The 65,779-nt window shown below is 38.5% G+C and overlaps 1 protein-coding gene across 1 annotated transcript; it reads left to right on the top strand.

Annotated features, from left to right (window-relative positions):
* The first annotated feature begins 5,371 nt into the window (after positions 1–5,371).
* Positions 5,372–34,162, top strand: HACD1 (3-hydroxyacyl-CoA dehydratase 1). Its single transcript, XM_064284897.1, has 7 exons — positions 5,372–5,628; positions 19,440–19,557; positions 19,741–19,759; positions 19,835–19,923; positions 22,849–22,970; positions 27,355–27,533; positions 30,928–34,162. Exons 1-7 carry the CDS (start codon positions 5,372–5,374, stop codon positions 31,008–31,010), a joined length of 867 nt encoding a protein of 288 aa, XP_064140967.1. The 3' UTR covers positions 31,011–34,162.
* Positions 34,163–65,779: the final 31,617 nt, after the last annotated feature.

Here is a 65,779-nt window from a genome sequence, read left to right as displayed (position 1 = left end):
GAGCCTGTCCTGAAGGGCCTGAGAGGACTACCTTCAGGGGCCCGAGAAGGCACCAGTCCTCAGGGTGCTGAAAGGAAGACTGCACAGCCAAGAGGGGGCATGCATGGCAGGGAGAAGGGCCTACTTGCTTTCAAGGTTGAGAGAAGCTAAGAAAGCTGTCCTGCACTGAAGAAGGGAGGAATATGCCTTCCACTTTGGGGGTGACTTCCAGACTTTGTCTGCGCTCATTCTGTCATGTTGATCCTGATCCTGAGTTGTACCCTGTTGCTTCCTTACTAAACCACTTAACAGTAAGTGTGGTCTGTGAGTTCTGAATGGTCATTACAACAGATTATCAAACCCAGGAGAGGAGTAGAGAGTGCCGTGGGAAGGACAGCTGGTGTTAGAACTGGTAAAAAGGTTGGAGAGTGGAGGTATGTCTGACCTCCACCTCACAGGGACCAGCCTTGGGCTGATCTTGATTCTCATTACCCCCACTGAAGTTAGACAGGTTCTGACCCTACTCCCACCATTTTACAATACCTAGGAGTGGAATTGCTGGTCATATGCTAGTTCTATTTTCAGTGTTTTGAGAAACCACCACATTGTTTTCTACAATGGCTGTGTGCCATTTTCATTCCTACCAGCAATGGATAAGGGCTCTAATTTCCTCACATCTTTACCAATGTTTGTTATCTATTTATTTCTTTTTTAATCTTAGCTATTAGGAGTGATGTGGTATCTTATTGTGGTTTTAATTTGCATCTCTCTGATAACTAATTATGTGGAACATCGTTTCATGTGTTTAGTGACCATTTGAATGTCCTCTTTGGTGAAATATCTATTCAAGACCTTTGTCCATTTTATGATTGGATTATTTGTCTTTTTGCGGTTAAGCTATCAAAGTTTTATGTATTTTTCGGTTATTAGATTCTTACTAGATATATGGTTCCTGAAGATATTCTCTGAGTCAGTAGCTAGTCTTTTCACTTTTTTAGTAAAGACTTTTGATGAACACAAGTTTTTAATTTTTATGCGGTCCCATTTATTTTGTCTTTTGGTGTTTATGTTTTTGTGATTATATTTGCGGGGGTAATGCTTTGCCTCTATGCTTCCCATTCAGGCTGCCTAAGTAAAGGCCTTGGTCCCAGAACATTCTCTGATAATGAGGCTGGGAATTGGGTAGCCTTCTTTTTCCCTGTTCCTTCTCCTTATTAGAGAAGCCTTCCCTCTGTTCTGGGCACACAGTAACTTTCTCCATCTCTTGCACATGCATGGGCACCATATGACACCTGGCTAACCCCTCTTGTATATCTGTTCCAGTGGGTGTAGGAATGGGGTCTCTCATGCTGCAGCACAAGAGGGGGAACGTGCCGGATTGTAAGAGCTGGCCTCAAGGGGTGGACTGAGGGGAAACAGGCTTTGCGAGGCCAAACATGAGTGCCTTCATGTGGTCTGCTAGTTCACTACCAGTTGCTGATTCACTCTTATGTAAGTGCCTGGCAAGCAGCCACTATTGTCCACTGCCACTATAAAACCTCTGCCCTCCCACTTTGAGGCATGGAGATCTGCTTTCGTCCTGCAGTCGTCCAGGACTGCCTCGTAGGTAAGTCTCCGTAATAAACTCCTTTGCCACCACACTGAAGTTATCCCCCTCTTTCTTCAATCTCTCAGTGCCCTCCATTTTTGGAGGCAAATTTTGTGTTACTGATCAGTGCCTGGACAATATTAAACTCATTGCTGTTGAGCCAATTCCAACTCATAGTGACTGTATAGGACAGAGTAGAACTGCCCCATAGGGTTTCCAAGAAATGCCTGGTGGATTCCAACTGGCGACCTTTTGGTTAGCAGCCATAGCTCTTAACCACTACGTCACCAGGGTTTCCTGGACAATATTAGATATGGTAATCCATTATTAAAAGCTAGACTTGACAAAGTTTTACATTTTGATGAAGTCCAATTTGTGTTTTATTTTTCTTTTATGGTTAAAGCTTTTTAGTTGCTGTTTTAACTAAGAAATCTTTGCCTCCCCCAAAGCTGTAAAAATTCTGTTTTCTTCTAGAAGTTGTATAATCTTAGCTTTTATGTGTCGGGCTATGATACATTTCAAGTTAATATTTGTGTATAGTGTAAGTGACATGGTTTGAATTGTGTCCCCCAAAATGTGTGTCAACTTGATTACGCTTTGATTCCCAGGAGTATGTGGTTGTCCTCCATTTTGTGATTGTAATTTTATGTTGAAGAGGATTAGAGTGGGATTGTATCACACTTACTAAGGTCACATCCCTGATCCAATGTAAAGGGAGTTTTCCTGGAGTGTGGTCTGTACCACTTTTTATCTTACAAGAGATAAAAGGAGAAGGAGGCAAGTATAGCGTGGGGACCTCATACTGGCAAGAATGAAGCACCGGGAACATAGCGTGTCCTTTGGACCTGGGGTCCTTGTGCAGAGAAGCTCCTAGTCCAGGAGAAGATTGATGACAAAGACCTTCCTCCAGACCCAATAGAGAGAGAAAGCCTTCCTCTGGAGTCAACGCCCTGAATTTGGACTTGTAGCTTACTAGACTGTGAGGAAATAAATTTCTCTTTGTTAAAGCCATCCACTTGTGGTATTTCTGTTATAGCAGCACTAGATAACTAACACAGTAAGGCTGGCAGTTCATTTTTTTCATATGGATATTTCATATGGAGTTGTTACAGCACCATTTATTGAAAAGACTACACTTTCCCCCATTGAATTACCTTGTCATCTTTTTGAAAATCACTTCACCATATATATACATATGGATCTATAACTGGTCTGTATTTTGATTTGTTGATCTACATGTCTATCCTTATGCCTACCACACTGTCTTGAAATTGTAGCTTTATAGTGTGTCTTGAAATCAGGTTTGTGTGTGCTCCAACTTTGTTCTTCCTATGCACTCATGTAAATTTTAAAGTTAGCTTGTCAAATGAAAAAAAGAAAAGAAAAAAAAAACTCTACCTGGATTTTGATTGGGAATTCACTAAATCTATAAATCGATTTGAGGAGAATTAAATTTTAACAGTATTGAGTCTTCCGATACATGAACATGGAATAACGATTTATTTAGGTCTTCTTTAATTTCTCTCAGCATAAATTTATAGTCTTCACTATACAAATTTTACATGTTTTGTTAAATTATCCATATGTATCTTATGTTTTTGGATGCTGATGGTATTGACTTTCTTTTAAAATTGATTTTCAGTTGTTCTTTGCTAGTATGTAGAAAAACTATTGATTTTTGTTACATTGGTGTTGTATCCTGAGACCTTATTAATCACACTATTAGTTCTAGTAGCTCTTTGATGAATTCTTTAGGATTTTCTGTTATATGATGTTTTCTTTTGCAAATATGTACAACTTTCTCTCTTCTTTTCCTATATAAATGCGTTTTTATAGGGGCTTATGTGGAGGAACCCTAGTGGTGCAGTGGTTAAGCTCTTGGCTGCCAACCGAAGGGTCAACAGTCAGAACCCACCAGCCGCTCCTCAAGTGAAAGATGTGGTAGCCTGCTTCTGTAAAAGATTATCACCTTGGAAATGCTACAGGGCAGTTCTACTCTGTCCTAAAGGATCTCTATGAGTTGGAATCGACTCGATGGAAGGTTTTTTTTTTTTTTTTTAATAGCTTTCTTTCTTTTCTTTGGAGTCCCTGGGTGGTGCAAACAATTAATGCGCTCCGCTAGTAACTGAGTGGTGGCAGTTTGACTCCATCCAGAAGTACCTCGGTAGAAAGGCCTGGTGATCTACTTCTAAAAGTCAGTCCTTGAAAACCCGATGGAGTATTTTTCTACTGACACACATGAAGTCGTCATGAGTTGGAGTCGGCTCCACAGCAGCTGGTTATCGTTTTCATCAGGTGGGCAGTGATGGTTTAGTGATTGAATTTCCCCCTTCCACGTGGGAGAACTTGTTGGATTCCAGGTCAATACATCTCATGCGCAGCCACCACTGGTCTGTCAGTGGAGTCTTGTGAGCTACTATGATGCCAAACAGATTTCAGTGGAACTTTCAGACTAAGACGGACTAGGAAGAAAAAGGCATGGCAACCCACTTCCAAAATCCGGCCAGTAGTTCACAATAGTTAGATTCATAACCAATCACAGGGATGGAGCAAGGCCAGGCAGTGTTTTGTTCTGTTGTGCACGGGGTGACTTAAACTGTTTCAGGTCTGTAAGAATTCTATGGATGGTTTCACACAGTAACCCTATGAGTTAGGTTTTTATTATTATTCCCATTTATAGTGCGGAAACAGGCACAGAGAAGCTAAGTTGCCCAACTTCGCATAGCTACTAAGAAGGGTAGAGCCAGGAATTTGGGGTTTGAATTTCAGTAATCTGACTCCAGAGCTTGCCTTCCCAACTGCGATGCGTTAAGGCGAAAGATGAAAAAGGTATTAGGAGAAAGCACGGACATTGGAAGGAAAAGAGGAAAAAGGAAAGAGATACATAGATGGAGAATAGCGGGATACTAGTTTTCCATTTAGAAAGCGTTCTTCTTAGGTATTTGTAGAGTTGCCTATATCTGTTCAAGCTCTTCTTTGGTGTCTTCTCACGCTCTCCTTCCTCCAGCTTCTCTATGGCACACAACACTGAGCTGTATTGAATTCAATGCCTTTAGAACACTGACATGAACCCTTGTGGTGCAATGGTTAATTGCTAGGCTGCTAACCGCAAGGTCATCTAGTCGGAACCCACCAGCTGCTCGGCAGGAAAAAAGACCTGGAGATCTGCCCCCTAAAGACTGCAGCTTCAGAAACAGTTGCGCGGTTGACTCTGTCCTGTAGGGTGGCTATGAGTCGGAATCGACTTGCACACAAAGCAACAGAGCACTCGCTCCGTCCAGTAGAATCCGCAAAAGTGGAACAATTTTATTGTATTCACTTTCTACATGCGCGATCGGCCAGGAAAAATGAAACAGTGACGCGCGCACTTCCTCCCCTGAAGTTCTTCAGAGTGAGTCTTTGGCGGGAAGATCCCGCTAGCTGTCCAGAAACTACCTTAAAAAACGCTGGGCGGAACAGGGCAACGCCAAGTCCAGATGTGTTCAGACTTTCCCCACTAAACGCGCTAGCAAGGCTCACATCGTCAAGGCACAAGGCGTCTGAGGCATATCTGCAGGAAGTGGTTCCCACGGCTACCACGGCGGAGAGATTTCCCACGGGGGTGGGATCCACACTGCCGCGTTAAAATCACCGCAGTGGCTCGCAGGACCCGAGCCCTCCGGACGAAGCCGACCGACCCGGCCCGGGCCCCGGCCCCGCGCGCGCTCCCGAGGGGCAGGGGCGGGGCGGGCCGCGGCCGGGGGCGCCCGCTCCTCCCCCGCGGAGCGGTCGGGCGGGCGGCGCCGAGCCCCCTGCGCGCGGCACATGGGGCGCCTGACGGAGGCGGCGGTAGCCGGCGGCGGCGCTTCAGCTGCGCGCTCGGCCGGGCCCCCTCCCACACCCCTTCCCCTCTCTTCCACCTCCCCCGGCTGCGCGGCCACCATGGCGTCCAGCGAGGAGGACGGCACCAACGGCGGCGCCTCGGAGGCCAGTGAAGAGAGGGAGGCCACGGGCAAGAGGAGGCGCCTCGGCTTCTTGGCCACCGCCTGGCTCATCTTTTACAACATCGCCATGACCGCGGGGTACGTGCACCCCGAAAGTCCGCGACCAGACTCGGGCCCTCCTAGCTCTGCGGACGCAGACACTCGGGACCCGGGGAGTGAGTTCGGCGGCCGGAGCGCCCGGCGAAGGGCGCGAGGCGCGCGGGGCGCGCGGGGCGCGCGCGGGGCCCGGCGGCGGGCGGGTGGGGGCCGGGGGCGCGGGCGGCGGCCGTGGGGGAGGGGCGCGGGCGCCGCCGCGGGGGTGAATGGAGCGGGGCGGGGGGGCCGGCGCAGCTCGCTGAGCATTGCCTAATACGGTGCACGGCGTGGCGCGGCTGCGGCGGGGCGCGGGCCGGAGGTTAAGTATAGACCCGGGCAGGAATGCGGGGCCGACCTGCGGGGGAGGCGGCTACGGCCCGGGCGCCGCTGCCTCCCGCTGCTGTTGAAGAAACGCCGGGGTCCGGCCACGCCGCAGCCCCGAGCCCGGAGCTGTCGAGCCAGTGGCTCAAAGTGCTTCCCGGCCGCCGGCCCCGGGCATTCGTTTCCTGCTGCTGCAGATCTGTGGGCAGAGTTTTCGCAGCTGTCAATTTCGCCACGTTTTTTTTTTTTTTTTAAACGCAAGGGTAGATCCGAAAGCTTCTTACTTGGGACGGTGTTTTAAAAACCCTGTCTTATCAGACCTTGGCACTCGTGTGCAGCATCCTTATTGCCTCATGCCCCATTACTGATACCCTGTACTTTTTATTTCTGGCTTCGAGTGTGACTTACAAGTTAAGGTTACACAATGACTGTCGCTCTTCAAAGAGCTGTCAAAGTGACTTCTATGTCAACCGCTTTTTGAAATGTGTTGGGAAGAAGCTATGCTGTTTCTAAATTGCATTGCCTTTTTTAAAAGTTATTTTCTCATTAGTGCGTGAAATGTTATAAATCTGTACAAGTGTGGGGGAAAGTTTAATATTTTAAACTTTCTCCAGGATTTCTAGGAAAACATGACTTACAAAAATTTAATAAATGATTTGACACAGTATTTGAGTATCTGTGAGTGCTTAGAGTGTAATACCAAGTACAGTTCATGAAAAAAATTGTAATATTGTGGATTTACTGTGTGCCATGCTGGTTAATTTAGATGTGTTATCTCACTTTTAATCCTCTGCAATCCTATGTGAGATACATGATGTTACATTTTACAGATTGGGAAACTGAGGCATAACAAAGTTAAGCAACTTGTTCAAGATCGCACAGCCAGCAAGTGTTAGGACGTGGGTTTCAATCTAGTCTCACTCCGAAGCCAGTACTGTTTTGTGCCTTTCTGTTTTCCTAGATTTTATTACATTGAAAGGAAAGAAAACTAATATATCCAAAGCAACCTGCGAGCGTTTGAGTACTACACATGCCATGTTGCCTTTAGACGCTGTAGGGGCTGGAAGAATTCTCTGTCCTCTGTGATAGACTCATCTAATTTATAGACATTTTTTGAATACCTACTGTGTGTTAACTGTGTGCCATCCCGTGCCTTTCCAGTCTGTTCTCCATTTTGAAGCCCACGTTATCTTTTAAAAAATTAAAATCCACTGTGTAACTCCAGTTTAAAGCCTTGAGTGACTGTGCATCACCTACACTGTAAGAGAATTAGACTGTCATTCAAGGCACTTTGCTTTGATTCTTCTATCTACCTTTTCTTTATTGCCTTTGAAATCTTCTGACTGTTCCCTTAAAGCAGAGCTTGCCCCACTTTTTCAGCTGTTCACTCTTTGTATAATGTCCTTCTTATTCCTTCCGTGACTTCTAACCAAGTGTCTTAGTTATCTAGTGCTGCTGTAACAGAAATACCACAAATGGGTGGCTTTAACAAAGAGAAATTTATTTCTTCACAGTTTAGGAGGCTAGAAGTCTGAATTCAGGGTGCTGGCTAGCTTTCTCTGTTGGCTCTGGAGGAAGGTACTTGTCTCTTTGAGCTTCTGCACCTAGGTGATCTTCACGTGGCTTGACATCTATCTTCTCCCATCTCTGTTTAATCTCTTTGTATCTCAAATAAGGAAGACCAAAGAAGAATTGATGCATTTAAGTTATTATGTTGGTGAAGAATATTGAATATACCATGGACTGTCAAAGAACGAACAAGTCTGTCTTGGAAGACATACAGCCAGAGTGCTCCTTAGAGGTATGGATGGCAAGACTTTGTCTCACATACTTTGGACATGTTATCAGAAGGGACCAATCCCTGGAAAAGTACATCATGATTAGTAAAGTAGAGGGTCAGTGAAAAAGAGGAAGACCCTCAACGAAACAGATTGACACAGTGGCTGCAACAGTGGGCTCAAAGATAGCAGTGCTTGTGAGGATGGCACAGGACTGGACAGTGTTTCGTCCTTATACGTAGGGTTTCCCTGAGCCGCTGTGAGTCAGAACAGACCCCAGGGCACCTGACAACAACAAGATATCTCAAAAGAGATTGACTGAAGAAACACCCTACAATAATCCTGCCTCATTAGCATTACAAAGACAGCCTGTTCCCAAATTTGATTAGAACCACAGGCATAGAGGTCAGGATTTACAACACATATTTTGGGGGGACAGAATTCAATCCATAACACCAAATCAACCGCTTTGAAGTCTTCTAGGTCTCTTACCCTATTCAGAGCAGGGTTAAGTGCACTCTCCTTTGTGTTTTCACACTTTATTCTTTTCGTTTATACCCTCCCCCAGCAAATTATTGCTTATCCTGAACTTGTCCTAAACTTATTTTTTGCTAAATACAGTGCCTGTATTGAGAAGGGACCTTATCTTTTTCATTTCTGTTCTAAGGCAAAACCAAAAAAAAACCAAACCTGTTGCCATCAAGTTGAGTTCAACTCATGGGAACCCTATAGGACAAAGTAGAACTGTCCATAGAGTTTCTAAGGAGCACCTGGTGGATTCGAACTGTCAGCCTTTTGGTTAGCAGCTGTAGTTCTAAGGCAAGAGTAATGAAGATAGAGTAATCCATGTGCCATGAATTGAATTGTGTCCCCCCAAAATATGTGTATCAATTTGGCTAGGCCATGATTCCCAGTGTTGTGTGGTTGTCCTCCATTTTGTGGTTACAATTTTCCTGTGTGTTGTAAATCCTAAACTCTGTGGTTAATGAGGCAAGATTGAATTATGTTCAGAAGGATTAGGGTGGGATTGTAACACCCTTACTAGGGTCACATCCCTGATCCACTGTAAAGGGAGTTTCCCTGGGATGTGGCCTGCACCGCCTTTTATCTTACAAAAGATTAAAGGAAAGAGAAATGAGCAGAGAGTGGGAGACCTCATACCACCAAGAAAGTAGTGCCAGGAGCAGAGCGTGTCCTTTGGACTAGAGGTTCCTGTGCAGAGAAGCTCCTAGACCAAGGGAAGATTGATGACAAGGACCTTCCCCCAGAGCCGGCAGAGAGAGAAAGCCTTCCCCTGGAGCTGGCACCCTCAAGTTGGACTTCTAGCCTCCTAGACTGTGAGAGAATAAATTTCTTTTTGATAAAGCCGTCCACGTGTGGTACTTCTGTTAAAGCAGCACTGGATAACTGAGACACCATGTAACTAACTCTTTGGAGGCTTTCTAGAGAGGTTAAGATTTGAAGAAGAAGTTGGATTTGCACATAGGGTAGAATTTCAAGTGAGATAAATTCTGGAAAATAGCATGAGATGCAGATAAGCCTGGTGTATTCCTCATGACTTATATTGGAGGGTGCTATTGGGGAAGAGTGCTAAATGAGTTTGGAGAAGTGGTGTTGAAATTGGGACAAAAATGTATACATTTAACAGGGTGGGTAGCAGAGGATTAGCTGAGGTTCTTTTTGGTTATTGTTAAATTTAACTTGTTTCTCTTTTACTGGAACTTTGAAGTGTTTATTAGTTTTTTTTATAGTGGTTTTGAAAACAAAATAATATTTAAGAAACATCATAAATGCAAAAAAATTCACCTAGTTCTATAGGCTTCGCACAACTTTTCAAGGAGCCCTGGTGGCGCAGTGCTTAAGCACTTGGCTGCTAGCCGAAGGTATGATCAGCAGTTTGAACCCACCAGTCGCTCCACAGAAGAGAAGACCTGGTGATCTGCTCCTGTAAAGATTTCAGTCTAGGAAACCCTGGGGGGCAGTTCTACTCAGTGCTCTAAGGGTCACTGAGTTGGAATCGACTAGATGCCATACAACAACAGCAGCACAACTTTTCATTTTTCCTTATTATCTTTCACATGGTATCCGACCTCCAGGTTTTTACTCAAACCTCCATTCTCAGTGAGGTTTTCCCTGGTCATGGTCATTCAGATAGCAACCCCCTCAAATACTTCTTATTCCCCTTGCCTGCTTGATTTCTCTCCCTACCACTTATTACCATCTGCACGTACGATCGCTATGACTCGACGGCACCTAACAACAACAGGTGTGCAATATTTTACTAATTTGTCTGGTTTATTGTCTGTTGTTGCCAGTAGAGCATAAAGTCTATGAAACAGTGTTTATTGAATGAATGAAAAAATGCATATTTTGTAGCATTTGAACTCTATGAAACAATGTTTTATTGAATGAATGAAAACAATTTTGGAGCATATATTTATAGTATTCTGCTTTAGTGTGTATTCCATATTCACTTAATGTTCTATTAAGTGTTTCTATATATAGTTCATAATTATAATTTATTATAATAATCTGTGGAGTCCTGGTGGCTCAGTAGTTGAGAGCTGTGGCTGCTAACCAAAAGGTCAGCAGTTCAAATCCTCCAGCTGCTCCTTGGAAACTGTATGGGGCATTTGTACACTGTCCTATAGGGTCACCGTGAGTTGAAATCGACTCAACGGCCCCGAGTTTTTTTTTTTTTTATAATACTTTGTAAAGTTAATGTACAATAAGTGATTAAATCATGCCCCTAATGATATTTTGCTTTTATTTGTTTTGTTAAGTTATTCCCTCATGATAAATTCCCACGGGTAGAGTTATACCTTTAAGGAGGTGAGGATTTTTAAGGCACTTGCTAATAATAGATTCTTGATTAGGAAAGGAAGCATTTCTTTTTCTCTTTGCTTTTCAACAAACACTTTAGAGGATACAAAAGTTAAGTGCATTGTTCTAGGTCAACTGGGACGTAAGAAAGGCCCTGTCCTTGAAGAATTGTAACCTGGGACATTTATATATAAACAAAAATTGCAATTAAAGACAGAATGAAATAAATGCTCAACAGAGGTGTCAGAGGACAGACAGCTAAGGCAGAATCAAAGAAAGCTGTGCAGGGGAGACCATGACATTGAAACTGAACCTACTAAAAGATGAGTAGAATTTAATAGGCATGAATGAGGAAATAGCATGAGTGGGAAATGTGAAATTTCTGCTGTCGAGAAATAACAAATGGACCAGAAATATAGGATGGAAAATGAAGGCAAATGGGTATCCTGAGTATAGCACAGGGCCTTAAATGCATTGCTGACACATTTGAATTTTATTCTGTAAACAGTACAGGGAGCTTTTGATTGAAGGCTGTGCTTCACTCTTTATTAGGTGGGTAACCTCAAACAAGTTACTTAACCTCTCTGACCTTTAGTTTTCTCATCTGTAAAACTGAAACAACTACTTTGCTAGACTACTACAAGGAATAAATGCTGTAATGGATATGAACTGCTCAGCAGGGTGCCTGTCACACCAAACCAAAACCAAATCCATTGCCATTGAGTTGGTTCTGATTCATAGCGATCCTATAGGACAGAGTAGAAGTGCTCCGTAGGGTTTCCAAGGCCATAAACCTTTATGTAAGCAGACGGCCATGTCTTTCTCCTGTGGAGCGCCTGGTGGGTTTGAACCACCAAGCTTTTGGTTAGCAGCCAGGCACTTAACAACTGTGCCATCAGGGCTCCAGTGGATGTTTAAAAATTTTATTTCTTATCCTTTGTAGTTAATTGATAAATGAACTTCTTGCAGAAAGAGAAACTATTCAAGGTATTTCACAGTATACTTAGTTCTACTAAGTGTGGCTTAGTAGAACATGAAACCCAAGTTATACCAGGAAATATGCATTTCCCAAAATGTTAAGTAATAGCCATATATTTTAATGCTAAGAAGTATTCCACTGTATGGATCTGTCACAACTTGCTTATCTCTTTGTTCATCCGCTGATGGACATTTGGGTGTTTCTACTTTTTGTATATTACAAATAAAGCTATGAACATTCACATACAAGTCTTTGTATGGACATACCCTTTATTTTCCTTGGGTAAATACCCAGGAGTAGAATGGCAGGGTCATAGGGTAGTCACATGTTCAATTTCTTAAGAAACTGCCGTACTGTTTTCCAAAGTGGTTGTGTCATTTTACATTCCCAGCAGCAGCACGTGAAAGTTCTCACTGGTGCATATCCTCACCAACACTTGGTAGGTGAGTCTAAGTTCAGGCATTCTAATAGGCATGTTGTGTTATCTCATAGTTTAATTTGGATTTCCCTAATGACTAAAGATAATGTTGAGCTTCCTTTCATATGCTTATTTGCCAATTGTGTATTTTTTTGGTATAGTGTCTGTTCAAACCTTTAGATCATTTTTTATGGGATAGTTCACTCATTATTGAGTTTTGAGAATTCTTTATACAGCCTGGACAGAAGTCCTTTGTCAGATATGTGATTTGCAAATATATTCTCCTAGTCTGTGGCTTGTTTTTTCCCTCTCTTAACAGAGTCTCTCAAAGAGAAGGTCTTAATTTTGATGAAGTCCGATTATCAAGTTTTTTTTTTTTTTCTTAACGGAACAATCAGCTTAACACACTATCAGCATGAGTACCTATATGCAATAACTTGAAACATTGATTTATTGGGCAGTAAATGAAGGTCTAGATTTAGTCTAGGAAGCAGTTTAGACTTGTCAGTAAAGAATATATGAAAGTACAGATTGTATGAAAGCTGAAGACCACCTCTGCTATAAGCCTCCAAACGGTTAAAGAAGGTATAAAGAAGGAATGATAAAATTACAATATTGTTTTTCAATAACTCCATTTCAATAAAAAAAAAAAGAAAAACTGGAGGTTCTATGCAGTGGTAACCAGTGATTTCTAACATCAGGAAAAAGACAGCTAGATATTCTATGCTCCTTATAGAAGTACACAGAGTCCCTGTGTGGTACAAATGGTTAACATGTTCAGCTGCTAACCAAATGGTTAGAAGTTTGAGTCCACCCAGAGGTGCCTTGCAAGAAAGGCCTGGTGATCTGCTTCTGAAAAATCAGCCATTGAAAACCTTATGGAGCACAGTTCTACTCTAACACACATAGAGTCGCCGTGAGTTGGAACCGACTTGACAGCTACAGGTTTGATTTTATAGAAGTACACAGTACAACCTACGAATTAGTTTTGCTAGAAAATCAAACATGAATCTGATCGAGCCCCTAGACCAAAAAAAAAAAAAAAAAAAACCCACTGCTGTCGAGTCAATTCTGACTCATAGCGACCCTATAGGATGGATTAGAACTGCACCATAGGGTTTCCAAGGAGCGCCCGGTGGGCTAGAACTGCTGACCTTTTAGTTAGCAGCTGTAACACTTAATCACTACGCCACCAGGGTTTCCAAGCCCCTGGAACTAACTGCCAATTTACAGGAAAAACAAGGGGGGAAGAGTAGAATAAATGACATGGGTTTCCAACCTGCAAGATCCAGACAGTGGGTAACTCTATAGGACAAATAACCTTCAGGAGGTAGATTACAAGAGAAAAAGAGAGGATGAGGGGGTGAGAGAGAGGAGAAAGCTGTAGATTAAGAGAGTCATAGTAGACATATCAACTAATTACAATGTATGAACCTTATTGCAATCATGATTTTAAAAAGTTATTGGAGGGTGGAAGAAATTTGCACCCTGATTGGATGTTTTGTGATATTAAGAAATTATTATTAATTTTTTTCCATGGCATAGCAGTATTATAGTTATGTTTATAAAAATAATCTTTTTCTTTTGAGATACGTAGTAAAATATTTATGAGTCATGGGATATCTGTGATTAGATTAAAATAATCTGGGAGGGGGCTGAGGAAGGAGGGAAATAGAGGTCTGGATGAAACGGGATTGTCCATAAGACAGTAATTGTTGAAGCTGGGCGATGGGCCTATACATTATACTGTTCTCTGTACCTTTGTATACGTTGGAAATTGTTTATAATTAAAATTTAAAAAGCAATGTTAAATTTCCAAAAAAAAAATACCGGTTTGTGCAAACAGTTAAATACTGGACTGCTAACTGAAAGGTTGGCAGTTTGAGCCCACCCACATGTGCCTTGGAAGAAAAGACCTGGTGATCTGCTTCCGAAAGGTTGCAGTCTTGAAAACCATGAGGAGTGCAGTTCTGCTGTGACACCCATGGGGTCACCATGAATCAGAATTACTCAATGGCTACTGGTTTGATCTTTCTTTTTGGTTTCGAGACAATTAGGAAAAAGAGATTTCACCTTTTATAAGAGTATTCAGGTTTGTAGCCAGAGTGGCGTGAGAGAAAGGCTCCTGGATTTAGTAAATTATGGGATACATCTCTTGTTACAGCACTGAGCTGTTGTCTTCACTTAATAATTTAAGAGTTCCTTGAGGCAAGAACTATATCCTATTTATCTCTAATTCTCCAGAATCTAGCACAGTATCTGGTTTAGCAATAAATGTTGAGCCTGAGAATGAATGAATGAATGAATAAATTAAGCAAGCAACCAAGCAGTCTTCTCTATAGGAACACAGCCTTTTTTTTTTTCTTAAGAGATCTTGTTTTATTGAAGACTACATCTATTTTAATAAATAGCCTTGCCATGTTTTAAAGAAACAACTCTCCAGAAAAGAATTCCTTATTATAGAAATGTTGATTGCTTTTGGAGTTTGTTTTTTTTTTTATTACAATTATAAAACTAAAGGATGAAGGAATGCCAAAGTTAGTTAAATGTAGCCTCTTAGAGAGACTTTGTCACCCTGTGATGGTAGGCTTAGGAAGTCAGCTCTGATTTGTTTAGATTAGCTCCTGCTCATATTTGCAGAAAAACAGATTAGAGGTTAGACTAGATGGTTCCATGGACCTTTCTAACTCGAGTCTTCAATTTCTTTCAAACAGGTGGCATTATTATTGTGGCGTTATCATGATACTAGACTAGTTGGTGCAATACTGCCACCTATGGAGCAGCAGTACAATTTGTTATACTGTTAAAATGTATGAATTGAATCTTTGCATAATGCTGCTTAAAAATGTGGAAAACTTGTCATTTAAATGAACCTTTTGATAAATTCTCTGGTAGGTTAATAATTACTTCTCAAATTTATATTTTATGAAAATCTGATTAGAGTTTGCCTGAAAAAACAATTATCTGTGGAAAATGTGAATTAAAACATCTTATTAAGGAGCCCTTGTGGCACAGTGGTTAAGTGCCCAACTGCTGACCGAAAGGTTGGCGGTTTGAACCCACCATCTGCTCTGCTGGTGGAAGATGCGGCAGTCTGCTTCTGTAAAGATTTACAGCCTTGGAAATGCCATGGGGCAGCTCTACTCTGTCCTACAAGGTTGCTGTGAGTCAGAATTGATTAGCTGGCAATAGGTTTTTGGTTTATTAAGCTTTTTGTTTTCTTGGGCATTGAGGATAAGGAAATGGCATTTTAAACCTGGAAGGTACCTAAAACATTATCCAGATCAGCACTCTCAGATTAGCCCAGGAGTGAATTCAGTGTTGGCTCTCAAATGAGATGAATCATCAGTGAATCCAGTAAAACTGTGATAACTGTGATACGGTGGAAAGAGAGTAGGACTGTGGGTTAGGAGACCTCAGTGGTTCTATTTCTACTGTAAATTTACTCTCATGCTTAAGGTAAGTAACTTAATGTCTGAATGATGATTTTCTCATCCGAAATAGTGTCCTTCAAACTTTTTTGATAGCACACTATCAATAAAAATATTTGAGCGTAAACTCTCCATATCACTTTTAAAATGTATTTATAACTTAAATACATGAATTACTATCATCAGCTAATATCTCAGGGCATAGTATATACTTAGACAGTTCAGCATAGTGATTATGAACATAGACTCTGAGGTCAGTGGAGCCCAGCAATTTTAAGGAGGTAAATACTGGGTGGTGCAAAAAGTTAAACACTGGAGCGCTAACTAAAAGATTGGTGGCTCAAACCCACCCACAGGTGCCTTGGAAGAAAGACCTGGCGATCTGCTATCAAAAGGTTGCAGTCTTGAAAACCCTGAGGGGTGCAGTTCTGCTCTGACACACATGGGGTCACCATGAGTCAGAATCGACTCGATGGCTACTGGTTTGATTTTTCTTTGGTTTTTTGAAGACAACTAGAAAAAAGAGATTCTCCTTTTCTAAGAATATCTAGGGTTGTAGCCCAGGTGGTGTGAAAGAAAGGCTCCTGTAAATTATGGGATCTTTTGTTACAGCACTGTGTTGTTGTTTCTACTTACTAATTGAAGAGTTCCCTGAGGCAGTTGCAACTTGGGTGCTAACCAAATGGTTGGAAATTTGGGTCCATCCAGAGGTGCCTTGGAAGAAAAGCCTGGCGATCTACTTCTGAAAAATCAGCCATTGAAAGCTTTATGGGGCACAGTTCTTCTCTGACATGCATAGTAACCATTTGGAGGCTTGTAGTAGAGATGGTTTTCAACTTTCATACAGCTTGTACTTTCATATGTACTTTACAGATTTGTCTATACTGCCTTCCTAGATTAAATCTAGACTTCCATTTAGCAGCCAATAAATGAATGTTTCAAGTTATTGTGTATAGGCGGTCATGCTGATAAAGAGTTAAGCTAAATGTTCCATAAAAGAAAAAAAAATAACCTAATTATCTGACTTCATCAAAATTAAGACCTCTTTGAGAGACACTGTTAAGAGAAGGAAAAGACAAGCCACAGACTAAGAGAAAATATTTGCAAATCACATATCCAATAAAGGACTTGTGTCTGAATGGTATAAAGGATTCTTGAACTGTTGTTTGTTTCAAATTGTGGAACAGGCTATCAGTTGCTCATATGTAAGCTCAAGTTGAAGCTGAAGAAAATTAAATGAAGTCCATGAAAGCCAAAGTGTAACCTTGAGTATATCCCACCTGAATTTTTCTCCAGAATAGATTTGACGCATTAAACACTAATGACCGAAGACCAGACGAGTTGTGAGGTGACATGAAGGACATCATACATGAAGAAAGCAAATGGTCATTAGAAAGACAGGAAAGAAAGAAAAGACCAAAATAGATGTCAGAAGAGATGCTGAAACTTGCTCTTGAATGTAGAATAGCTAAAGTAAAAGGAAGAAATGAAGTAAAAGAGCTGAACAGAAGATTTCAAAGGGCAGCTCAAGAAAACAAAGTATGATAATGAAAGGTGCAAAGACCTGGAGCTAGAAAATCAAAAGGGATGAACACACTTGACATTTCTCAAGCTGAAAGAACTGAAGAAAAAATTCAAGCCTCAAGTTGCAATATTGAAGGATTCTATGGGCAAAAACACAGGAAGCATCAAAAGAAGATGGAAGGAATACACAGTCACTGTACCAAAAAGAATTGGTAGATGTTCAGCCATTTCTGGAGGTAGCGTATGATGAAGAACTAGTGGTACTGCAGGAAGAAGTCCAAGCTGCAATGAAGGCATTGGGTAAAAACAAGACTCCAGGCATTGACGGAATATCAGTTGAGATCTTTCAACCGATGAATGCAGCGCTGGAAGTGCTCACTCGTTTATCCCAAGAAATTTGGAAGACAGCTACCTGGCTAACCGACTGGAAGAGATCCATATTTTTGCCCATTTCAAAGAGAGGTTACCCAAGGGAATGCAGAAATTATTGAGCAGTGTCATTAATAGCAAATGCGAGTAAAATTTTGCTGAAAGTAATTCAAAAGCAGTTGCAGCAGTACATTGACAAGGAACTACCAGAAATTCAAACTGGATTCAGAAGAGGACGTGGAATGAGAGATAGCATTGCTGTTGTCAGATGGATCTTGGCTGAAAGCAGAGAATACCAGAAAGATGGTTACCTGTGTTTTATTGACTATGCAAAGACAGTTACCTCTGGATCATAACAAATTATGGATAACATTGCAAAACATGGGAATCCCAAAACACTTAATTGCACCCCTGAAGTACTTGTATATAGATCAAGAGTCAGTTGTTTGAACAGAACAAGGGGATACTGTGTGGTTTGAAATCAGGAGATGTGTGTCAGGGTTGTATCTTTTCACCATACTTATTTAGTCTGTATGCTGGGCAAATAATGCAAGAAACTAGACTGTATAAAGAAGAATGCGGCATCAGGGTTGCAGGAAGACTCATTAACAACCTGTGATACACAGATGATACAACCTTACTTGCTAAATGCGAAGAAGACTTGAAGCACTTACTGATGGAGATCAAAGACTACAGCCTTCAATATGGATTACACCTCAGCATAAAAAAAAACAAAAACCCTCACAACTTGAATAAGCAACATTGTGAATAAATGGTGAAAATATTAAGTCATCAAGGATTTAATTTTACTTGGATCCACAATCAACACCCATAGAAGCAGCAGTCAGGAAATCAAATGACATATTGCATTAGGCAAATCTGCTGCAAAAGATCCCTTTAAAGTGTAAAAAAGCAAAGATGTCACTTTGAGGACTAAGGTGCCTGACTCAAACCATGGTATTTTCATTTGCCTCATAGGCACATGAAAGCTGAACAATGAATAAAGAAGACATAAGAATTGATGTCTTTGAATTATGGTGTTGGCAAAGAATATTGACTATATCGTGGACTTCCAGAAGAAAGAACAAGTCTGTCTTCGAAGAAGCACAGTCACAATGCCCCTTAAACTCAAGGATGGTGAGACTTATGTACTTTGGACATGTTACCAGGAGAGACCAGTCCCTGGAGAAAGACATCATGCTTGGTAAGGTAGAGGGTCGGTGAAAAAAGGAAGACCCTGGACGACGAGATGGATTGACACAGCGGCTGCAACAGTGGGCTCAAACATAGCAATGATTGTAAGGATGGCACAGGACTGGGCAGTGTTTCATTCTGTTGTGCATAGGGTTGCTATGAATTGGAACTGATTTGAGGACACCTAACAACAAATATAAGTTTTAATTGTCTTAGTTATCTATTGCTTCTGTAACAGAAGTAACTCAAGTGGGTGGCTTTAACAAACAAATTTGTTTTCTCAGTTTAGGAGGCCAGAAGTCTGAAATCAGGGTGCTGACTCTAGAGGAAGGCTTTCTGTTGGCTCTGGAGGAAGATCCTTGTCTCTTTTCAGACCCTGTTTCTTGGTTCCTTGGAGGTGTCATGTGGTGTGGCATCTGTCTTCCCCCATGTATGCTTGAGATACACTCTACACAAATACTCTCTAATTAACATAACAATAAAACTCTATCCCAAATGGGATTATAGCCACAGGTATAGGGGTTAGAATTTACTGCGCATATTTTGGGGGGACACCATTCCATCCACAACAATGATTCTGTACCTGCATTTGATTATATATTATATACTTGTGTAAAGTATGTATTTATTCATATACACAGTTTTTGACAGCTTTATAAAGGGACCTTTATATAGTTAGTCAGTGTTTTCTGATAATCTCATATTTGGTATCTAAACCTAATTTCTTCAATCTGTTGATTTATTTGCTGAAATGAAAAATATAATGGACATTGTTTTAAATCTATATGTAGTTCTGTAATAGAGTCTACATATCCCCTTGTCATTTCCTCCTGTGAGTTTTTTTTTTTTTTTTAAAGTAATGAGCTGAGAACATAATAAAACATACTGCTCCTATATAAATTATGGCATTTTTTTTCAGGAAGTTCAGAGTTATTCATGTTGATAGAAGTTTACAAAATTCTTTTCTTTTTTTCTAGGTGGTTGGTCCTAGCTATTGCCATGGTACGTTTTTATGTGGAGAAAGGAACACACAGAGGTTTATATAAAAGTGTTCAGAAGACACTTAAATTTTTCCAGACATTTGCCTCTCTTGAGGTAAGTTTTTAATCATACAATTTTCTGTTCTAACATTTATTTGAAATTTTATTTGTTGAGAAGAATCAATCTTATTTCGCTGAATGCATACCACCTGTGGATTTATTTAATACCATTGTTAACAGGGATTGATTTTATGTTTTATGCTATTAACTCGTGATTTTTTTTTTATTTTACTTACAGATAGTCCACTGTTTAATTGGTAAGTTTTGCTTTCATTTTTATTTTTGTTATAAATTGCCTTAAGGGCAATAGGTGACTTGTTTTTCTCTTTAAGGAATTGTACCTACTTCTGTGCTTGTGACTGGGGTCCAAGTGAGTTCAAGAATCTTTATGGTGTGGCTCGTTACTCACAGTATAAAACCAGTAAGTGACATGAACATATTCTCTACTTCAGCCCATAGGAAAGTATTAATAGGAATCTAAAATAATAACATTTGTGTATTTCAGGAAGCAGGACCATTGGAGGAAAAAAGGGTTGGGTTGAAATTTAAGTGTGATTGTACATTGACATAGAAAAAAAAAACCCGTTGCCATCAGGTCGATTCCGACTCATAGTGACCCTGTGGGACAGAGTGGAACTGCCCTGTAGAGTTTCCAGTGAATGTCTGGTGGATTTGAAAAGTTGACTTTTTGGTTAGCAGCCATAGCTCTTAACCACTATGCCACCAGGGTTTACTACGTTGACTTAGTTTTTTAATGGAGTGGCTTCAAAACAAGCAAAATCAAATATTGGCATTTCGTATTCATAATATAGTCTGATGTTTTTCAGTTTTTTAAATTAGTATTCATATTCTGTTGAAGAGTTAACTGAAAATTTCTTTTATGTTGAAGTTATGGATATTCTCTTTGATTATATAATTGAAGTTGTCTGTATAAGCAGTTTATTTTTCATTCTTTAGCATTGAGTGTTGCAACAGACCTAAAAAGTAAATCTAGTTCTGTAGATATGAACAAATAGAAAAGACTGGAAGTTAGGAACATTAAGGAACTTGGGGATAAATAAATATTATTTATTGAGGCATAACCGAAGACAGACCTGAATCTAATTAATGGCTTATCCCTTTCTGACGAGACAAACACCATGCTGACTATGTCAAGTTTTTGAGCTTATTAAACCCATGACAGAAACATTTCCCAGACCAAGTTTCCTGACCTTCTTGACAGTCTTTGTAGCCTCCTTTCTACTTGAGGACAGATATCTGGCTTGTTTTCCACTCCTCAGATGCCTTTCTTGTCTCTCCTCTGCTCAGGGACTGATACTTAACCTCTTTTGCATTTCCTGGTAGACTCACTGGCCTCCAGTCTATGTGGGGACAGATTGCTGACCTTCTGCCCTTTTACTACTCTACACTTTAGCCCTCTGTACTATATCTTTCACTCAACTTACTTGATTTACCTGTTTCTAGCCAGTGGTTGCCATACAGATAGCAACATAAACATGTCACACAGAAATCCCAACTTTTTATTAAGTTTCTCAGTAGTTAGAAGCAGGAGTACAACATTAACAGAATAAAGGAGAAATTATTACATAGAGTGAATGAATATAATAGCTGGACTCAGACCACACTAAGTCTGAAGACTGGGGAGGAATAAAGACAAAGATGAGATGGCTGACGTTAACTAGAGAGCAGAAGTTAAAGAGAAGCTAGAGGTTGGCTCATGAAGATGGCACAGGACTGGGCAACATTTTCGTTCAGTTATACATAAGGTCACCATGAATTGGAGCCAATTTGATGGCAACTGACAACAACAAAAACATGAGAGTGGCTAGTACCAAAGAGGAAAAGGATCTACTTGCTCTTTTTTTCCTGCAGTGGATCTCTGCATAATATTACTATTTATTTTTCTTTAACAATAGCCTCCTGTTGGTACTTGTCCACTACTCTTTAATTAATTCAACCAATGTTTATTGAATGCATTCTATATACCTAATTTTCTGGGTTTACAAAAATCAATCCCAGCTGCCAAGTGTACTGGCTGTGGGGCAGGGGGTTAGTCATGTAAATGTTGAGTCATTCAACAGATTTTAATTGTGCACCTGTTCTATGCCAGCTAGACTGCTGGGGATATGGCGACTAACAGTACAAATGGTTCTCGCCAGTGGAGCCTATAGTAGGGGAGAGATGTTAAACAAGTGGTTATACAAATCGTTATTTAATTCTATTCGTGTTAAGTGCTTTAAAACCAGAGTCCAGTATGCAATGCAGTATGATATACTTGGGAGTTAGCCTGATGAGGGAAGTGAAGGAAGGCTTCCCTGAGGAAGCATATATAAGTTGAGTGCTGATGGAAGTACAAGGATTAGCCAGGCAAATTTTAATACAAATTGGCAAATTATGTGGTTATCAACAAAGCACTGTGACAGCAAAAGAAGGTGAGCAAATAACTCTGCTCAAGGTGGGAGGGGGAGTTTGAGAAGAGTTTTCTAGAGGACACAGTGTTCTAGCTGGATCTTAAAAGATAAGAAAGGATTTTCTAGAGGAGTAATAAGGTAGTAGCATTGTAATTAGGGAGAATCATGTATAAAGATGCAGAAGTTCAGAACATATTCTGGAAATAATACAAAGCTTAGTGTCACCAGAGAAAGAAGTGTAGGGGATTTGCGTGATTGTAGATGGAGTTAGAGAGATTTCTGAGCTTGGCCTTTAAAGAACTTTGAAAATCACGCTCCAGTGTTAGGATTTTATCCTTCCAGTCTCTTAAGCAATGGGAAACCGATGAAGCTTTTAAATCATAGGACTAGCTGATGCCAGTTTGGTTTTTGTTTGTTTGGTACTTTGTTTTATTTTGAAGAGAAAACTGCCATCCATGAAGAAAACAAAGAATGGAGAGACTATATAAGAGACTGTTACAGTAGTCTGGATGAGCGATGGTATGGCTCTACATTAAAATAATGGTAGTAGGGCCGAAGAGGAATGGCAAAATTCAAGAGTTAATTCTGTAGTAAAACGGGTATCATTTAATGACTAATAGGAAGTAGGAGGGCCAGATTGTTCCTGTTCTGTTTTCAGTGGTTGATATTATCCTGAGATGATTGTTACTGACTGGAGTAAAGGGTGAGGGAGAGGAGCAAGTGAATATTTGACCATTCCTATACACAGGACATATTTAAGTTGCGTGTTTGTAATCACTTATAAGATGGTGAAAGCATTTATGTTTTCTGTATTGCATTAAATTTGTCTAACTTAACATATCCCATTATAATAAAAGACGTAATAAGTAAAATATCTTCACCGAAAAGTAAGTTCAAATTTGAACGACACTGTGGATTTCTTTGTAATCCTGCAGATCCAGAATGAGGAGAGTGTGGTGCTTTTTCTGGTCGCGTGGACTGTGACAGAGATCACTCGCTATTCCTTCTACACATTCAATCTTCTCAACCACTTGCCATACTTCATTAAATGGGCCAGGTGGCGATGTCTTGCAGTTTAGTTTCTCACAGTCCTGTGCATGCTAATTTATGTGTGCTGAGCCAACACCAGAGTTAAAACTTGTGTTTTAGCCCTATGATGCCAGAATGCTGTTGTTTTAGATACTAGTAGTGTCTTGCATCCTAAAAGCTTAATTTAATGACCAGAGATGAATCATATTAATATATCTCTTGAGTGAAATCAGTGCAAGGCAAATTACATTACTTGTCCTTAAATAAAGGAGTCCTGGTGGCACAGTGGTTAAAACAGTCAGCTGCTAACCAAAAGGTTGGCAGTTCCAACCCACCAGATATGGCAGTCTGCTTCTGTAAAGATTTACAGCTTTGGAAAACCCTATAGGGTCACTATGAGTCGGAATTGACTCTATGGCAATGAGTTTGGCTTTTTTTTCCCCCGGACCTTAAATAACTTTCTTCGAAAGCATAATATGCACTTTTGAAATCATATTAAATAATTGCCAAAAATAGGGCATTTTTATCACATTAATTTAAATTATTTTGATATTAAATCCAGCATTCACAGTTTTTAGTGTCTTAGGTACATAATGGAGCCCTGATGGTGCAGTGGTTCAGCTGCTAACCAAAAGGTTGGCAGTTTGAATCCATCAACTGCTCCTTGGAAACTCTATGGGGCAGTTCTACTCTGTGCTATAGGGCTGCTATGAGTTGGAATCAACTCGATGGCACTGGGTTTGGTTTTCTTTATATATATATATATATAAAATTTTTCTCTTTAAGTAGCAGAGACAGACATTTCTTTAAAGTCACATTTACTTGAAATTGTATTTTGAATGTAGACCAAATTTCTATTAAGAATTCTAAACATATCTATTCTAAAGCAACATTTTTTTTAAAGAAAAGATGCCCCCCCTTTTTTTTTAACAGTTTAAACTCTTTAAGCAACTGACATTTTACAAAGTAATAAAATAAGATTGCTTTTTTGAGAAGAAATCACAGCCAGTATAGATTTTTCATTCCATTTTCTATATTGTACTTATAGCGGTGGTAACAATAAAAACAAAAACAAATGGAGTGTTTCTATTTTGTACCTGAGATGCGGTATGAATAAAACAGTCTATCCTCTTGAAACAGAGGAGACAGATGATGAGAAGCGCAGGGAGTCAGGTTAAAAGGTGTATATCTCGTGTATGTAGAATAGAAGGGTTTGAAAATTTTTCATTCTTGAAATTGCTTTTTTAAAACTATAGATGTATTAATGTTTCCCTTGTACAAAGTTCATACAATACAGAAGTATATAGGATAAACGTGGGCAGTTTCTGTTTCTACTCTACCCAACCCAACCCTTTCCCCGGAAGGAAACACAGCTTGGAGTTTATCCATCCATTTATCCATACTAACAAAAATGCCAAAACCCAGAAGTGAATTTTTTAAACATAAATAAATGCTATTATTTGTTTATATCTTAGAGTTTTATTGTTCTGTCAGAACAGGTACATGTAGATCTTTAATTCTTTTTAACACTAAAGCTACACAATATTCCACAGTGTGACTCAACCAGTTCTTTTGTTAGAATTTAGATTATTTCCACTTTTCTAATATAAATAATGCTTTGAGATAATATAAAGAATGTTGTATCTATACTTCATTTATTTTTAAAAACTCTGATATTTATGTTAATACATTCTTGAGGATAGTCCTTAGCTAGTTGGACTTGTTTTAAATCCCCCATGGAGTAAAAGCCTGACATTTTTTCTTAAGCGATTACTCCTTTTTTTTATTACTCATGTATTATACATGTTCAGATATAGTAAATGAGGATATATAAATAAATAAAAGAGGAAAAAGCTTTAAAATTACTTATAATCCCACTATATAAGGATAATCTCTGTTAATTACATATGTATTCTTTCAAACTTTTTTTATATTCTCTAGCGCCATTTTAGACATTTGTGGCTTACCATTTTGCATGTAAATGCTATAAAATTGTAATTCGAGCTTAAACATACTGTCTGTCATGAGAACGCTGTGCTACCTTTTATATATGGTTGGATTTATCTTTATTCTACATGAAAATTTATTTACTTTCAGTGATTGGGCCTTTTAAAAGGTTGGTGGTTTGGAATGTTGCTGGACTGTAATCCCTGAGTGCATATCAGTACTGTTTTGCATGACCACAGTCTTCTGGGCTTCTAGAACCTTTAAAAATACTAACCATGATGCAGTCTTTTTTCATCTGTTGTATTTGCAGATTTGTTTGAAGAAGATAACAGAGTGCATGTTGTACATTCCTTTTAGGCCATGCACGTTGATCTTCACAGCCTTATCCATAGGCGTTCCGGAATGCATTTGCACGTCTTGAATTATTGGAAAAGTTCAAAACCCTGCCACTGCATGTTTGAATTCATTGTTTAGAAAATGTTTGTCAGTTGCCTTAATGTTAAACAAGGTACTATAAAATTTTTCAACTTTGAAATGCATGTGTTAGCATGATACAGTGTCGGTCATAATCATGAATAATGGTTTCAAGTCAAAAATCTTGAAGCTCTTGATTGTCTAAATATGTATGCCAACCCCATTGAATTACCTAAAATAATATTTATGTTCAAATGTTGAAGCTACTATTCTCAAATAAAAATTCACTTTAGGAGTGGCTTCTTATTTATAAATTGTTGTGGCCTACTGTAGTGGTTTGAATAGACTTGATTCTATTTATATACTAGAAGTGTTCTTGGAAAACTTGTACACAAAACAGGTAATTGTGTAATGAGTTATGTTTTCATATTGATTTCCATTTTAATTTCAGAAATGCATTCCCCCCAAAGTTTAAATGACAATTAGAAATTTTCAAGGAAGCATTATGTCTTTACCTAATCGTGGCCTGTGGGCAGTTAAATTTCCCACACCACCCTCAGAACAGCTTAGATACAGTTTACGAAACGCAACTTTTAAAAAAGTGCCTGTAAATTCAAACAAATTATATACTTTATTACCATTTTATTAAAAATTTTCACTGATCTTATAGCTTTAAACTAGTTTATTGTAGATGTGTTAAATTGGCTTTTCCCTATATTAAACACCCCGCCCAGCCCTTTCCCCCTATTAAACAACTATACCACCAAAAAAAAATTTGAGAGCCACGTAAAGTAAAAACAAAACAAATTTAAAGAAAATTAATTTGGATATTTTATTTGAGAAGGGAATATAAAGTGTTCAGTTATGTGATTTTAAAAATTGAGATAGGAAATGATTGATTTAAATTATACAAAAAAAAAAAAAAAACTACAGAAGGCTAGTAAGAAACCAGGGGTACATCCGAGGAAGGAGGAGGGGGGTGGGCAGGTGACGTAAAGGGATCAGTCTTCTTTCTTTGCCAGTTAATCTATTTTGGCAAATGACCCTGCTCTCTGCTCTCCAGTCTCTTATTCTAGTATATTCTTGCCATATAGGAATAAGGTGATTTCTGAATTGTCTCCAGGTTCTTACAATACTAATTCGACTTTTCCTCACAATTATTTCTCAATGCCAACGAAATGATAAAATATAAATAAATTTTATTCATTTTTACCTTAATTTTCTGTGGTATCTAGTATATAGTAACTGACTTGCTGAAAATGACTTTCTTAGGTCCTTTAGGCTTTTCCTGTTAGAGATCAGTAGAGGTGTGGGGTGTTCCCCTAACTGCAGGCATAAAGGATGGCTGGCATACTCTGTTAGAATGCTTGCCACAAGGCAGATAAACAGGTGCACTTTCGAATTTTAATGAGACTTCTCAGCTATATTCCTTTAATGTGGGAATTCAACAGATTACTTATCTTACTCGTTTTCTAATGAAAGAAGTTTCAGATGCACTCAGTAGTTACTGATGCTTTAGGTAGTATTATAGGTTTTCTGTAATAGTTAAGTCAGTGTCTTTTAATTAGTAACCACAAAAAGATTTTAAACGCCTGTTAAGAACTACTTTGATAATTTCAAGGTTTAGATATACAATTGGGATCATAATTGGCCTTTAAGCACATCATTTGGCCAATAAATGACTAGCAGGAGAAAAACAAAATCAGTATGATTCCATGCGTTGAAGAAGTTATCTTTATGATACAAATAAATAAATAGATAAATACTGCATATACATTTCTTAAATGGAAGTAGTTCAGTCCTGTTAAGTAAGTTGGCTTCTTATTTTACTAAGATCGTGTCATTTAAAATTGAAACTACTGTGAGAGAAAAAAGGTGATACTAAGGAAATGATTAAAATAGAAAAATTAATTTTTTTTTTGTGAGGTTATTGTCAATCTGTACAGAAAGGGGATTTTAAAATTTGATATACTATAGTAGCAAAAGAACCATGATATAAAATCCCACAATTATTCTAGAAAAATAATTCTGTAAGGTTTTTCTTTCCCCAGATATAATTTTTTTATCATCTTATATCCTGTTGGAGTTGCTGGTGAACTTCTTACAATATATGCTGCATTACCGTATGTGAAGAAGTCAGGAATGTTTTCAATAAGACTTCCAAACAAATACAATGTCTCTTTTGACTACTATTATTTTCTTCTAATAACCATGGTCTCATATATACCATGTAAGTATACTTATTATTACCTTCATTTAACATACTAAATTTTGGGGGGAGATAGCATAATAAACTGGTTTCATAAATAAGGAAAAATAATTAGAAATAACTGCTTATAAATACAACCTTCTGTTTAGTCCACGTTTATTTGTAATTTGAAATAATTGAAAGAGGAGTTTGTCAGAAGACTTTTAAGGAAAAAGGACAAGTTGATACACAAATGACTACTTTCTCAAAATCCCTTAAAAGTAAACTCAGTATGATTTATCTTATTTTTAAAATATAATTTTATTTATTTTTTTGTTGTTGAGAATATACACAGCAAAACATACAGTAGTTCATCAGTTTCTATGTGTACCGTTTAGTGACATTGATTACATTCTTCAAGTTGTGTAACCATTCTCACTCTCCTTCTCTGAGTTGTTCCTTCCCCATTAACATAAATTCACTACCCCTAAGCTCCCTCTGTAATCTTTCTAGTTGCTTGTGTCAATTTGATCTCATACAGATAGTTCTTAAAAGAGCATAATGCTCATTGCAGACCATTTTCACTAGTTACACTAAGCTATTGATAGGTTCTAAGAAGACTTCAGAGGATATTTTTGGTTTACAGTTTAAAGATTATCTGAACGCAGTAGTTTCAGGATTCATCCAACTGTCATGGCTCTAGGAAATCTGGATTCCATGAGAATTTTAAATTCAGTTCTGCGTTTTCCCTGTTTTGATCAGGATTCTTCTATGGAATATTTGATCAGAATGTTCAGTAATGGTAGCTGGCCACCATCCAGCAGTCCTTCTGGTCTCATGGCAAAGGAGACAGTTGTTAATGGAGGCAATTAGCCACACATTGTGCATCCTCCTCCTATGCCTGACTCTCTTTCTTCCTCTATTGTATGATTTTTTTTTTTAAGCATGCATGAGTGAACTATATGCAAGCATTTAGAATTATGTATCTGAGTATAAACATGTATTCAAGAAAATTTTATACCATTCCTTTCTATTTATTAAGCATACACTTGGAAAAACCATCTAGGAGTGCTTTTTAATCTTATTTGTGTTTATAAACGAGAATAATAAAGCTGCTTTTCTTAAAATAGTTTGAATAATTCAGTCTTTTCACTAATTTCTCATCACCTTAAATCCTTGGTAGTTGCCGTGAAGTTGATTCCAGCTCATGGTGACCTCATGTGTAGAACTGCTCCATGAAGTTACCTTGGCTGTAATCCTAAATGGGAGCAGACCAGCAGACTTTTATTTTGTGATACCACTGTGAGGATTTGAACTGCCAACCTTCAGGTCAGCAGTTGAGCACAAACCATTTGTGCCACCGGTGGAAACTTTATAGTAGCAGGACGTTGGGGCCCTGGCGGCACAATGCTTAAGCAGGTTGGCTGAGCTCCGCTGCTAACTGAAAGGTTGGCAGTTTGAACCCACCCAGCAGTTCTGTGCGAGAAGGACCTGATGATCTGTTCCCCTAAAGATTATAGCCTATTTCTACTCTACCACATGGGGTTGCAGTGAGTTGGCATCAGCTCAGCGGCACCCAACAGTAACAGCAGGAGATGTGAGGAAAAAGCAAGGCTATCACTTACCTTTCTCAATAAAATTAGAGACTTTGATGTCATTGGGTTGCAAGGAAGCGAGAAAAGCTTATAGACTCTGAAATCTACACTGACACATCTGTATTTTTACCTAAAGAGGAAAAGCATAAAAATTGGCCAGTGCCTTGAGGTCTCCAACTTTTAAGCTCTTCTAAAATTAAAATTGACTTAGATAGTGTTTTTCTCCCTCATCTTCAACTGTTACAGCCTGATTCTGTCGTCACATTTTCTACCAGAGCCAGATGGAGATTGAATAGGGCTAAGGAATGGTATATATAGAATATTTGTTGACACCACTCGCTTTTCCCAACATTTAGGTAATCTAGTTAACATGGCTTGAGCACAACCCGAGCCTGCATCAGTATCTGTCATTTCACAGTTCTAAGTTGAAGCATTGGGCTCTCCTCTTCCTCACGACCACTGAAGCATCTCCCCAGGTACCCAGAGACTGAAGGATGGTGGCTCACAGCTCCAAACCAGTAAATTTTGTCTGTCTTTTCAGGTCTCTTGGGAAACTTTTAACCTGTTACCAGTTGCCATGGAGTCAGTTCCAACTCCCGGTGACCTGATATGTGTCAGAGTAGGACTGTGCTCCCTAGGGTTTTCACTGGCTGATTTTTCAGAAGTAGATCACCGGGGCTTTCTCCTGAGGTGCCTCTGAGTAGACTCGAACCACACCCCAGCCTTTGTGTGAGCAGCAGAGTGCATTTACTCTTTGCACCACCTGGCATATGGCAATAGCTGACTGTGGTGACAGTTACTTGAGAGTCCCTCTTGCAGAGTACCAGTGAACCAGGATGATGCTTTTCCACTCTGGGTTGATATGAGTATATAACAACTAATTTTATTTTCCTTTGCTTATTAAATGCATTCACATAAATCTTCTCATTGAGTACTACAAAATAGTGATATTACTATTATCTCCCATTTACCAATAAGGACATTAAAAATCAGAGAAGTCAAGGAAATTGTGAAAAAGGTACCCAGCTAATAAGTGACAAGGCCTCCTACTAAGCTCAGAATTTTATAGAAGTATTTGCAGTAATTGGTCAGTTAGCTTTAAGTATACATGACTTGAACACTTTTAGGCTCATAAGTGTAATATGATGATTGCATTATAAAATGGGTAGTGTCTAAATTTAAAAATGAAAATCTGTTATGCATTTTTGCTATGTTTGAGCTAAGTTTTAAGAATAAATTGTTACCCAAAGTTGCCTAAGCAAGATATTGAAAGCTTGTCTTGTAATTAGGTTCATTATTTTGGTTATTCTGTTTATCATTTTCAGAGGTCTTTTTACATTTATATTGTTTATAACTGATGTTACTCAACCAACATTTATTGTTGTGCTCGTACCCTGACTTAAAGCAGTGGCTCAAAATAATTCTTCAGATTTGACTGGGCAAATAACCGTTTGCCCAGCTGACCTCATGCATATACGTTATATGTTTGCATAAAACAGACTACCCTTAGACCCAGCCAAGAGGAGCTGCTTCTCTGTGCCATGTTTTAGGAGGTCCTGTTCTGGCTTTCCACGGGTCATCCGCCTACACAGGCTCCCCTTCCCTTGTAGAGCACATTCTGGGTATCTTGGACCATGAATTCCATGAATGTGGTATGTGGGCCTCTATTTGTACTCTAACGGTGAGCTCTATAATGTTACGAATGGCAGTAAGTTAGGGGTGGAGAGTTAACTGTATAATGTACATACTCTCAGACTTTGCCACCTTTAACATGTGTTAGTTTCAAGTATGAATAACTTAAACCAACAGCTTATTTTTCTGTTTTCTTTTTTTCAATTAAGTGTTTCCACAACTCTATTTTCATATGTTACGTCAAAGAAGAAAGGTGCTTCACGGAGAGGTGATTGTGGAAAAGGATGATTAACTGATCCTACAAATGAGGTGATTTTTCCAGAATAACCAGGATTACTTGAGTCCAAGTTTTAATAACAAGAATAAACAACTTCATGAAATATCATGGATTGTATGATTTCTTAAAATATAACTTGAAACACATGGTTTTTGCCGGTATTTGTCTTCACATTGTGCCCAATCCATTTTCTACAAGAACTATGCAGGTATTACCAACTCCTGAGTAGGAGTCAAGCATGAAGAAAATAATTGGGCCTATTACCTTAAAAAAAAAAAAAAAATTTTTGTTAATTTTACTAAATATTTTGGCAATGTATGCTCAAAACTTTTTAAATCAATATTTAGAAATTTGTTTAATGATTTAACATTATGGTATTTATGTGATATTTACAAATGAAAGTAAATACAGAATTATAATAACTTGTTAATAATGTATCGGTATTTCTTGAACCCAGGATCAATTTTTTAAAAGTTATGCAGCAGCATTTATGATTAATAAGAATTGTGGAAGCATAGACATAATTTGCTATGGTAAGACGTTCGATACAAAGTGGCAGCGTAAAAATATTCAAATAGATGTCACAATTGGAAGGTTTTCTTTGAAAATATGTCTAGTCTGTTGAAATTATTTCTACCACTAAGTAAATTTATTTTTGTTTGAATTAACCACTCAAGGACCATCTTTCTGACTTTAAGTACTTTAAGGGGTTAGAAAGAGTGTAGGTATATACTTGTCCCCATTTGTTAAAAAATACCATGGCATCAGACCATGTTGTACTCAGAGCCCTGGTTGAGAAAGGCTGCTGTGTACTATGGAGTTGTCTTGTGAAAGTCAAGCTTATAACAACCCCTTTGTACTTGTTAGGTAACTAACAGTTTCAGGGTGTGAACTGAAAAAGACATTTTATTCTGAATTCCATTATATAGCAAAAAGTCTTATAATAAAGCTCCTGTCTACATGTTTAATAATAAAAAAAAAATACACTGCAGATTCTTTAATACTGCTTTAATTCATAAGTAGGTCGTTTAAAACTGTACCCCTTTATTAAGGCATGCTGATTGACTCAGTTAAGAGAGAATATTAAATACATGATTAAAAGAAAATGAACCTTCTGCCTACTGGAGATATGTGGGTGTAATTTTGGCTTTAAGTGTTCTATATTGTTCACAATCAACATGTAATACTGTATTTTTCAAAATCACTTGTTTTGTGTTACCACCTCCTTTTCAAATTTTTTTTCATGTAGGTTTGTAGTTCAGAATGTTTTTGCAAACTGTTTTAATAACTTAATTTTTCAAAGGTGCTGTTTCTTTTATTATATTATGTTTTAATATTTCCTCTGTAGCCGAATGTTTTAATGAGCAAGATGTATTAGGTTACTAATTCTCAAAATACTGTTCGTTCTGCTCTTACTCTCTTTGGTCAGCTTTTCATTCTGAATTTTTATATGGCAGAAATGCTTAGCAAGTTATTTTGATAGCTTAGTATAAGAAGTTTACTTATTTATCTTATTGGAAGTCTTGTGAAAAATATTTTAAATCCTATTCCTGAAATTTGAAATAATTTAATTTCGACTCTGTTCAAGAAGCTGTAATACCCTTGTTGTTTTTTTTTTCTTCCCCTTAAGATGTAGAATATCTTGAAGTAGGAATTGTAATTTAATAAAGATGAAAAAGCATCAACCTACTCAATGACCTATATTAATATACTGAACGTCTAAACTTTAGATTTAGTTTATCTTCTGTATCTTTTACATTCAAGCAGTTCAAAACTGTCATTTGTGTAGAAAACAAAGTGCTAAAAGGTAGTTTGATTTTTAAAAGAGAATGTATTTGAAATTCCTTTGCCCTTGCTCTGTGTGACCCCATCTTTGGATTTGATCCTACGTCACCATAACTTCCTTTTTAAAAGGCCAGCCAGGGCTTGAATCAACTAAAGCTTGAATTGATGCTCATTTTGTAGAAAGTCCCTCAATTTGAGTTTGTTTGATGTTTCCTTGCAGTAAGATTTAATTTATCCATTTTTTTTGGCAGGAATGTTTGTTAACTTTGGTGTTTTAGGGTTTTTTTGATTTAATATTTTGGTTGCAGGGTAGCATGTAGGTATTTTAATAATAGAAGTCCTTTTGATCTAATTCGTAGGAGTCTGCCTTTGAAATAAAACATTTTATTTCAAAGTTTTTTTTTTTAACCAAATTAATATGCCTGTGTTCTGATACGTGAAGATTGGTGTCTTTATAAGTGCTTAAAAAGTACTAAATCTTTATATTCATGTAATTTCCAGGCATATTGTTAACTCAATCTTTATATTGACTTTATGCCCCTAGATTATGCTCTCTCAAACTCAATGGTGAATTAATATACTTTGGTTTTGTTCAAAATTTCTTTACAGCATTCTGTTCTACATTTTGTACTCTTACCATATTCAGCCTTACTAACATTATGAATAATACAATATTGAGATTGTTTCACTTATGAAAAATGCCTTATTATTTATTTCTTGATTTATGAAAGTACCTTACCCCTAAATTTTTAAATGCAATTTGGACAATTAAAAATTATTCTTAAGCTCTCTTAACACTTGTGGTTTTCCTTGGAGGATCATGACCACAGAAGCATGTTTCTCAGACCACAGTTTTTCTGAGTCGTCTGAGGACCCTAGAGCCCTTACCTTTAGTGATTTCGCAACAGTTGCTGTGGGGTAGAGAAATTGGCATTTTTAGCAAGATGCTAAGCAGTTCTGATGCGGGCAATTGAATTGTTCCACCCGCCTTGGAAAAGTACTGTAACAGGGAAATAGCCATAGGGGATGGCAGGAAGAAGACGTGCCACAAATGCCCTATCAGTGTACTTGATATAACTGAAAAAAAAAAAAACAGTCGTACACCAGCCCTTTAATTTCGAATCAGAATGAAGATGTAGTTCCAAGTTTATAAAATGAAAAACTTGATGTTCGCATACTATGGAGTAGTAAGACATTTTGTATGTTCGTTTTTTTTTTTATATCTTAAAAAAAAACAAAAAAACTGATTCAGTTTATTTGTCCATTCGTTTGAGTGATGTGGAGCATGAAAGTGGTAACGAGTAAAATCCAAAGCAGTAGTCAGGTTTTTTTGTTGTTGTATGGAATTTAATAGCTTGAAATAAATGGACAGTTAGAAACTCTGTTAAAGGGTTTTTGTTGAGTGGCATTTTCATTGTTCATTTTTTTTTTTTTTTATAAATAAACCAAAAAAGGGGAATATGCTCAAGATTGTAGAAAAGGTATATAATCTTGTTTCTGAGAAATATGCATGACAGAAAGTAATTATAATTTGCCTGAATGATTTTAACTTAATCAAAGTTGACTAAAATAGGTTTGTGTTTTATGTTCAGAAGCTGGTTTCTATTGAATTAAACTTGAACTGAACTTTTAGAACAGAAATTAATCTTCAGAACTGAGGACGTGGAGAGGTTAATCTATACTAAGTGTACTCAAGAAGGAAAAATGACTTTTTAAATAGTGTTCGGCTGGCAGAACGTAGATTTTTGAGAGTCAAATAATTTTTTCAAAGTTACCATTTATTTTATTTGCATGTATGTACATTTGGTATGAAATCCAGTATCACTTTTTTAATTTCCAGTCCAAAATCAACATATATGTGGTATCCTATAACAGACTGAATTTGTAGCGTTAGAGGTGTATTACATCTTTTTAATGATAATGAAAGTAAAAATTTTAGAATAGGGTTTTTTTTTTTTTTTTTGCGGAAGAGTTGTTACTGACTGTATTAAGTAGTGTGAATCAACGTGACAGGTAGCACAAATTAGGAATGAGCATAGCTAGTAAAAAGGTTTTTGAAAATTATTTTATGAAAATATTAGTTAATTTCCAGATTGTTCATGTTCATAGTTATAGGGCATTTTTGGCCCCGGAAAATTCGTAATTACTTGTTGTGATTATGGAGTTGTTATCTGCTTTCTGTAAAAATGTATCTGGGTTGGGTTTGAAAAAGTATTTTAAACATATTTGATGTGAATTTACTTTCGATGCATTATACCTTGTGAACACACCGAGTTTCTTTGCTTTGAAATATGTTTTTAGTTGGGTGAACATTAAAAGAAGAAAAATCATTGCCACACTTATTTGGAAGTTTTGTGTGACATGAGTCCAGTGTATTAGTATCAATTCTAGTCATACAGTGCATGAGACAGATTAATTTATAGTTATGAGTATTTATTTCAGGGTAAAGAATACATGGATTTATTTCTCAGCAAATATTAACAAAATAAAAAGAATACATGGATTTATTTCTCAGCAAATATTAACAAAATAAAAAAATTATAAACAATATGTTATTAGTGTTACTAAATTCTGATGACAGGTATTAAATTTTTCTCTTCTTGGCCACATTTCGTGCTAGAACGGTGGCTTGTGTAACGGGTAAGAACTGGAGTTTGGGAGTGAGGCCCAAGCTGGACTTGAATCCTAGCTCTTGGGGAGAAGTATTTAACTTTCTTAAGCCTCAGAGTCCTCATCTGTAAAATGAGGAGCAAATGAGATAACATCTGTAAATACGTAGCGCAGAGTTTGGCATTGTTGTACTCTTCTGAATCTGGCTTGAATTTTTGGCAGTTCCCTGTCAATGTACTGCTGCAGCTGCTTTTGAATGATCTTCAACAAAATTTTACTTGCCTATGATGTTAATGATGTTGTTCCATAATCTCTGTGTTCGGTTGGATCACCTTTTTGGAGATAGGCATAAATATGGATCTCTTCCAGTCAGTTGACCAGGTAGCTGTCTTCCAAATTTCTTGGCATAAATGCGTGAGCACTTCTAGCACTGTATCCATTTATTGAAACTTCTCAATTGGTATTCCGTCAGTTCCTGGAGGCTTGTTTTTCATCAAAGTCTTCAGTGCAGCTTGGGCTTCTTCCTTCAGTATCATGGGTTCCTGATCATATGCTACTTCCCGAAATGGTTGAACATTGACCAATTCTTTTTGGTATAGTGACTTTTTTGTATTCCTTCCATCTTTTTATGCTTCCTGCGTCATACATAATTTGCCCCGTAGAATCCTTCAGTATTGAAACTCCAGGCTTGAATTTTTTCTTCAGTTCTTTCAGCTTGAGAAATGTTGAGCATGTTCTTCACTTCTGGTTTTCTATCTCCAGGTCTTTGCACATGTCATTATATTTTACTTTGTCTTCTCGAGCAGCACTTTGACATCTTCTGTTTAGCTGTTTTACTTCATCATTTTTTCCTTTTACTTTAGCTACTTGACATTCAAGAGCAAGTTTCAAAGTCTCTTCTGACATCTGTTTTGGTCTTTTCTTTCTTTCCTGTCTTTTTAATGACTTCTTGCTTCATGTATGATGTCCTTGATTTTGTCCCATAACTCGTCTGGTCTTTGGTCATTAATGTTCAGTGAGTCAGATCTATTCTTAAGATGGTCTCTGAATTCAGGTGGGATGTACTCAAGGTTGTATTTTGGCTCTCATGAATTTGTTCTAATTTTCTTCAGCTTCAGCTTGAACTTGCAGAGGAGCAATTGATGATCTTTTCTGCAGTCAGTCCCTGGCCTTATTCTGATGGATGATATTGAGCTTTTCCATCATCTTTTTCCACACATATAGCCGATTTGATTCCTGTGTACTCCGTCTGGTGGGCTCATGTATAAAAAAAAATAGTCGCCGTTTATGTTGATGAAAAAAGATATTCTCAATGAAGTCATTGGTCTTGCAGAACTCTGTCATGCGATCTCTGGTGTCATTTCTATCAGTGCCGTATTCTCCAACTACCGATCCTTCTTTGTTTTGAGCTTTTGCATTCTAATCACCAGTAGTTACCAATGCATCCTGATTGTACATTCGATGAAGTTCAGACTGCAGAAGTTGGTAAAAATCTTCAATTTCTTCATCTTTGGCCTTAGTGGTTGGTGCATGAGTTTGAATGATAGCCGTATTAACTGGTCTTCCTTGCTGTTGTTGTTAGGTGCCATTGAGTCAGTTCTAACTCATAGCGACCCTGTAGGACAGAGTAGAACTGCCTCATAGGGTTTCCAAGGAGCGGCTAGGTGTATGGACATTATCTTGTCACTGACAGTGTTGTACTTCAGGATAGATCTTGAAAAGATCTTTTTGTCAGTGAATGCAATACCATTTCTCTTCAAGTTGTCATTCCTGGCATAACAGACCATATGATTGTCCAATTCAGAATGGCCAGTGCCAGTCCGTTTCAGCTCACTAATGCCTAGGATATCTATGTTTATGTGTTTCATTTCAATTTTAATGATTTCTAATTTTCCTAGATTCATACTTCATACATTCCATGTTCCAATTATTAATGGATGTTTGCAGTTGTTTCTTCTCGTTTGGAGTCGTGCCGCATCAGCAAATGAACGTCCTAAAAGCTTGACTCCATCCATGTCTTTAAGATTGACTCTACTTTGAGGAGGCAACTTTTCCGCAGTCATATTTTGAGTGCCTTACAACCTGAGAGGCTCACCTTCTGGCACTATATCAGATAATGTTCCATTGCTATTCGTAAGGTTTTCACTGACTTATTCTTTTCAGAAGTAGACTGCTGATTCCTTCTTCTTAGTCTCTCTCAGTATGGAAGCTCAGCTGAAACCTGTCCGCCATGGGTGACCCTGCTTATATTTGAATACTGGTGGCATACCTTCCAGCATCACAGCAACATGCAAACCCCCACAGTACAACAAACTGACAGACACCTGGGCGACTTGTTTCTTGGGTGGAATTTAATATCACTTATGAGAGCTGTCCTGGTAAATTTTCTTTCCTTCTATTTTTTCAACTTTTATTGGTTTGAAAGATTATCTGTTCTCCTTATCTTGAATTAGAAGTCTGCAGTTTCATTTAGTTGTAGAACAGTGGAGAGGAGCTACCTATAAATTAGACTCCTGTTAGGCTATCTGAGGTATCCCGATGGTCATGTTTTTTTGACAGTATTTCAAATAAGGGAGAAACTGTGGTGAGATATTTTCCAGCCAGCCTGCTCCCCCTACCCCACACAGTGCTCACAGGCAAGGGGGAGTACTGGGACTTTAATCCACTGATAGAGTCACAGGGACAAGGGCAGTGTGACCACTGTCTTTACAACAGGAGATCCTTTTAGAGAATATCCATTCTGTTGTATTAGTGTGTTGTTAATAATTTGTACATATGGTACTAATCTGGAAGACTATAAATATTTTATGTCTTTTTCAAATGAGCTCCTTAATCAGAATATGATGAAATAATTTTGTTCAGAAATGCATCATTAATCTGCCATTGTTAGCAATAAGATGATTTTCCAAAAAGATTAAACTCATATTAACTCCACATTATCAAAAAGGAAAAATTAGATGTAAATCCTTCTCATCCTAAATGTTATGTAGAATATAGATTTATAAATTATCATTTTTCATCTTTTCAGTGGGCCAAAAACTCTTATAACTAAATTGATTAGAATTGACTGAAGGAAATGTTCCAGCTATAGTGCTTTCAGATGAGTTAAATTCACTAGTTTCAGTGGGAATGTTGCAGCTTCTATGGGCTGTTCAGAGAGGACAAAATTCAAGCCATACAAAAAGACAGCAAAATATAAGTTCGCTGCCATTTCTTCCACTTGTACCAATACTTAGGGCATTGGTGACAGTTTGGTTTCTTTTCAGACCATTATAAAACACATATCCATTCTTTGTTTTCCTTTATACACACACACACGTTTGTTAAATAAATGGTAATCATCTGTGCATCTGTCTCACAAAACTTGGAGATCCATTTGTGTGATGTGTATGCGTGTTATTTCATACTATATATTTCCCTATTGATGGACGTTTTTGTTTGCAATTTATGATTAATTATAAATACACCAAAGTAACCATGAATAATGATGATAATAAAAGTAATACCAGTAGATAACACTTACTGAAAGTTATGTACAAGGCCACATACGAATTTACTATCTTATTTTAAAATAATCACCAAATGAGGTACACATTATTATAATAAACGTTATACCAACAAGGAATTAGTCTCAGAGAAGTTCAATGACAGATCCAAGTACATTATACCTTTGTGCAAATGTATACATGTAAGGGAGATTACTGTAGGTAAAAATTTTAAATTAAAGGGTACACACATTTTAAAGTCTTATAAATATTGCTAGATTGTGCTCTATCTAGCTATCAATTTAATCCCAACAACCTGTGAAGAGTCATATTCTGACACAAAACCAAAAAAACCAAACCTGTTGCCATTAGTCGATTCCAACTCATAGTGCCTGTATAGGACAGTAGTAGAACTGCCCCATAGGGTTTCCAAGGAGTGGCTGGCTGGTGGATTCAGACCTTTTGGGTAGCAGCCATAGCTTCTTAACCACTGCGCCACCAGGGCTACATTCTGACACTGAATAGTGTAAACCTCAATTTTTTTTTTCCCAATTTGTATTTACCTGATAATTAAAACTGAACATAAGCTCATATGTTTATTGGTTTTTTTTTTTTTTGGTTGTATGAATTGCACTTTATATTGTTTTCCCACTTTTCTATTGGATTCTTACTCTTTTTTTTAATTAATTTGTAAGTGCATATATCTGTTATATATATGTAAATAGTTTTCATCTGGTGCTTGTGTTTAACTTCATTTATGATGACTTTTGTCGTATATTAAAAAATCTAAGAAAAAAACACACACACACACAGTTGCCATCAAGTTGATTCCAACTCTTGGCAACCCCATCTGTGTCATAGTAGAACTGTGCTTCATAGAGTTTTCAATGGCTGATATTTTGGAAGTAGATTGCCAGGCCTTTCTTCCAAGGCTCCTCTGGGTGGACTCAAACTGCCAACCTTTCTGTTAGCAGCAAGTGCATTAACTGTTTCCACCACCCAGGTAGTCTTAAAATTTTATATACTAAAACCTTTCAAGTCTTTTCCTTGATTTTGTCTTGCTGAAGAAAACCTATCCACCTCAAAATTTTAAGTATACATTTTTTATTTTTACAGCTTGTGAAACTATTTTCATTTGTAATTTTGAGTGTCTGTGGTGTATGCTGGGGATCTAATTTTATTTCTACCTGTATGGACCTCAAATTATTCTAAGAATTCATTGAATAGACCTTCCTTTCTCCCATCAAAATGAAGTATTGCCTACAGTATATATCAGGGACACTGCTGGATTCAAGGGTAAAATTCTTGTACTTATCACATGTATAATGATTTGTGTGCTTCAATTTCCATTCTTTCCTCTGTTTTTGTCTCCATGGCTCTTGAAACATAAACACAAATCTACTTTTCCCTATCAAATTGAAATATTTTCTTGATGAAGAAGAAATAGGTTTTAAAAACCCATTTGTGATCCACTTCTTATCTTTTCTTGCAAGGGCCATCCTCATTTATAAATGGCATATTTCACTGTTTATGAATTCAGAAGAGAAGAAGAGCCATCTGCCTTCTAAAATTTTTTACCCTCATTGTAGGCTGTCTAGAAATCTGTTAGTGGGACATACAACATTTTAATCTAGAAGTAGCAATATATTTTTTTTAAGGAATATGGTTTTAAACTTTAACTTCATACATATAAAAATCCTCTAGGTAAATTGTTGTCCTGGTGATCTACTACTATAACAGAATTACCATAAGTGCATGGCTTTAACAAAGAGAAATTTATTCTCACAGTCTAGGAGGCTAGAAGTCCAAATACAGGGTGCCAACTCCAGAGAGAGGCTTTCTCTGTCTTGCCATCAATCATCCTCTGGTCTAGGAGCTTCTCAGTGCAGGGACCCTGGGTCCAAAGGATGCACACTCCTGGCTCTACTTTCTTGGTGGTAGGAGGTCTACTCGTCTCTGCTTGCTTCTGTCTTTTATATCTCAAAAGAGGTTGGCTTTAGACACAACCTAATCTTTTGGATAGAGTCCTGCCTAATTAACGTAACTGCTTCTAAATGTGCCTCTTTAACGTAGAAGTAGGATTTACAACACATAGGAAAATCACATCAGATGACAAAATGGTGGACAACCACACAGTATTGGGAATCATGGCCTGGGCAAGCTGACATATTTTTGGGGGACACAATTCAATCCATAACAGTGGTTAACGGGAAAAACAAGAGGACAGAATAGTGTGTCTAAGATGGCCATTTTATTTTTAAATGAAGGGAAGGAAGAATAATAATAGGTACATATACAGAAAGACACCTAAGAAAATAAGAATAGTGTTTACTGACTGGGGGTTGTTCAGATAGAACTGGACAGATGTGGGGAAAAAAGCTGGAGGGAAATTTTTCTCACTGATGATAACCTTTTGAACTATAGTTTTTGAATGGTGTTGAAGTATTAACTTTTTTTTTTTTTTTAAGGAGTGGGCCATTTTTTGTTAAATGAAGATGGCCATTTTTTTTTTTTTAAATGAAGGGGAGGAAGAAAAATAATACGTGCATATAGAGAAAGACACCTAAGAAAATAAGAATAGCGTTTACTGACTGGGGGTTGTTCAGATAGAACTGGACAAATGAGGGAAAAAAGCTGGAGGGAGATTTCTCTTACTGATGATAAACTTTTGAACTATAGTTTATGAACAGTGTTGAAGCGTTATGTATTAACTTTTTTTTTTTTTTTTAAAGGAGTGGGCCATAATCAACTGCAGCAGGGAGTTCAGTAAGGCAGAGACTGGAAGGTGTCTGTCATGTTTGCTAACAAATTATAAACTTTGCCAGAAGAGATTCTTTGGCGTGTTAATGACAGAAGCAACACTGCATGCCGTGCACTGAAATATGAGTGAGAAGTAGTGTTGTTATTCTGTATAATACTATGAGAAGTCGTACTGCTGAGTTAAGGGTGCCCTTCCTCCCAAAACTTAATGACTTAAAACAACAGTCATGTTACACTTCCTCACCAGCCTGTTACTTGGCTGAGCCGTGCAGTTCTTTGGCTCCAAGTGATGTCAGCTGAGGCTGCAGTCACCTAGGGACTCACTGGGGCTGGAACATCCAAGATGACTCATACATGTGGCTGGCTTCTGATGCTGGGTGGCATCTGGAGCTCAGCTGGGCCATCAACTGCAGTATCTATACATGGCCTTTCTGTATGGCTTGGGCTTCTCCATAATGGTTGGGTTTTGAGAGGGTATGCTCCATGAGGAAAGAAGGGCAACATGTCTTCATACAAGTTGGACCTAGAACTGGCCCAGTGTCACTTACACCACAGTTTCTCAATTAGGCAGACCCAGGGCCAACCTGGAGTCAAGGGAGGGGAAGTAAGGTCACCTCCTGATGTGGAGAGTTGTGAATAATGTGTAACCGTCTTTAATCAGCCACAGGAAGTAAGAAAGCCTTTGCCAGAAATTATAACTAAAATATCCACTGCAACATATATGCGATGTATGTGGTGGTACAGTGGTTAAGCACTCAGCTGCTAACTGAAAGATCAACCCTTCAAAGCCACCAGCTGCTTTGTGGGAGAAAGATGTGGCAGTTTGCTTCCGTAAGATTACAGCTTGGAAACCCTGTGGGGCAGTTCTACTCTGTCCTATAGGGTCACTATGAGTTGGAATCAACTCAATGACATTTTTTTTTTTTTTTGGTTACATATGTGTGTATATATGTGTACATGTATATGTGTGTGCGTATATATATACACACACATATATACACAATTTGTGTATATGATGTAAAACCAGAAAACTAAACCCGTTGCCATCGAGTCGATTCCAACTCATAACGACTCCATAGGACAGAGCAGAACTGCCCCCTGAGATTTCCAAGGAAAGGCTGGTGCGTTCAAACTGCCCACCTTTGGTTAGCTGCTGAGTTCTTAACCACGAAGCCACCAGGACTCCATATATGATATATATATATGAAATAAATAAATATATGTATGAGAAAATTACAAAATTCCTTGAAGAAAGATAAGACCATTCTTCAAAGAAATTCAGATTTCTTCTACCCCTGGATCAAGGAGGAGCATCAGAAACAGGGCACTTAGTCTAAAATATTTTGGTAGTTTGAGAAATTATGTTTGATGAGTTTTGCTTTTGTGTTTTAGTGATTTATGCCCTCTGCTTGTCTTGAGGAAAACTACAGTAACTACAGGAGATAGTCACAGGCAATCTGCTACTGCATTTATTTCAGGGTTGTGGATAATATTGTAGTCCACATCATCTATACGAAGATCAGTAAAGAAAATTCTTTAAAATCTTAGTGCTAGGAAATCGTTATTTCTTGTGAGGAATTGTTATGGTGGTTTCTTATAGTCAATGCAAAACTTGCAACATTTTATGTAAAGAAAATCAGAAAAATGTATAGGTCAAATTTAATAAACTGTAGGATATGACCTGCATAAATGTACATGCTATTTCTTTGTGATGATTTTCTATGGTAGGTATATTTTCCCTGAGGTTAATTGTTATCTCTTTGTACTTTTCCAGTTTGATATATGACCCTTATGAATCTACCGAAATCTTTTATAAATTAAAATGAAAAATGAATGAATGAATGAACGAACAACAAGATAAGCATTGTTATCACCGATTGGGATAAAACATCTTAATTTACATTCTAAAGCAAGAGTTTGTTTGACAAAGGGCACAGACTGGGAAGAAAATGAATCCCTAAGCCTCAGAAGAAGCTTCAGAGAGGCTAGAAAGGGAATGCTCGAGGCTCAAAAGATATTTCACTTCTCAAAAACTTTTGCTTGTAGCTGCTTTGCCCTGTGAATTGGGAATAAAAGGGAATTCTGTTAATCCAATAACTTGCTTTTACAAAGATCCTGCAGCAGACATCATAGTGAAGGGAGACATACAGAATGTTTTCCCGAGTTCAATAACAAATTACAAATCCACTATTTAACATTTTCAATTCACCTTTGTTTTGGAGGTCCTTGCCAGTGAAATAAGGGAGGGGGCTGTGTAAGAGGGGAGGAGAGCATAAAAATGAGGCAGAAAGAACTCGTTCACGATGGCGTCATGTATGTAGAAAAAGGAAATACAGGAAAATCTACAAATAAACTGAATTTAACAGTAAACAAATGAATTTGTCAAGTTCACTGAATACAAAGTCAACACAGAGCCAATTGTATTTTTATGAAGTCAGTTGTGTTTTCTGTATACTAGCAACAAACCAAAAATGAACTGGTCAAAGTGCCATTTACAATAGCATTGAAAAATCACTCACATAGGAATAAAGTTAGAGATGGACAAAACCTCTACACAGAAACTGCAGAATACTGAAATTAAAGAAGATCTAAATAGAATGGAAATACTTAACATGCTCATAGGTTGGCCAACTCAATATTGTTAAGGTGATAATTCTCCCCAAATTGATCAATAGATTCAATGCAAATCCAATTAAGATCCTAGCAGGAATTTTTGTAGAAGTCGTCAGGTGGGTTCTAAAATTTATATGGACGTGCAAAGGGACAAGATTAGCGATGAATGATAATCTCGAAGAAAATAAGGATTTACACTACCAGATGTCAAGACTTATTTAAGCTTCAGTATTTAAGAGTGTTTTTAATATAGTACAAGGATAGGCAAATAGAAACTGGAACAGAATGTTGTTGTTAGGTGCCATTGAATCAGTTGTGACTTACAGAGACACTGTACAACAGAACAAAACACTGACCAGTGTGTGCCATCCTCACAATTGCTGCTCCATCCTCACAAATTGTTGCTGTGCCATCCTCACAATCATTGCTATGCTTGAGCCCATCGTTGCAGCCACTGTGTCAGTCTATTTCCTTGAGAGCCTTTCTGTCTTGCGCTGCCCTACTTTGCCAAGCATGATGTCCTTCTCCAGGGACTGGTTCCTGATAACATGTCCAAAGTACATGAGACGAAGCATTCTGACTACACCTTCCGAAACAGATTTGTTTGTTCTTCCGGCAGTCTGTGGTATATTCAATATTCTTTGCCAACATAATTCAAATGCACTAATTCTTCTTTGGTCTTCATTATTCATTGACCAGATTTCTCACACGTGTGAAAATACCATGGCATGGGTCAGGCGCACCTCAGTCCTCAAAGTGACATCTTTGCTTTTTAACACTTGGAACAGAATGTTGTTGTTAGGTGCCATCGAGTCAGTTCAGACTCATAGCGACCCTATGCACAACAGAACGAAACACTGCCCGGTCCTGCACCATCCTTACAATCGTTGTTGTGCTTGAGCTCATTGTTGCAGCCACTGTGTCAATCCACCCTGTTGAGGGTCTCCCTCTTTTCCACTGACCCTGTACTTTGCCAAGCATGATGTCCTTCTCCAGGGACTGATCTCTCCTGACAACATGTCCAAAGTATGTAAGACACAGTCTCGCCATCCTTGCCTCTAAGGAGCATTCTGGCTGCACTTCTTCCAAGACAGATTTGCTCGTTCTTTTGGCAGTCCATGGTATATTCAATATTCTTTGCCAACACCACAATTCAAAGGCGTCAACTCTTCTTCGGTCTTCCTTAGTCATTGTCCAGCTTTCACATGCATATGATGCAATTGAAAATACCATGGCTTGGGTCTGGTGCACGTTAGCCTTCAAGGTGACATTTTTGCTCCTCAACACGTTAAAGAGGTCCTTTGCAGCAGATTTGGCCGATGCAATGCATCTTGATTTCTTGACTGCTGCTTCCATGGCTGTTGATTGTGGATCCAAGTAAAATGAAATCCTTAACAACTTCAATCTTTTCTCTGTTTATCATGATGTTGCTCGTTGGTCCAGTTGTGAGGATTTTTGTTTTCTTAATGTTGAGGTGTAATCCATACTGAAGGCTGTGGTCTTTGATCTTCATCAGTAAGTGCTTCAAGTCCTCTTCACTTTCAGGAAGCAAAGTTGTGTCATCTGCATAGCGCAGGTTGTTAATAAGTCTTCCTCCAATCCTGATGCCCTGTTCTTCATATAGTCCAGCTTCTTGTATTATTTGTTCAGCATACAGATTAAGTAGGTATGGTCAAAGAATACAACCCTGACGCACACCTTTCCTGACTTTAAACCAATCAGTATCCCCTTGTTCTGTCCAAACAACTGCCTCTTGATCCATGTAAAGGTTCCTCATGAGCACAATTAAGTGCTCTGGAATTCCCATTCTTCTCAGTGTTATCCATAGTTTGTTATGATCCACACAGTCAAATGCATTTGCATAGCCAATAAAACACAGGTAAACATCCTTCTGGTATTCTCTGCTTTCAGCCAGGATCCATCTGACATCAGAAATGATATCCCTGGTTCCACGTCTTCTTCTGAAACCAGCCTGAATTTCTGGCAGTTCCCTGTTGATATACTGCTGCAGCCATTTTTGAATGATCTTCAGCAAAATTTTGCTTGCGTGTGATATTAATGATATTGTTCTATAATTTCCACATTGGTGGATCACCTTTCTTGGGAATAGGCATAAATATGGATCTCTTCTAGTCAGTTGGCCAGGAAGCTGTCTTCCATATTTCTTGGCATAGATGAGTGAGTACCTCCAGTGCTGCATCTGTTTGTTGAAACATCTCAATTGATATTCCACCAATTCCTGGAGCCTTGTTTTTCACCAATGCCTTCAGAGCAGCTTGGACTTCTTTCTTCAGTACCATCAGTTCCTGATCATATGCCACCTCTCGAAATGGTTGAATATAGACTAATTCTTTTTGGTATAATGACTGTGTATTCCTTCCATCTTCTTTTGATGTTTCCTGCGTCATTTAATATTTTCCCCATGGAATCCTTCACTATTGCAACTCGAGGCTTGAATTTTTTTTTCAGTTCTTTCAGCTTGAAAAACGCTGAGCGTGTTCTTCCCTTTTGGTTTTCCATCTCCAGCTCTTTGCACGTGTCATTATAATACTTTGTCTTCTCGAGAGGACCTTTGAAATCTTCTGTTCAGTTCTTTTACTTCATCAGTTCTTCCTTTTGCTTTAGCTGCTTGACGCTCAAGAGCAAGTTTGAGTCTCCTCTGACATCCGTCTTGGTCTTTTCTTTCTTTCCTATCTTTTCAGTGACCTCTTGCTTTCTTCATGGATGATGTCCTTGATGTCATTCCACAATGCGTCTGGTCTGTGGTCACTAGTGTTCAATGCGTCAAATCTATCCTTGAGATGGTCTCTAAACTCAGGTGGGATATACTCAAGGTCATATTTTGGCTCTCGTGGACTTACTCTGATTTACTTCAGTTTCAGCGCGAACTTGCATATGAACAATTGATAGTCTTTTCCACGGTCGGCCCCTGGCCTTGTTCTGACTGATGATATTGAGCTTTTCCATTGTCTCTTTCCACAGATGTAGTCAATTTGATTTCTGTGTGTTTCATCTGGCGAGGTCCACGTGTATAGTCGCCATTTATGTTGGTGAAAGAAGTTATTTGCAGTGAAGAAGTCGTTGGTCTTGCAAAAGTCTATCATTGATCTCCGGCATTGTTTCTATCACCAAGGCCGTATTTTCCAACTACTGATCCTTCTTCTTTGTTCCCAACTTTTGCATTCCAATCGCCAGTAATTATCAATGCATCTTGATTGCATGTTCGATCAATTTCAGACTGCAGCAGCTGATATAAATCTTCTATTTCTTCATCTTTGGCCCGAGTGGTTGGTGCATAAATTTGAATAATAGTCGTATTAACTGGTCTTCCTTGTAGGCGTATGGATAGTATCCTATCACTGACAGCGTTGTACTTCAGGATAGATCTTGAAACATTATTTTTGACCATGAACACAACACTATTCCTCTTCAAGTTGTCATTCCCAGGATAGTAGACTATATGATTGTCTGATTCAAAATGGCCAATACCAGTCCATTTCAGCTCACTAATGCCTAGGATATCGATGTTTATGTGTTCCATTTCATTTTTGATGATTTCCAATTTTCCTAGATTCATACTTGGTAAATTCCAGGTTCTGATTATTAACAGATGTTTGCAGCTGTTTCTTCTCATTTTGAGTCATGCCACATCAGCAAATGAAGGTCCCGAAAGCTTTACTCCAACCACGTCATTAAGGTCGACTCTAATTTGAGGAGGCAACTCTTCCCCAGTCATCTTTTGAGTGCCTTCCAACCTGGGGGGCTCATCTTCCAGCACTATATCAGACAATGTTCTACTGCTATTCCTAAGGTTTTCACTGGGTAATGCTTTTTAGAAGTAGACTGCCGGGTCCTTCTTCCTAGTCGGTCTTAGTCTGGAAGTTCAGCTGAAACCTGTCTTCCATGGGTGACCCTGCTGGTATCTGAATACCAGTGGCATAGCTTCCAGCATCACAGCAACACACAAGCCCCCACAGTATGACAAACTGACAGAATAGAGACTAGAAATAGACCCACGTGTGTAAGATGGTGTCTTAGGCTGTGTTGTCTAGAGAGGCAAAACTAATGAAGTATACACACACACACACACACATAGAGAAATTTATCTCAAGGAATCTGCTCACAGAGTTGTGGAGGCTGGCAAGTCCCAAATCTGTGGGTCAGGCATCAGGCTGGAGGCTTCTCCTGACTCATGTGGTTGCAGGGGCAGGGGCAGACAAACTGAAAATCAGCAGGTCAAATGGCAGGCTGATGACTCACAGGGCTGCAGAAGGTGGCAAATTGCAAAATCAGTAGGCTTCTGGCTGGAGGTCAGATGATGACAAGCTGGATGCAGAATTGAGAACAAGCAAAAGTTTTGCTGGAGCATCTGTATATATATTGGATGCAGGCCACACCACCAAGGAAACTGTCTTACATCAGATCACAAAACGGAGGATGATTACATCAGATCACAAAATGGAGGATAATACTGAGAATCATGGGCTAGACAAGTTGACACATAACATTAACCATTACAGATGGTCTTTTCAATAATAGTGCTGGACCAGTTAGATATCTGGAAAAAAATGGACAGTGTTACCTACCTCACACCATACACAAAACATAAGGTGAGTCAAAGACAAATTTGAAAGTAATATCAAGCTTTTAGAAGAAAACAGGAGAACTTCATGACCTTGGGGTCAGGAAAGATTGCTTAAACAGAACAAGATTGCTGGAAGGGTAAATTGGTACAACTAGTTTAAAAAATGGGAAATAACTTATATATATATACACACCCACCCCAAGACCCAGCAATTCCATTCCTAGATACACACCTAAGAGAAATGGGGCATATATCCACTGAAAGATATGTAAAAGAATGTTCATAATAGTATTGTTCATTATAGCCCCACACTCAAATGTTAATTGTCAGTAGAACAGATAAATAAATTTAATAAAAAAAAAAATTTAATAGAGTTCTATAAATCAGTAAAGGAGCTCTGGTGGTCCAATGGTTAAGTGCTAGGCTGCTAACTGAAAGGTGATGGTTCGAACCCACCCAGGAGCTCTTCATGAGAAAGACCTGGCAATCTGCTTCTGCAAAGATTACAGCCTAGACAACCCTATGTGGCAGTTCTACTCTGTCACATGGGGTCATTATGAGTTGAAAATTGACTCAGCAGCACACAACAACAACATGACTGAATAAATAAGAATAAGCTACTACAATATGCAACACCAAAGAATATCATAGACACATGTTGAGTGAAAGAAGGCAATGGAAAAGAGAACATACTACATGATTCCATTTAAATGAAGATCAAAAATAAGCAAATCTAACCTATGATGATTGAAATCAGAATACAGGTAACATTTTGGTGGGGGCTCGTTGACTTAGGAAACATAAAGTACAGAAATCTGGATCCAGACACAGGTTATGTGCATGTATTAGTTTTCTACTTTTGTGTATCAAATTATAACAAGTTCAGCAGCTTAAAATAGCACCTATTTATTATCTCAAGGAGCCCTGGTGGTGCAACGGTTAAGCACTTGGCTGCTAACTGAAAGGTAGGCAGTTCGAGTCCACCAGTCACTCCACAGGAGAAAAGACTTATCGATCTCCTGTAAAGATTACAGCCTAGAAAACCGTGTGGAGCAGCACTACTCTGTCATATAGGGTTGCTATAAATTGGAATTGACTTGATGGCACACAACAACAAAAATTTATTATCTCACCCTTCTATAGGTCAGAAATCCCAGTGGACTTGGCTGGGTTTTTTCTTAGGGTCTCACAAGGGCAAAATCAAGGTGTCAGCTGAGCTAGGCTATTACCTGGAGGATCTGAGGAAGAATTCACTTTCAAACACATTCAGGTTGTTGGCCGACTCCAGTTCCTTGTTGTTGTAGGACTGAGGCCCCCGTTTTCTTGCTGTCAGCTAGGGGCTGCCCTCAGCTTCTCAATGTTCCTTCTCACGTGGCCGCCTCCACCTTCAAAGGAGCAATGTGCACCAAGTCCTCACACTGAATCTCTCTGAGTTCCTCTGCTGCTGCATCTCTGACTTCCTCTTTTGCCTTCAGCTGGAAGAAAACTTGAAGGGCTCATGTGACTACACTAGGTCCTTCTGGGTGATCCAGTATAATCTCCCCTTCTTAAGATCAACTAAATGATATCTGCAAAGTTCCTTTTTCCAAGTAATGTAATATGTTCACAGGCATGACGCCAGGGGGTAAAGGTCATGGAAGCCAAAATTTGGCCTACGACAATAGGTATATCGGAAACCCTGGTGGCATAGTGGTTAAGTGCTAACCAAAGGGTCAGCAGTTTGAATCCGCCAGGCACTCCTTGGAAACTCTATGGGGCGGTTCTACTCTCTCCTATAGGGTCGCTATGAGTCGGAATCAACTTGATGGCACTGGGTTTTTGGGTTTTGTAATAGGTATATCTGTATGTAACAACCCACTTAAGATATGCACACCTTATTATATGTATGTTCTATCTCAATAAAAATGAAAATTAGTAGAGGGCTATTCTAGTGAAATAGAACTGATTCACCTACCACCCAATTGCCATCGAGTCAATGCCGACTCATGGTGACTCCATTTGTGTCAAAGTAGAACTCTACTGCATAGGGTTTTCAGTGGCTAATTTTTCAGAAGTAAACTGCCCTTCTTCTGAAGCACTTCTGAGTGGACTCAGACCTCCAACAATTTGGCGTGCAGCAATTGTGTTAACTGCACCACCCCAAGGACTTCTTAGAACTGACTAGGGATCAGGTAATGCTTAATGAGGGATGGGGTATTTTCAGGGCTGAATCATGGCATGTGAGAGCACTAAGCATTGATAATCTGTGGTGCCCCCTCCTCTGCTTCCTCACACCTTTGAACGGGATACGTGAGCTATATATATATACATGTTTGCGTGTGTGTGTGTGTCTTAGCTATCCATGATGTAACTTCTTTTCAAACACAACACAATATTAGTGATTGAGTGCAAAAGTGGTGTATGCCATATTAGCAGAATGAGATGAAGTGGATTTTAAAAATTTTCGTGGATGTGAGGTGCTTGGATTTTTACTGTATACCACATTTTCTACAAAAAGAATATTCCACATATTCTACAACAAAGAAAAAGAATCAGTGAACTTAGTTGTTTCAACAATCAATGTAAAATTGTGTTGACCTCCCACAGCAAAAAATTGACTTTCACCAATTTTGCCTTAAACGGCTCATACTTCAGTTTTGGTGCTTGTTTCATAATAAATGCTGTAATCATAAATGAACAAATGAAAAGATGTCGTAAAAGAAAATTTAATGATCAGAAAAATAATACAACAAATTACTATATTTTTAGCTAGATCTTTCATCTCTAACATGTCATAATTAAAAATATTTCTTTCAATTCTTTGCTCTTACAAGTTCTTCAACGATTTTGTAACAGTTAAGCTGCTGAACAATATCTACTTCCATACATAATGTGGGTAATGAATCGAGTCTTTCTTGAACCATTGTGGTCATTAAAGTTAGGAATATGCATATAGCAATTTCAACACTGGGAAATACACACTGCATTTTATCTTCTATTATGGAGTCATACATAACTACATGAGTAAAACTGGCCTTCCTTGAATCTGTAAACTTAGTTCTCATGTAAGAATGAAATTGTTACACTTCTTCATAAAACTTTGCGTTTAAGTCATCAGGATAAGGCTGCACTAATTTCTTGGATGTCTTCGTACATTCTTCATTGAGTATATCCACATTGTTTAAGAAGGAAAATCTATCTGAAAGAACTTCATACACTTCTGCCCTTTTTTTCATGCAAGCTTCAAGTGTGTCAATGACGGTGTAGTATGTGGTTACGCAAAATTGATCTCTGGCAATCATTACTTCTGGAGCACTTCCAACATTTACTTGTTTCTTTCTAATGCTTCTGAGACAGTGAGTTGTTTCATACTCAGTATTTGGTAGTATTTTTTTTGTTGCTGTTGTATTTTCAGAATCTTTTCTTAAAGTATGTAAATACCCTGTTAATGACTGGTAAGAGATCTTTGTGTGTCTTTAAATTTATTTCTGAATCTTGAAAAGCTTGACTTGTCCAATGAAAATGCTGCAATATATTATTCCACGCAACCAACATAAATGCATACTCTTATGTTTGCATTTTATTGTTGATGTTTTCTACTTCTTTTTTTGATATCTCCTTTTTATGTTTGTTCTTCAGCAATATTTTCTAAGACATCTAGAATCTGAGTGTATTATTCCAGGATTGCACTCATTGCTACAGCTTGCACTTCCCAACATGTATTAGAAAGATGTTTTAATACTGAATCATTGCCTAAATATGTTTTAAGAACTGCCCATCAGTGAGTAGAGGTGGCAAAAAATGTGTAGAGTAACTGAACTGTAGAAAAAAAAATTAACTGCTTCTGCACAGTAATGTACTAAACTATGTCCTACAAGATTAAGTGAATGAGTAGCAAATGGTATGAAAATAGCATATTCATTACATTCCATAATTTTCTGTTGCATGCCTTTACAATGCCCTGACGTAATTGCAGCATTGCCATAGGACTGGCCTCTGCACTTAGAAAAATCAATTTTTCAAACTTCACAAAAATAATGAAGTATTTGATTTGCAATTTCTTCACCAGTATGACTTTTTAAGCTAGTAAATGTGATAAATCACTGGACAGGTTTTTCATCTGTTGGAGATACATATATCTTAAAACAATACTTAGCTTATCTGTGTGAGAAAGATCAGGAGTGGAATATACAGACAAACTGAAATATATAGCTATACTTATTTCTCTGAAAATAGTTGATTCAACTTTATCACGTTTGATTTTTCACACATTGTTTTAGACATATATGATGGGTTGCCCTTCCCTTTTTACCATATTTTGAGATGTGGCCTGTTGAAAATAGATCAAACTGAGTAACAAGTTCAAAAAACTCAAAAAATTTATTTCCATTTTGTGGGAACCCAAATATTTTATTTCTTCCTTGAAAAGATAGTCCACACTCAGCGATTGTTAAAATGACAGCAACAACACACTGTAAAATGGCTTTCCAATACTGTTGTTCTTCTTTTATTTGTGTTTCCAGTTTATGAGTTAAGCCAAAACCATGTCTTTGTTTTAAATATGACAACATACAATATCTGTGAATTGAACTGTTTTCATGTTTATCAATCATATTTGAGTTTTGGCAATTGCTAAATCCATCCGTAGTAAATCAAAAATTAAATGATTTAGGACTGAATAGTTTGCAAACAAAACAATATACTGAGCTGGCTGATGGAGAATACAGTAGCCACGCCCTCTTATAATTTTCACCCTTTATTTTACACCCTAGAAATAAGTTCTGGATGTAGAACTTTTTTTTTATCATTCAGGTATTTTCTACATGAATTTTTGCATGATCCACTGTGATGTTGACAATCACTTGGCCCTCTTTCAGTCCAGTAATTTACATCATTGGAAGATTAAATATTCCACAAAGGAGGATCTGTATTTCCGTAATTTATGGGGTCTGCAGATGTGACAATTTCAGATTCTAAGCTAGTTTCACTTTCTACACCATTATCAATTTTTTTACTACAGCAGGGAATGGATGCAGAATTTGGAACCAATTCTGTTATATTCATATTGCTATCAGTGATTCCAGCACTAGTGGTACTAGTACAATGATTGGCACCTATTAAACTCATTCAACAGGAGAAGTCTCTTCTGATTCATTAGGTTTTAAAAAGGAAGTTGATTTTGGAATTGTGTTTAAGGATTCACAAATTCTTTTTATCTTCCGTGAGCTTTGTTTTTTGCGGTCCACTTAGTTGTTGCTGTTTCATTTACCTGGATATAGAATTATGTCACTTTTTAAATTTGGTTCTACTGTAGCAAATAAATATGAATAATTGAAAATAAATAAAATTTATAAAAACAAGTAAAATTTATAAAATAACATTTATATTTGAATCTAGATGTTATCACAAAAATTTATATTTGATAATTAGTAAATAAAAAAATTGATTTGGAACATGTAATTTTGTTCTTCAGGTTTGAGAAAGTCAAAAGAAATAGTACTTACAAGGCAGTCAGAAAGAATTTCATTCTTTTGTCGTATGATGTTTGTTGGCAGGCCCTTCACAGATCTCCACAAGTGTTTTTATCCTGAAATAAAACTTACAAGCTTAGGCACTTACCATCCTTTAACGCTGCGTCTTCACAGTTCATTGGACTACTGCTAATACCTCATGGGGGCGAGAGCCATTGAAGAGAGCATGATAGAAATACAAGGGTATACTCAACCTGAAGATGCATTTTTGCTACAGCTTTGTGCGGGATCAAATACGTCATGTGATTATAATGCCACTGGCGCATTCTTATGTGGTCGATGACAGAGAACTGAATATGAGATTATACCTGATTGGTCTGAAATGAAAAGAGATATATAATTGTTATCATACACAAAATTTCTAAAAAGGTATCAATTTCATTTAGTGCCCTGCCAGTTCCCTTCCACTGTGGCTCTTGCTGTTCCTTGTGTCCTGTCTGCTTGGTATATATGGATCTTTGCTTTGGACAACTGGCACCACTGTTTTGTTGATGCCCTAAGCAGATACTTACCTTACTTATTGGGTAATCTGTCCCTGGGTATTTTTGAGCTGGGATTAAAAGGACAGTTAAGATAGGGACATGTAATCATGGACAGAAAGGCAATCTTGGCAAAAAGAACAGAATAGAAAAGTCATAGGTGGGAAAGTACACAACGTGTACAGGGGGAGTGGGAAGTTTAGCTGAACCCAAAGAAAGAGTGCAGGAAAAATTAAGGATGAGTACATGGATTTACATCAGATTAGCAGGTACTTTACATTAGTCATGGATTGGAGTCCATCAGCCGGAGGCCGGGGAGTGTGAGAAGACTGTTACAGCAGTTGAAGCAGCAGATAAAGTGGGGCTGAAACCTCTTGTGGTGTCAGGAATAAATGAGACGTGATAGCTTTAATAAAGACTTCCGAAATAGAAATTTAAGTGACTTTACAAAATGAAAGGCAGCATTATGGTTTGTAATAGAGACTTCTAATTGTCTCCCAAATCTGTTCTCTACTTTTATAGTAATCAAAGCCCTTGAGTTTTAACTTGGCCTTAGTATACAGATGTATTTTAGTCTCCTGCATAACCAAGTCCTAGCCAAAGGAATGTGAGTGGAAGCGGCATGTACGACTGCCAGGAAGCATGTTTGTACAGCAATGTGGTTGTGCGGATGGTGATGCGTCTTGGAAGAGGAGAACAACTCCCTAGGAACAGGGGAGCGATGGGAGGGAGGGAGCCTGGGTCTCTAACCACTGTGGAGCAGCCTCAGGGCTGCTGAACACAGCTGTGCAGTTATACTACATTAGCACAGTGGGCACCGTTCCCATAGACTGCCATGTGGACAGTACCCCCAGAACTGTGCGGTGCACAACCTGCACAACCACACATAGCGGGCCAGAGCCACCCGAGTGGGAAGGGTAGCCTGGGGGACTCTATTTTGGGAGCTTGCACCTGGACTGTTTGAACCACTGTTATTTTGGATCTCTGTTACAGCATCCAAATTTATATTACATGTAATACAAGATTTGAAGTCAGGGATAGTGACTTGGGTTTTAGTGGTACTTCAGCAGAGAAAGGGAAGTCAAAAGGAGCAGCAGTCCAGGCAAAAGATGCACTTCAGCATTTATCTAGTGACTGCTACGTACAAAGCTCTATGGTGAGAGCTGTCAGGAAAATAAAGTAAGGACAGTCCCTGCCCTCAAGGAACTTAAAATCTAATGAGGAAAAACACATTTATACCAACAATTTTAGGAAATACAACCCTCAAGGGATTTATAATCTGGTGAGGAAAAATATATTTATACCAATAATTTTAACACACAGGAGTGAAATGAACTCGAGGCAAGTATCTAGTAAGAAAGAAGACATTTAAACCAATAACAATAATAAAAGCGGCGAAGTGGGTGCTGGTGGCTCTCCTGGTATGAAGCAGACTATTAGGAGCTTGCCTCAAGTTTCCAAACGACAGCCTTCATCAGCTTTCCCTTAAGATATCCCTAAGTTATGAGTACAGGACTTATTTTTTTTATTGCTGTGCCCTTAGACAGCTGACTTTCCGCAGCACATAAGCAGCTTGCCCGGTGTGTTTTTAAAAAAAAAAAATTAGCAAAAAGAAAAATCGATGTTTTTTTATTTGCACAAGAAAATGAAAACATAGTTGGCCCCAGAGGAACAAAACATCTAATTTATTTTGCAATGTTTTCTAAGTATTATTCCAGAAGCCTTATATTTATGGGCAGTTTCTGAATATGACCTTTAAAATACCCATATTGTTTTGTTCTAAAGAGACTATTATAATAATAACCGACAGAAGAAAATGCAGTTAAAAATAATGCATATGAACTGTTTATGTGTGAGGGCCAACCAAAAATTCTGCAAATATTTTCTCAATATTAAGACCATTCTCAATGGGACAGCAATTTACTATTAAAACCCACGATGGATATTTATTGAAGACCTATTATGTGTAGTAGTCTGCTGAGCACTGTGGAGGTATGGTTAATAAAACAAATTCTACATTCTCAAGTAGGTTACTGTCTAAAAGGAGATATAGAACCTATACTTAAATAGCTATCGTTGTTGTTATTAGTTGCTGTTGAGTCAGCTCCAACTTATGGTGACACCATGTACAACAGAAGGAGATGTTTCCTGGTCCTGCACCATCTTCAGGATCATTGGTATGCTCAAGTCCATTGTTGCAGCCACTGTGTATTTTGAGTGCCTTCTAACCTATGGGTTCATCTTCCAGCACTATATTGGACAATATTCTGTTGTGATCCATAGGATTTTCATTGGCTACTTTTCTGAAGTAGATTGCCAGGTCTTTCTTCCTAGTCTGACTTAGTCTGGAAGTGCCACTGAAACCTGTCTACTATGGGTGACCCTGCTGGTATTTGAAATACCAGTGGCATAGCTTCCAGCATCATAGCAACACATAAGCCATTACAGTACGACAAACTGACAAACAGGTGATGGAAATAATTGATACAGAGTGCTAATTAGAGGCCAAAGAGGTGTGGGTATGTGAGAGAAAAAGAGATTAACTCATATGGGATGAAGTTTGGAAGACTTCATGACAATGATGAACCTCAAAGCATTGGCAACATTTCAACATGCACAGTAAGAAATGAGTTTAAGGTTGGGACAGGTTTGGGAACAGCAGTGCAAACCAACTAAAGTAGAGGTAAGACTCATTGCCATCGAGTTGGTTCCAACTCATAGCAACCCTATTGGACAGAGTAAAACTGCACCATGAGGTTTCCAAGGCTGTAAATCCTTACAAAAGCAGACCACCTCTACTTTCTTCCTTGGAGTGCTGGTAAGTTAGAATCACAGGCCTTTTGATTAGAAGCCAAGTGCTTAACCACTGTACCACCAGGGCTCCAAAGTAGAAGCAAGGAGCATGTAAGATAGAAAAAGCTGGGCCATGTAACAAGATGAAAAACTAGAAAAGTAGATTCAACTCACAGTGTGTGGATCCGTATCACACTCAGAGACATCATCTTTATTCGGCAGGCAGACAAAAGCCATTGAAGACTTTTGAACATGGTGGTGACAATCCCATCTGTGCTTTCTTCAGTATAGGGGAGGCTGGAGGAGCTGGAGACCAATTAGGAGGCGGTGGCTGTGTTATTCCAAGAGAGGTGTTCCGAGAGCCTAAACGGAGGGAACATGAGTGAAAAGGTAAAGGCCAATGAGACATTTTTGAGAAAGAAGCTAAGGGTTTGCAGTAATGGAAAAGAAAAAGGTGCACACTAAGACAATCCTTAGAATTTTTAAGTATATGAATTATAAATATGACCTTATCATCTAATAGAAAAAGAAAATAAAGAAGGCATTGTCTATATTTCCCCCAAAGATCTACAATAATGGAATCCCAAGCATCAGTATTTGGCAAATCTATTCTACTATGCCTTTGACTTTTCAGTCATCATTGATTTCTCATTTTCTCTCATTTCACACCTCCTCTGCTAATATCATCCTGGGCCTAGCCACCATTTTCTTTTGCTTGTATTATTGCCATATTCTCCTAACTAGTTTCCCCAATTCATCTCTGGCCTTTGTATAGACTTCTTACCACAGCAGTCAGAGTTAATTTTTAAAATGAAAGTTAATGGTTACCAGTTGCCATTGAGTTGATTCCAACTCATGGCAACCCCACATATGTCAGAGTAAAACTAGGCTCCGTAGGGTTTTTAATGGCTCATTTCTTCAGAAGTAGATCAGTAGGCTTTTCTTCTGAGGTACCTCTGGGTAGACTAGAACCTCCAAACCTCTGGTTGGTAGCCAAGTGCCTAATTGTTTGTACCACCTGGGATTCCTAAAATGAAAGAAAAATTATTTCATTCCTCTTCTAAAAACTTTACAGTAATCCCCCACTTCACTCTGATTAAACGCCAAAGTTCTAACTATGGCCTACCAATCTCTACATGATCCGCTGCTTCTCCCCAATCACTACAATCGTCTTCTACCTTATTTTCCTTTGTTGCTTTGGTGCAGCTACACTTGATGCCTTGCTGTTGTGGAAATGCCAAATATGTCCCTACCTCAGGGCCATTGCACTTGCTGTTCCCTCTGCCTGGAATGCTCTTCCGTTTATAGAATGTTGCTCAAAATGTCACTTTATCAGGATGGCCTTCCCTGACTACCCTATTATGAGTCAACAACCATCTTCCTCCCACCTGCATTCTATATCCATCTTACCCCACTTTAACTTTCTTCATAATATTTAACAAAATACATACCTGTAGAGTTTGTATCTTTCCCTATATAGAACATAAACTCAGTGAAGGCAGGCATTTTGGTCTGTTTTTATTTTTTCTTTCATTGCTGCATCCCCAGTATTTAGAACAACTTAGTGCATTGTAGATATTGAAATATTTATGAAATGAATAAATGAATTATATTCACAGAAAATTGAAGTCCATAAGTGTGTACTAAATGTGCCCATTCTTAATCCTTGCTTGTAACATATAAGCATCTAATGTGTAAAGAGAAGCAACTCATTATGAATTTCTGAAACTGGCCAAAAAAGCCAAATATTAACAAATCTTATCTTTGCAAATTACTAAATTTAATAACTATGTGACTTCATCCTAACAAAAAGTGAAAACTTTGAGGTATGGGTGTTGGGTTAACAAGTGATTTCAGAATCATTTTTCCAAATAGGTCTAAACCATAGATTTCATTCAATCAACCATGCAGCGTATTTACTGCATAATTCTTTGTATGCCAACACTGGGCTCTCGGTTGCAAAGATAAAAGGTTCCTGCCCTCAAGGGACCTACAGTCTATTTAAAAAAAAAAAAAAAAAGACAAGTAAATTTGCAATTAACAATCTGTGTGGCAAGTGCTTTGTTAGTATATCTGTGAGAGCACAAAGGAGGGGCCACTGACTCAGGAGTGACTCCAGAGAGGAGGGCAGGTGTGAGGGCTGAGTCCTGAAGGACTGTGTAGACTTCACTTTAGTGGGAAAGGGGGAGGGGCAGGATGTGCTGGGCAGAGGCACGGCGGACTGAGCCAAGGCCTACAGTTCTGAACAGGGCTTCAAACCAGTGTGTTCCTATTCAGACCACTGCTGAGAATTTGCATTTCCACCCCAGACATACTGAATCAGGATCTACATTTTAACAAGATCCCCAGATGATTCATATGAATAATAAATTTTGAGACCCACTGCTCTACCAGGAATTGGTTCCTAACCAGCAGCATTAGCAACACTTGGGAACTTGTTAGAAATGCAAATTCTCAGCAGGGGTTCAAAAGGGAACGAACCTGTTCAAAGCCCTGCATTTGAAAGAGTTTGATGTAGGAAACCAAGAAATTCTGTGTGGCTGGCAGACAAGCTGTCTTCTGAGAAACGATAGAAGGTGAGGATAGAGATATAAGCAGTAGTAAGAAAGACCATGTGTATCGTGAAAGAAGAAGTCGACCACTTAATTTTCTGGAGCCAGTTTTCTTATTTAGTTGATTTAAATCTCTCAGACTACAGATGAGTGTGTGTGTCTTGGTTCGCCTGTGACAAGAAGGGGGAGACGTGAGGAAGGACAAAGAGAGGTGGTTAGACATTGTGGGGGGACTGGGGTCCAAACAGTGAGCTAGTAAATTGTTTGGGGTTCACATGATAATCATTCTAGTACATTTCTTTCATGACTTTATGGATTACAAGTTACTTCTGAATAGTCAGACTTGTTAGGGCAAACTTTGGACTTGATTATTAATTTCTGGTTTAGCACGGTTACAGAATGAGTCATTAATGGCAGTGAACTGAATTCAAGTCTCATTTTTTACCCTAATACTAATTAAGCAAACTATCAAGGACATGTAAAAGTGCTCTCAGGAAGGTAGCAAGCTGGTATTTAAGAAAATAATTTTGTTTTTCAGGAAAACATGGAATAAATGACTTTTTGAATAAACACTGCAATAATAGTGTGCAGAATTTGTATTTCCTTATGCTAAAGGACAAAAAGAATTACTTCCAGTGCAAGGAAATTTATAGTTCAGTTCTGAGAATACATTGAAAGGTAGAATTATAGCTGCCTGAGGTTTATTTGCATATATAATAAAGGGAATTCAGAAGAAAAACAGTGTAGACTTGATTCTAATGGATTGAATTGTGTCCCCCCAAAATATGTGTCAACTTGGTTAGACCACATGTGGTTGTCTTCCATTTTGTGATTTTCTTACGTGTTACAAATCATAATCTCTGCCTGTGGTTAAAGAGCATAAGGGTGGGGTGTAAAACCCTTGCTCAGGCCTCATCCCTCATCCAATGTAAAAGGATTTTCCCTGGGGTATGGCCTGCACCACCTTTTATCTCTCAAGGGATAAAAAGAAAGGGAAGCAAGCAGAGAATTGGGCACTTCATACCACCAAGAAAGCAGCACCGGGAGCAGAGCACACGCTTTGGACCTGGGGTCCCTGAGCCTGAGAAGCTCCTGGATCAGGGAATGATTGAGGACAAGGACCTTCCTCCAGAGCCAACAGAGAGGGAAAGTCTCCCCCTGGAGCTGAAGCCCTGAATTTGGACTTGTAACCTACTAGACTGTGAGAAAGTAAATTTCTCTTTGTTAAAGCCATCCACTTGTGGTATTTCTGTTATGGCAGCACTAGATGACTAAGATACTTGATATACCCAATGTTATGATCATTTTTAAGAATCTCCAGATTTCTTGATGATATAAAATATGCCTTAAGCACAGTTATTGGAAGTGTTTGGAATCTGGACAGAATCCAGAATCTAGTGCAGTTCAGGGAAAAATAGTTCTTCCATGTGATGAATATGCAGAGGCATTATACAAACAAACCTTCATCTATTTATTATAGTTCACTGTCTGGTCATGCCTCCTGCCAAAGCTTTTCTGGGAAGCCGTTAAGGAGAAAATGATTTGCTGGCCTTGCTTCTGACTTGACTTCGTTCCTCTCTGTGGGGGATCACTTTACATTTCCTTAATTGCTGGGGCAGCTTGTATGGTTGGCAGTTGTTTGAACTGAGAAATGGATTTTAATGAACTGCAGTTTCTCGGGCTCGGCTGGAATTTAAGTAGTCAGAGACTAAATTAACAGCTGTGGTCAAAGCTAAGATGACAGTTGTGTCACAGAAAAGAAAAGGTAAGGGTTTATTCTGTGCTACTATATCAGGATCATGCTCTCAAAATAATGAGTTTTGCAACTTCACACTTTTGAGTTATGTCGCCGTCTTTTTTTTTTTCCTTAAGGTACCAAAAGACTCCTCCCAGATTGTTCTATAAACCTCAGATGTCAAGACAGGGAGAGTAACCTGGCTGAAAGTCATTCATTATTAATGAAATAGTAATTTATATTCATCCTGTGGTTACAGTAGTTTTTTTTTTTTTTCTCTTCATAGTGGCCAAATGCAAGAGGTTATAAACCTTATAACTTTTTAACAGCTAAGGATACAGACACACATAAAGGTTAAGTCATACGGACGAACGGAATAAAATATTGTAATTACATGCCTTAACCTCTATCTTGCCAAGCGGGGCAGCTTCTGCTACTGCTGTATGCTTCACAAGCATTTCTTCAGGCATTTTGAAAGCACACTTTATGAAACTTTATGTAAATTAAGATTATTAGTATTAACTGTGTTTTGTTCATTCCTAGTTCATTACTTCCTAGGGAATTGAACTCACCCAATACTTGCCTGGAAAACTGGTAATGGTGCGCTTTAAGTATATTCCTACTCGTTCATCACTTTGATGAATGGGTTTAGATTAATATACTACGTGGTTTAGCCTGTTTTACAACCATGTAGTAATTTTGCAACTGAAAAGGGAAATATTGTGATGTAAGTTTAAAACGTATCACCTTTCCAAAGGCTTTAATGAAACAAAATGAAAGAAAAATTTAGTGAGAAATATGACATCATGAAAATGTCTAAGCTCTTTTCTTTTTTCCCAGATTTTTAAAAATTTATTGTGCTTTAAGTGAAAGTTTAAAGTTTACAAATCAAGTCAGTCTCTCATACAAAAACTTACATACACCTTGTTATGTACTCCTAGCTGCTCTTCCCCGAATAAGACATCACATTCCTCCTCTCCCCCCTGTACTCCCCATGTCCGTTCAACCAGTTCCTGTCCCCCTCTGGCTTCTCATCTCACCTCCCGACAGGAGCTGCCCACATAGTCTCATGTGTCTACCTGAGTCAAGAAGCTCACTCCTCACCAGCAAAATTACTGTCTTACAGTCCAGTCCAATCCCTGTCTGAAGAGTTGGCTTTGGGAATGGTTCCAGTCTTGGGCCAACGGAAGATCTGGGGACCATGACCTCTGGGGTGCCTCTAATCTCAGTCAAACCATTAAACCATTAAGTCTAGTCTTTTTAGGAGAATTTGAGGTCTGCATTCCACTGTTCTTCTGCTCCATCAGGGACTCCCTGTTTTGTTCCCTGTCAGGGCAGTCATCAGTTGTAACAGGGCACCATCTAGTTCTTCTAGGAAAACATGGGTTTTCAGGCTGATGGTTTCAGGCTGATGATCAGTCTCTGGTTTATGTGGCCTTTTCTGTTTCTTGGGCTCATATTTACCTTGTGTCTTTGGTGTTCTTCATTCTCCTTTGCTCCAGTTGGGTTGAGACCAATTGATGCATCTTAGATAGCAGCTTGCTAGCGTTTAAGACTCCAGACACCACTCACCAAAGTGGGATGCAGAATGTTCTCTTATTACGTTTTGTTATGCCGATTGATCTAGGTGTCCCCTGAAACCATGGTCCCCAGACCTCTGTCCCTGCTACTCTGGCCTTCAAAGTGTTTGGTTGTATTCAGGAAACTTCTTTGCTTTTGGTTTAGCCCAGTTGTGCTGACCTCTCCTGTATTGTGTGTTGTCTTTCCCTTCACCCAAAATAGTTCTTGTCTACTATCTAACCCTCTCCCTCCCTCCCCACCCTCATAACCATCAAAGAATATTTTCTTCTGTGTTTAAACTATTTCTTGAGTTCTTATAATAACGGTCTCATGCAATATTTGTCCTTTTGCAAGTGACTAATTTCACTCAGCATAATGCCTTCCATGTTCCTCCATGTTATGACATGTTTCACAGATTGATCATTGTTCTTAATCATTGTGTAGTATGGTGAATATACCATAATTTATTTATCCATTCATCCATTGACGGGTACCTTGGTTGCTTCCATCTTTTTGCTATTGTAAACAGTGCAGCAATGAACGTGAGTGTGCATATATCTGTTCGTGTAAAGGCTCTTATTTCTCTAGGATATATTCCAAGGAATGAGATTGCTGGATCATATGGTAGTTCTATTTCTAGCTTTTTAGAGAAGTGTCAAATCAATTTCCAAAGTGGTTGTACCATTTTACATTCCCACCAGCAGTGTGTAAGTGTTCCAATCTCTCTACAACCTCTCCAACATTTATTATTTTGTGGTTTTTGGATGAATGCCAGCCTTGTTGGAGTGAGATGGAATCTCATTGTAGTTTTGATTTGCATTTCTCTAATGGCTAATGATCGTGTAAGCTCTTTTCTTGTAGTGACAATTTGCATCTTATTCCAATGATACAATATAAAGACATATAGTTATAAATATATTTTGCATCTAGGAGAACAAACCTGTCCCAATTTGCCTGGGAATTTCCCAGTTTTAGCACTGAAAGTCCCTTTTCTGGGGAAATCTCTTAGTCTCAGGCAAATTAGGATAGTCGGTCACCCTAACTGTAGATGAAAATTCTATAGGTAGTATAGGATTCAGGAGTGGCTTGATTCAGGACCCAGTGTCATCTGGCTGCTACCTCTTTGGTCAGATTCAGGGTAGACTGCATTCTTAGGCTTTACAAAGTGGCCACCAGCAATTTCAGGAACTTTATTTTTAGTCAAAAGAAGTGAAGCTTATCTTTATTTTCCCATCCCGCCAAAAGCAGTGGAAGTGAAAAATCTTCTCTCTTCCAAAACCACTCAGGCATCACCAGACTTTGGGGGTTTATGGTCTATGTCCACTCTTGAGCTAGACTAAAACCCACTGCTCTCGAGTTGATTCTGACTCATACTGACCCCATAGGGTTTCCAAGGCTGTAAACCTTTACGGAAGCAGACTGCCACATCTTTCTCTCATGGAACCACTGGTGGTTTTGAATGGCCGACCTTTTGGTTAGCAGCTAAACTCTTTAAGCACTGTGCCACCAGGCATCCTTTGAGCAAGACTAGTGGGTGAAATAACCCAATTGGTTATGCCAATCAGAGTCTATTTCTGGAGCTGAAGATGGAGTTGTGGTTGCCGTTGAGTGGGTTCTGGCTCATAGCAACTGCATGCACAACAGAATGAAATGCTGCCCGTTCCTATGCCTCCCTAACAATTGTTGCTGTGCTTGAGCCCATTGCTGCAGCCACCGTGTCAATCCATCTCGTTGAGAGTCTTCCTCTTTTTTGCTGACCCTCTATTTTACCAAGCATGATGTCCTTCTTGGAAACCCTGGTGGCATAGTGGTTAAGTGCTATGGCTATGGTCAGCAGTTCGAATCCACCAGGTGCTCTTTGGAAACTCTATGGGGCACTTCTACTCTGTCCTATGGGTCACTATGAGTCAGAATCGACTCGATGGCAGTGGGTAGTGGGATGTCCATTTCCAGGGATTGATCCCTCCTGATAACATGTCCAAAGTATGTGAGACATAGTCTCACCATCCTTGCTTCTAAGGAGCATTCTGGTTGTACTTCTTCCAAGACAGATTTGTTCATTCTTTTGGCAGTCCATGGTATATTCAGTATTCTTCGCCAACACCGCCATTCAAAGGCATCAATTCTTCTTTGGTCTTCCTTGTTCATTATCCAGCTTTTTGCATGCAAAAGAAGATGGAGTTAGCACCATTCAGACTGTATGCTGTGCAATCCAATTTCCTAAAAAATGAGATGTCATCAACAAGAAAGGAGATAATATTGACAAATAGCAATATTCAAGTCTATTTCTTTCCTAACAATCAAGAACAAGCGTAGG

The sequence above is a fragment of the Loxodonta africana genome, chromosome 4 (assembly GCF_030014295.1).
Source record: "Loxodonta africana isolate mLoxAfr1 chromosome 4, mLoxAfr1.hap2, whole genome shotgun sequence".
Taxonomy (NCBI): Eukaryota; Metazoa; Chordata; class Mammalia; order Proboscidea; family Elephantidae; genus Loxodonta; species Loxodonta africana.
This window is presented reverse-complemented; position numbering and strand designations above follow the sequence as displayed.

What these genes read in the sequence shown, in the direction of transcription:
- HACD1 (XM_064284897.1), top strand. Translation starts at nt 5,372, where the DNA reads ATGGGGCGCCTGACGGAGGCGGCGGTAGCCGGCGGCGGCGCTTCAGCT. An exon ending in AACATCGCCATGACCGCGGG is followed by an intron (nt 5,629 to 19,439) that starts GTACGTGCACCC and finishes CTTTTTTTCTAG; the next exon opens with GTGGTTGGTCCTAGCTATTG. An exon ending in TTACTCACAGTATAAAACCA is followed by an intron (nt 19,924 to 22,848) that starts GTAAGTGACATG and finishes GTAATCCTGCAG; the next exon opens with ATCCAGAATGAGGAGAGTGT.